Source organism: Coregonus clupeaformis, chromosome 5 (assembly GCF_020615455.1).
Source record: "Coregonus clupeaformis isolate EN_2021a chromosome 5, ASM2061545v1, whole genome shotgun sequence".
NCBI lineage: Eukaryota > Metazoa > Chordata > Actinopteri > Salmoniformes > Salmonidae > Coregonus > Coregonus clupeaformis.
Genome location: NC_059196.1, coordinates 30,715,442 through 30,779,420, shown reverse-complemented (window position 1 = coordinate 30,779,420; position 63,979 = coordinate 30,715,442). Strand labels below are relative to the sequence as shown.

The 63,979-nt window shown below is 44.4% G+C and overlaps 2 protein-coding genes across 3 annotated transcripts in view; one reads left to right on the top strand and one right to left on the bottom strand.

Annotated features, from left to right (window-relative positions):
- The first annotated feature begins 6,192 nt into the window (after nucleotides 1-6,192).
- dhx36 (DEAH (Asp-Glu-Ala-His) box polypeptide 36) lies at nucleotides 6,193-56,103 on the top strand. Its single transcript, XM_041876722.2, has 25 exons — nucleotides 6,193-6,828; nucleotides 7,086-7,249; nucleotides 7,756-7,866; nucleotides 7,965-8,151; nucleotides 8,334-8,372; nucleotides 12,425-12,595; nucleotides 17,456-17,535; nucleotides 26,477-26,551; nucleotides 26,676-26,842; nucleotides 27,022-27,103; nucleotides 27,610-27,750; nucleotides 28,078-28,183; nucleotides 33,875-33,962; nucleotides 34,625-34,680; nucleotides 34,776-34,840; nucleotides 40,690-40,833; nucleotides 41,213-41,330; nucleotides 45,139-45,411; nucleotides 45,483-45,569; nucleotides 45,689-45,772; nucleotides 45,888-45,987; nucleotides 46,653-46,740; nucleotides 52,834-52,954; nucleotides 54,871-55,023; nucleotides 55,103-56,103. Exons 1-25 carry the CDS (start codon nucleotides 6,544-6,546, stop codon nucleotides 55,325-55,327), a joined length of 3,210 nt encoding a protein of 1,069 aa, XP_041732656.1. The 5' UTR covers nucleotides 6,193-6,543; the 3' UTR covers nucleotides 55,328-56,103.
- Nucleotides 56,104-57,147: 1,044 nt separating this feature from the next.
- Nucleotides 57,148-63,979, bottom strand: part of LOC121566844 (rho guanine nucleotide exchange factor 26-like) — a 58,051-nt gene continuing 51,219 nt past the window's right edge. For both annotated transcript variants that reach the window (XM_041876723.2, XM_045213895.1), the window contains exons 13-15: nucleotides 60,503-60,573; nucleotides 59,362-59,466; nucleotides 57,148-58,986 (exon numbers count right to left, since the gene is read on the bottom strand). In XM_041876723.2, coding sequence (XP_041732657.2) covers nucleotides 58,844-58,986; nucleotides 59,362-59,466; nucleotides 60,503-60,573 — 319 coding nt within the window. In that variant the 3' untranslated portion in view covers nucleotides 57,148-58,843. The remainder of the gene's footprint in view (nucleotides 58,987-59,361; nucleotides 59,467-60,502; nucleotides 60,574-63,979) is intronic.

Below are 63,979 nucleotides of genomic sequence, written 5' to 3'. Positions count from 1 at the left end.
ACTTACAGAAAACGTTTGACCTGTGTCATTGCCAACAAAGGGTATATAACAAAGTATTGAGAAACTTTTATTATTGACCAAATACTTATTTTCCACCATAATTTGCAAATAAATTCATAAAAAATCCTACAATGTGATTTTCTGGATTTTTTTTCCTCATTTTGTCTGTCATAGTTGACGTGTACCTATGATGAAAATTACAGGCCTCTCTCATCTTTTTAAGTGGGAGAACTTGCACAATTGGTGGCTGACTAAATACTTTTTTCCCCCACTGTAGCTTAGTGGTTAAGAGCGTTGTGCCAGTAACCGAAAGGTTGCTTGTTCTAATCCCCGAGCCAACTAGGTGAAAAATCTGTCGATGTGCCCTTGAGCAAGGTACTTAACCCTAATTGCTCCTGTAAGTCGCTCTGGATAAGAGCGTCTGCTAAATGACGTAAATGTAATCATGTAGTAACCAAAGAAGTGTTAAACAAATCAAAATATATTTGAGATTCTTCAAATAGCCACACTTTTTCTTAATGACAGCTTCACACACTCTTGGCATTCTTTCAACTGTTTCGTTGTGTGTTATCTGTGTTGTGTTGTGTCTTTCAGCAGAGAAAAGCTTTGTCACGTATCACATAATGTTTTGTCCTTCAAATGAATGTGGTCATTAAATATTTATACTAGAAAACTGCCTCAAACAACACTGTAAAATGTGTTTACATTCACACTGCTTTAAGGCAACAAAAAAAAGCAAGTTAAAGAAAAGTGGCTTACAGATTCATATGGCTTATGAATAATGTGGCTTATAAATAATAATATGCCATTTAGCAGACGCTTTTATCCAAAGCGACTTACAGTCATGCATGCATACATTTTTGTGTATGGGTGGTCCCGGGGATCGAACCCACTACCTTGGCGTTACAAGCGCCGTGCTCTACCAGCTGAGCTACAGAGGACCACATGTGAATCATGTGGCTTATGAATCATATGGCTTATGAATCATGTGGATTATGAATCATAACCAATGGGTCCCAGTAGATGAGTTGACTTCTGACCTAGTAATGAATATAGAGCATTTCAGTGTTTTGACACGAGTTTTAGCATTTACAACCCTTTCAATACAGAAGTACCACATCTCTTCAGCCAAGCAGAATGAAAATGGAAATAAACTAATCATTTGCTTATTTATTCATGCATGTGAATAGAAGGTATTGAAGTTTGCTATCCATACTGTACACATTTTTAGATGAGCGTTTTTCTTCTTCTTAATTGGAAACCATTAAGGAAGGCTGCATGGCTCACAACTGAGAAGGGTTACCTATATCAATTACTTATCTATGCTAATTAAATGATTGACCAATCAGTCAAAACAAAATCACTGATTGATTTTAACGAACAAAAAAAGAACAAAAATAAACGATAACATAACCAACGGACTAGTTATCAAACTATCTAACACACTTCAGTAGGTGTTACTAACTACTGTAACTACCTATAGGCGTTACTAACTACTGTTACTAACTAGGCTTTACTAACTACTGTTACTAACTAGGCGTTACTAACTACTGTAACTAACTGTAGGCGTTACTAACTACTGTAACTAACTGTAGGCGTTACTAACTACTTTAACTAATACAGTATATAGTCTGTGTCTCTGGGATACGTGTGATAAACAATCCTCTTATCAAATGTTATTGTCCTCCTCCTCATTCCTCTATTTAATGGGTTTTCAGCTGCTCTGTTTTTGAGTGACCCCCCCCAGGGCCTCTCTCCCACATACCAGTCACGTTGCTGTCATGACGCTGACTCGTCCTCTGTGTTCTTATTACAGCTTTGACCTCCCCGCTATTAGCTTTGTAAATATGACCTCTGTGACCAGGGTAGGGACTGAGGAACATAGGAAGTGTCCTGGGGTAAGGAATGCTTTGTTAGGGAAAGATGAGCGTTGTTGTCATTGTTTTATGTCCGAGGAGTCTGAGCTCTTGACACAGTACATTACACTTTCATCATAATCTGTCCTGAAGCCCCTTCATCCCATCCTCCTACCAACAAAATGTAATTACACTCTTGTTACTTGAAGAATAAAAGCTGTTTAGGTATAGTGCAACACAATATAAAGTGTTATCCCTATTACCACTACCACATGAGTGTCAAAACATCATGCTGTTCCTCACTTCTGGGTTAAATAAGTCAGTATGGGGGTCAAAGGTTGTTGGTTGCCAGGTACCACCGGGAGGTACACCTTTACTATCCTTAAGGTAACACATATGGGGAGGAAAGCAACCCTCCCCCTCTATCTCTCTATCTAACTCTATTTCTCTGTCCTCACTCCTCACTCTCTCTCCCCCTCCCTCTCGCTCTCCCCATCCCTCTCTTTCTCTCCCCCCTTCTCTCATTCCCTGTCTCTCTCTCCCCATCCCGCTCTTTCTCTCCCCCCCTCTCTCATTCCCTGTCTCTCTCTCCCCCTCCCTCTCTATCTCCCCCCTCTCTCATTCCCTGTCTCTCTCCCCCTCCCTCTCTCTCTCCCCATTCCTTTCTCCCCCCTCTCTCATTCCCTGTCTCTCTCCCCCTCCCTCTCTCTCTCCCCATCCCTTTCTCCCCCCTCTCTCATTCCTTGTCTCTCTCCCCCTCCCTCTCTCTCTCTCCCCCTCCCTCTCTCTCTCCCCATCCCTTTCTCCTCCCCCCTTCCTGAAGCCCCTTCATCCCATCCTCCTACCAACAAAATGTAATTACACTCTTGTTACTTGAAGAATAAAAGCTGTTTAGGTATAGTGCAACACAATATAAAGTGTCATCCCTATTACCACTACCACATGAGTGTCAAAACATCATGCTGTTCCTCACTTCTGGGTTAAATAAGTCAGTATGGGGGTCAAAGGTTGTTGGTTGCCAGGTACCACCGGGAGGTACACCTTTACTATCCTTAAGGTAACACATATGGGGAGGAAAGCAACCCTCCCCCCTCTATCTCTCTATCTAACTCTATTTCTCTGTCCTCACTCCTCACTCTCTCTCCCCCTCCCTCTCGCTCTCCCCATCCCTCTCTTTCTCTCCCCCCTTCTCTCATTCCCTGTCTCGCTCTCCCCATCCCTCTCTTTCTCTCCCCCCCTCTCTCATTCCCTGTCTCTCTCTCCCCCTCCCTCTCTATCTCTCCCCTCTCTCATTCCCTGTCTCTCTCCCCCTCCCTCTCTCTCTCCCCATCCCTTTCTCCCCCCCTCTCTCATTCCCTGTCGCTCTCCCCATCCCTCTCTTTCTCTCCCCCTTCTCTCATTCCCCTGTCTCGCTCTCCCCATCCCTCTCTTTCTCTCCCCCTCTCTCATTCCCTGTCTCTCTCTCCCCCTCCCTCTCTATCTCTCCCCTCTCTCATTCCCTGTCTCTCTCCCCCTCCCTCTCTCTCTCCCCATCCCTTTCTCCCCCCTCTCTCATTCCCTGTCTCTCTCCCCCTCCCTCTCTCTCTCCCCATCCCTTTCTCCCCCTCTCTCATTCCCTGTCTCTCTCCCCCTCCCTCTCTCTCTCCCCCTCCCTCTCTCTCTCCCCATCCCTTTCTCTCTCTCCCCACCCCCCCCTCTCTCATTCCCTGTCTCGCACGTTTCAAATAATGACAAAGTTGAGACAAAAGGCACTAGCAGAAGGAGACGTCTGGATTTTCCCTCTAACTTCAATGCCAGAGGAAACCTCTGATTCAAACCCAGACTCATAGTGAATCTTTCATATCTTCTCCCATAATCATTCTTACAGACTGAATACATTTCAGTCAGAACTGGTTACTGGCAGATCTTAAAGGTAGAATATTCTAGGAAGTGAAACATCCTCATGAGACATGGGGACTCACATTAGGTACACACAGAAGGCTGAATCTTGTTAAGAAATAACAACCACAACAATAATTAATCTCCTGTCCTTCATTTAAACTGACACTGATGTCATTTTTCATTTATTTGATTGAATAGCAGCATCACCCTTGACATAATGGATTGTGAAGTCATTCCTATTAATGTTGAGTAATGGGGTAGGAGCTGAATACACCGCCATAATGATGGACGAGTTACAGACAGACTGAAGGATGCTAAACATTACTACAGGAGGAGAGTCACAGACTCCTTCATTATTACGGTGAGAATTACAGCTTCAGAGGTGAGAGAAGCAGGCAGTGAGGAAGCACATTTCAAAGGGCTCTTGGTGAAAATAGTATCCATATTTCATGACAGGGACTCCAGGCTTATGTGGGATCTGCCTTGTTACCTCACACGTCTCACACGCATGACTCTCTCCCTCAATCTTGCCCTCTCTTAAAAGCTCTCCCTCTCTTTCTGTATCACTCTCAAGAGTTACCCACTCTCCCTCTATGTGTAACTCTCTCCTTCTCTCTCCTTCTCTCCTTCTCTCTCATTTTCTCTCCTTTTCTCTCCTTTTTCTCCCTTTGCCATGCTTTAGGGCACTAATTATGTCGCACTCTGCTCTGTAAAAAACAAAAACATTCTCACTCCCCTATTAATTCAACAGATTTCAACAAAAGGCTAAAAGCAATCTGAACAGAGTCCAATTAAAAGCTCTGTGTTAGTGGGAGCGCCGGAAGACTGAACTAGTGAAGAACATCAATCTCTTTGGATATGAAGCCCCAGTAACTGCAAACAGCTCTGGATCAATGTATACAATAGGAGGCGTTAACGCAACTGCAGCTAATTGATCTTTGAAAAAGCCATAAGATCATGTACTGTGTTCTGCACACCACAGGCATAAAAAACAAGGTACTTGTTTAAATCATCATTTATTTTAGACTTTCTGTTTATTGTTTTCATTTGGCTTCAATTATTCCAGTGAAGTAATGTAATTTATTTTAATTTAATATACCCTAATATGTAATTATTTTGAACTTAAACAATCACAGGTGGCCCCTGGAGTCAGCTGTGTAGTGCTAGGGCAAAAAACTAAACGTGCACCCAGGGGGTGGGGCCCAGGACCGAGTTTGGGAAACCCTGGAATATGCAATAAAAGTGCTTTTCTGTAGTATTTAGTAGTGTTTCAGTTGTCAGAGTAGCTCGTCTTCTTCGTAAAGGGCTCAGTCACCGGGTCACACACTGTGGAGTGTTCAGATTGTCCCCTGGTAATTGCCTTCTTCTGTCAGACATTTACACTGGTGAGTGGCCTTTAAAAGAGAAAGGCCGTTTTGTGTTCTTCCTCTGTTTTAGGCAGGTACAGTAAATTATAGACCACCTCATTAAGGATTAACTTCCAGTACACTTGGCGCAAAATCTGTTAGAGACTCCACTGTGTGTGTGTGTGTGTGTGTGTGTGTGTGTGTGTGTGTGTGTGCGTGCGTGTGTGCGTGCGCGTGTGTGTGCAGTGTTTCCTTTATATTAATTTAACAGCGGCCGGCCGCCACTGCTAAATTGTTGCCGCCACTCCAAAAAATTATTTTAAAAAACAGTGTAAACTTAAACGTCTAACACCAGATATAAAGCGAGATAATGGACCTATATATTTTGAAATAAGATCATCTTTGAGAACTAACAGTCACCAAAATTATAACTACACAGTCAGGGAGAATCTAAAATAAAATAAATGGCATGGCATGGGGTCCCCAAATGTTCTAATGTTTGAGTCACTCAGATAGCATAAGAACACGGCATAGGCCATGGCAAAATGTGTAGAATTGCAGGAAATGACCTTTAAAACGACACATTTTCTCAGCCCCATGGCAAAAAAGTGATGTAGAATTGCAGGACATTACCTTTAAAACAGCAAAAAATAAAATATCTGCGGCCAAGAGGAGGGCCTCTACCATGCCCCCACTACTCCCAACACCTAAGCCCCATTTTGATCCAGAAGAAACCCTGGAGTGACAAGTTACAACATATATTTGTAGCATTTAATGCATTCAGAGTCTTTTGGGGTCTCACGGGGGTGCCTACCCCGGACACCCCCAGCAAAAGGACCAGCCCCATGCTAACTTTGCCACTGCTGCCTAGGGGAAACACTGGTGTGCATGCTACATGCTACATCATGAAAATAACATTGTATATGAATGCCATCTGTTATAAAAACAATTTAATGCAGCAATTTCCTTTAAGAAAATGTAAGAACAACAGCCTCTAAAAATCATGCTCTCTCTCCACCAAGGAAAATTCATAGCAAAGAGGCAACGGTGAACCAAGCCAATCATGAGCGAAAACGTCATCATCCATCGACTAATTCATCAATGTGTAAACTGTATGCGACCGGATATGTATACAAGACTCGCATCCTAGCAAAAAAAAGTCTGATTTTCACTTGATATCAGCGGCAATACTATTTATTTACTTCACATTCAACTGCTTCGGTATTGCGGATTTCATGTCAAATATGTACACGCTTCGAGATATACAATTGTTCATTTAGCACATCTACGAAATCCACGGGCCGGCTAATGTTAACCAGCTAGCTAGCAATCCCAAGAAGCAAAGGTTTCGAATAGAGCAGCAAGTTTAGCTAGCTGGGTAGTCCCAATTTGTAAGTCTGCAAACAGTGTCTTGCACCGCTAGCTTGCCATAGCTGTGTTCCTGCTCTTTAGAAGGCAGTATGAGTTATGGAGGTTATGGGGGCAGAGGAGGCCGAAGAGGTGGCGGAAGAGGAGGTCGAGGATTCGGACGGGATGGGAGCCGGGAGAGGTGGGACCGCCTAGCTGGGTCGAGTGGCGGTGGACACCCGCGGAACACCGAATCAGAGTCGAGGGAGGACCGGGGAGAACGGGGAGGAAGAGGTGGGGGACCAAACCGTCCACCCCCACATCTAAAGGGCCGGGAGATCGGACTGTGGTACGCCAAATGGGGAGGCTTGAAGAGGAAAGAAAATGAGAGAAAATCGGTTAGTAGTGTAACATTAGTCACAGAGGCACCTGTGATTCTGTTTGGTGTGTAGTGGCTTGCTTGTGTTGTTGTCGTTGGTAGTCAGCTGCTCTACTGCAACTATCATTACTTAGTCTCGTTAACTATCATGGCTGACAACTAGTTATATCTGGTTTTTGATAATGAAGTAGCAACCTATCTCGAAGAAATCTATAGTATCTAGCATGTATCAGGATGAACACTGTACTAATGCTGTTGGTTTCTCCCTTGGTGTAGCGGGCAGTGGTTCAGATGGATGAGTCCAGGGAACAGCATATCACTAATCTGCTGAACACTGTCCAGAGAGGACCGACATGCCCGGGCTCAGCCAGGGAGGCCCACCCCTCCACATCTGACCACTGGCGTTCAGCCCCGTCAGCACCGGACAGAGGCGGCCACTGGTAAGGCACTGCCTTACTGGCTGTGTTCGTGAGCATCAACACCATGATGTATTATGGGTAAATTGTGACTGACTGACTGATCTATAAATAATAGTTATTTATGATGCAAGGTGATTTGTAGATCAGTTAGTCTAGACTCGCCTTTAAAGTTGACTGCAAAGTCTCTCAGAAAAATCCAGCTGCAGTAGGCAGTGTGACGCCCACAGACAGACACAGTGACGTCTGGATGTCATGTGTTCAGGTCCACAGGCCCCAGCCCTAACCCTAGTCCCCAGGACATCGTTAGGCCCTATGCATGGGACCTCTGTGTGTTGTGGACATGAGCCTGCTTGCTGCAGCTGCGTACTATGAAACTCCTCCTTACATCTCGTAAGTTTTAGGTTTATTTAGGAGGGCTCATACACCACTGTATTGCAACATCGTTGGCTACATTCAATGCTTTGGAACGTAAAGCAGTAAGCCTGTGATTTACTACAAGACTGTAATTCACCTGATGTGTGTTTCAGTTACTTTGATGGTGATGAGCCCTCTCAGGATGTCCTGAAGATGGAATTCAAACAAGAGAAGAAGAAGGATGAGGAGAGGCCAGTACAGAACACTCCACTCACATCACAACGGTAGGCTAACTTCTAGATTTGAGGGTTGTTGTTGTTCCTGTTGCCAAGCTCACTCATTAAAGCAATTCACAATCATGTCTCTTTCTCCTGCCTTTCAGTTACTTCCCACAGGATGTCCTTAAAGCTGAACCGCAAGAAGAGAGGGAGGAGAAGAAGGAGAGGAGGGGGAAGGATAAAGATCTGGAGTACTTGTTTCAGGAGGTGGTCAGGGAGAATGCCCTGGACCAGCAGTTAAAGAGAGACCTAGAGAGGAAGAGGGCAGACTCTAAATACCTAGACATGCTGGTGAAAATTTACTTAATAAAAAATGAGCAGTATTATAATTACTGTGTTTATTATTGATTAACACAAGAATAAATACACGTTATCATAACACCAATAAAACTGGTGGTGAGATGTTCTTAGTTCACAACGTCTATTGATTGTAGTATTGTAGTAATTCATGTTTCCTGTTTATTTTTTTGCAGAAATTCAGGGAAAAGCTTCCATCATTTGGAAAGAAAGAGGTAAGATCTGAGACATTGTTCCTCATGATGGAACATGGATGCTAGGCCTCTGCTTACCACGTGGGTGTGTCTTCACCCAAGACAGGAATAGGATCTCATCTTGTAGGACGTTTCTGTATGATGAAAACCTTGCAACTACATTTTTGCCAATTTTCATATACACTGAACAAAAAATATAAACGCAACATGTAAAGTGTTGGTCCCATGGTTCATGAGCTGAAATAAAAGATCCCAGACATTTTCCATATGCACAAAAAGCTTATTTCTCTCAAAGTTTGTGCACAAATTTGTTAACATCCCTGTTCGTGAGCATTTCTCCTTTGCCAAGATAATCCATCCACCTGACAGGTGTGGCATATCAAGAAGCAATTAAATAGCATGATCATTACACAGGTGCACCTTGTGTTGGGGACAATTAAAGGCCACTCTAAAATGTGCAGTTTTGTCACACAACACAATGCCACAGATGTTTCAAGTTTAGAGGGAGCATGCAATTGGCATGCTGACTGCAGGAATGTCCACCAGAGCTGTTGCCAGAGAATTGAATGTTCATTTCTCTACCATAAGCCGCATCCAATGTTGTTTTGGAGAATTTGACAGTACATCCAACCAGCCTCACAACTGCAGACCACATGTAACCACGCCAGCCCAGGACCTCCACATCCGGCTTCTTCACCTTTAGGATCGTCTTGAGACCAGCCACCCGGACAGCTGATGAAACTGGGTTTGCACAACAGAAGAAGAAGAAGAACCGGAGAATCTCTGCACAAACTGTCAGAACCGTCTCAGGGAAGCTCATCTGCGTGCTCATCGTCCTCACCAGGGGTCTTGACCTGACTGCAGTTTGGCGTCGTAACCATCTTCAGTGGGCAAATGCTCACCTTTGATGGCCACTGGCATGCTGGAGAAGTGTGCTTTTCATGAGTGAATCCCGGTTTCAACTGTACTGGGCAGATGGTAGGCAGTGTGTATGGCATCGTGTGGGTGAGCGGTTTGCTGATGTCAATGTTATGAACAGAGTGCCAAACGGTGGTGGTGGGGTTATGGTATGGGCAGGCATAAGCTACTGACAACGAACACAATTGTATTTTATCGATGGCAGTTTGAATGCACAGAGATACCGTGATGAGATCCTGAGGCCAATTGTCGTGCTATTCGTCCGCTGCCATCACCTCATGTTTCAGCATGATAATGCACGGGCCCATGTCGCAAGGATCTGTACACAATTCCTGGAAGCTGAAAATGTCCCAATTCTTCCATGGCCTGCATACTCACCAGACATGTCTCCCATTGAGCATGTTTGGGATGCTCTGGATCGACGTGTACGACAGCGTGTTCCAGTTCCCGCCAATATCCAGCAACTTCACACAGCCATTGAAGAGGAGGGGGACAACATTCCACAGGCCACAATCAACAGCCTGATCAACTCTATGCGAAGGAGATGTGTCACGCTGCATGAGGCAAATGGTGGTCATACCAGATACTGACTGGTTTTCTGATCCACGCCCCTACTTTAAAAAAAAAAGGTATCTGTGACCAACAGATGCATATCTGTATTCACAGTCATGTGAAATCCATAGATTAGGGCCTAATGAATTTATTTCAATTGACAGATTTCCTTATATGAGCTGTAACTCAGTAAAATCTTTGAAATTGTTGAATGTTGCGTTTATATTTTCGTTCAGTGTGTACACACACACTCAGTCAGTGACTAGTTTATTAGGTACACCCATCTAGTACTAGGTCAGACCCCCCTTTGCCTCCAGAACAGCCTAAATTCTTTGGTGCGTGGATTCTACAAGGTGTGGCATTCAAATGTTGCTCATTTGGTATCAAGGGACCTAACGTGCCAGGAAAACATTCCCCACACCATTACACCAATGCCACCAGCCTGTACCGTTGACACCAGGCAGCATGGGGCCATGGACTCATGCTGCTTACACCAAATCCTGACTACTGTCAGCACGACCCAATAGGTACCGTAATTCTTTGGACCAGGCAGTGTTTTTCCACTCCTCAGTTGTCCAGTGTTGGTGATTGCGTGCCCACTGGAGCCGCTTCTTCTTGTTTTTAGCTGATAGGAGTTGAACCCGGTGTGGTCGTCTGCTGTAATAGCCCATCCGTGACAAGGTCCGACGAGTCGTGCTTTCTGAGATGCCGTTCTGCACACTACTGTTGTACTGCGCCGTTGTTTGTCTGTTTGTGGCTCGCCTGTTTGCTTGCACGATTCTTGCCATTCTCCTTCGACCTCTCATCAACGAGCTGTTTTCGCCCACAGGACTGCCACTGGATGTTTTTTGTTTGTCGCACCATTCTCGATAAACCCTAGACACTGTCGTGTGTGAAAAGCTCAGGAGGGCGGACATTTCTGCGACACTGCTACCGATGTGCCTTGCACTGATGATCATACCACGCTCAAAGTCGCTTAGGTCACTTGTTTTGCCCATTCTAACGTTCAATCAAACAGTAACTGAATGCCTCGATGCCCGTCTGCCTGCTTTATATAGCAGATTCACTGTCTGTAGGAGCGAGCCATTTTCGTGAACGGTATGGTGTACCTAATAAACTGACCTCTGAGTGTGTGTGTGTGTGTGTGTGTGTGGACACGCCTTCAAATGAGTGGATTCGGTTATTTCAGCCACACCCGTTGCTGACACTCCACTGGCTTCCAGTTGAAGCTCGCATCTGCTACAAGACCATAATGCTTGCCTACGGAGCTGTGAGGGGAACGACACCTCCTTACCTTCAGGCTCTGATCAGTCCCTACACCCAAACGAGGGCATTGCGTTCTTCCACCTCTGGCCTGCTGGTCCCCCTACCTCTGCGGAAGAACAGTTCCCGCTCAGCCCAGTCAAAACTGTTCGCTGCTCTGGCACCCCAATGGTGGAACAAGCTCCCTCACGACGCCAGGACAGCGGAGTCACTCACCACCTTCCGGAGACACTTGAAACCCTACCTCTTTAAAGAATACCTGGGATAGTATAAAAGTAATCCTTGTGGAAACATCTAGGAGCAACAACGGCTCAGCCGCGAAGTGAAGTGGTAGGCCACACGAGCTCACAGAACGGGACTGCCAAGTGCTGAAGCGTAAAAATCTTCTGTCCTCAGTTGCAACACTCACTACCGTCGGCTGGAGTGGTGTACAGTTCGCTGCCATTGGACTCTGGAGCAGTGGAAACTCATTCTCTGGAGTGATGAATCACGCTTCGCCATTTTAAATTTTTTATTTAACCTTTATTTAACTAGGCAAGTCAGTTAAGAACAAATTCTTATTTGCAATGACGGCCTACCCCGGCCAAACCCGGACAACGCTGGGCCAATTGTGCGCCGCCCTATGGGACTCCCAATCACGGCCGGATTGTGATACAGCCTGGAATCGAACCAGGGTCTGTAGTGACGCCTCGAGCAATGAGATGCAGTGCCTTAGACCGCTGCGCCACTCGGGAGCCCAAACACATGCGCTGCCCGGGAATCAAACTCGGGTCGCAAGAATGGGAATCTTGCATGATACCACTACACCAGTGGCGCATTTCAAATAGTCAAGGACGATCTGACAGTCCGACGGACAAATCTGGGTTTGGCGGATGCCAGGAGAATGCTACCTGCCCCAATGCCTCATGGTTCTGGCTAGGCTCCTTAGTTCCAGTGAAGAGCATACAATGACATTCTAGACTATTCTGTGCTTCCAACTTTGTGGCAACAGTTTGGGGAAGGCCCTTTCCTGTTTCAGCATGACAATGCCCCCGTGCACAAAGCGAGGTCCATACAGAAATGGTTTGTCAACAGAAATGTTTGCTCTTTATTTATTTGATGTATTGAAAGCAACTCCCCTCAATGTACTCTGAACATTTCATAACTCCAGGACCAATAAATGTATTCTAAATAGCATCTTGTTAATGTTTGTTAATGGTAAAATATTGAATTGTTTTCCATTTCCTGAAAAGATAAGAGGTTAAGGTATTAAAGATGATGAGGGTTTCATCCGACAGCTACAGAAAGTGTCTTGCCTCACCTCTGTTCTGTCCTATCCTGTCCTCTCTCTGGTTCATCAGGAGTTGGTGGAGTTGATCAGATCCAGCCAGGTGCTGGTGGTCAGTGGGGAGACGGGCTGTGGTAAGACCACCCAGGTGACTCAGTTTATCCTGGATGACTACATAGAGAGGGGCATGGGTTCAGTCTGCAGGGTGGTCTGCACCCAACCACGACGCATCAGTGCCATATCCGTGAGTAACGAATTCTGTGTGTGTGTGTGCGTGCGTATTGCTCCTGTTCCAGGTGTGTGTGTGTGTGCGTGCGTATTGCTCCTGTTCCAGGTGTGTGTGTGTGTGTGTGCGTGCGTATTGCTCCTGTTCCAGGTGTGTGTGTGTGTGCGTGCGTATTGCTCCTGTTCCAGGTGTGTGTGTGTGTGCGTATTGCTCCTGTTCCAGGTGTGTGTGTGTGTGTGTGTGTGTGTGCGTGCGTATTGCTCCTGTTCCAGGTGTGTGTGTGTGTGTGTGCGTGCTTATTGCTCCTGTTCCAGGTGTGTGTGTGTGTGTGTGCGTGCTTATTGCTCCTGTTCCAGGTGTGTGTGTGTGTGTGTGTGCGTGCTTATTGCTCCTGTTCCAGGTGTGTGTGTGTGTGTGTGCGTGCTTATTGCTCCTGTTCCAGGTGTGTGTGTGTGTGTGTGTGTGTGTGTGTGTGTGTGCGTGTTGCTCCTGTTCCAGGTGTGTGTGTGTGTGTGCGTGCGTATTGCTCCTGTTCCAGGTGTGTGTGTGTGTGCGTGCGTATTGCTCCTGTTCCAGGTGTGTGTGTGTGTGCGTGCGTATTGCTCCTGTTCCAGGTGTGTGTGTGTGTGTGTGCGTGCGTATTGCTCCTGTTCCAGGTGTGTGTGTGTGTGTGTGTGCGTATTGCTCCTGTTCCAGGTGTGTGTGTGTGTGTGTGCGTGCGTGCGTATTGCTCCTGTTCCAGGTGTGTGTGTGTGTGTGTGCGTGCTTATTGCTCCTGTTCCAGGTGTGTGTGTGTGTGTGTGTGCGTGCTTATTGCTCCTGTTCCAGGTGTGTGTGTGTGTGTGCGTGCTTATTGCTCCTGTTCCAGGTGTGTGTGTGTGTGTGTGCGTGCTTATTGCTCCTGTTCCAGGTGTGTGTGTGTGTGTGTGTCGTGCTTATTGCTCCTGTTCCAGGTGTGTGTGTGTGTGTGTGTGTGTGTGTGTGTGCGTATTGCTCCTGTTCCAGGTGTGTGTGTGTGTGTGCGTGCGTATTGCTCCTGTTCCAGGTGTGTGTGTGTGCGTGCGTATTGCTCCTGTTCCAGGTGTGTGTGTGTGTGCGTGCGTATTGCTCCTGTTCCAGGTGTGTGTGTGTGTGTGTGCGTGCGTATTGCTCCTGTTCCAGGTGTGTGTGTGTGTGTGTGCGTGCGTATTGCTCCTGTTCCAGGTGTGTGTGTGCGTGCGTATTGCTCCTGTTCCAGGTGTGTGTGTGTGTGCGTGCGTATTGCTCCTGTTCCAGGTGTGTGTGTGTGTGCATGCGTATTGCTCCTGTTCCAGGTGTGTGTGTGTGTGTGTGTGTGTGTGTGTGTGTGTGCGTATTGCTCCTGTTCCATGTGTGTGTGTGTGTGTGTGCGTGCGTATTGCTCCTGTTCCAGGTGTGTGTGTGTGTGTGCGTGCGTATTGCTCCTGTTCCAGGTGTGTGCGTGCGTGCGTATTGCTCCTGTTCCTGTTCCAGGTGTGTGTGTGTGCGTGCGTATTGCTCCTGTTCCAGGTGTGTGTGTGTGTGCGTGCGTATTGCTCCTGTTCCAGGTGTGTGTGTGTGTGCGTATTGCTCCTGTTCCAGGTGTGTGTGTGTGTGTGTGTGTGTGCGTGCGTATTGCTCCTGTTCCAGGTGTGTGTGTGTGTGTGTGCGTGCTTATTGCTCCTGTTCCAGGTGTGTGTGTGTGTGTGTGCGTGCTTATTGCTCCTGTTCCAGGTGTGTGTGTGTGTGTGTGTCGTGCTTATTGCTCCTGTTCCAGGTGTGTGTGTGTGTGTGTGCGTGCTTATTGCTCCTGTTCCAGGTGTGTGTGTGTGTGTGTGTGTGTGTGTGTGTGTGTGTGCGTATTGCTCCTGTTCCAGGTGTGTGTGTGTGTGTGCGTGCGTATTGCTCCTGTTCCAGGTGTGTGTGTGTGTGCGTGCGTATTGCTCCTGTTCCAGGTGTGTGTGTGTGTGCGTGCGTATTGCTCCTGTTCCAGGTGTGTGTGTGTGTGTGTGCGTGCGTATTGCTCCTGTTCCAGGTGTGTGTGTGTGTGTGTGTGTGTATTGCTCCTGTTCCAGGTGTGTGTGTGTGTGTGTGCGTGCGTGCGTATTGCTCCTGTTCCAGGTGTGTGTGTGTGTGTGTGCGTGCTTATTGCTCCTGTTCCAGGTGTGTGTGTGTGTGTGTGTGCGTGCTTATTGCTCCTGTTCCAGGTGTGTGTGTGTGTGTGCGTGCTTATTGCTCCTGTTCCAGGTGTGTGTGTGTGTGTGTGCGTGCTTATTGCTCCTGTTCCAGGTGTGTGTGTGTGTGTGTGCGTGCTTATTGCTCCTGTTCCAGGTGTGTGTGTGTGTGTGTGTGTGTGTGTGTGTGTGCGTATTGCTCCTGTTCCAGGTGTGTGTGTGTGTGTGCGTGCTATTGCTCCTGTTCCAGGTGTGTGTGTGTGTCGTGCGTATTGCTCCTGTTCCAGGTGTGTGTGTGTGTGCGTGCGTATTGCTCCTGTTCCAGGTGTGTGTGTGTGTGTGTGCGTGCGTATTGCTCCTGTTCCAGGTGTGTGTGTGTGTGTGTGCGTGCGTATTGCTCCTGTTCCAGGTGTGTGTGTGCGTGCGTATTGCTCCTGTTCCAGGTGTGTGTGTGTGTGCGTGCGTATTGCTCCTGTTCCAGGTGTGTGTGTGTGTGCATGCGTATTGCTCCTGTTCCAGGTGTGTGTGTGTGTGTGTGTGTGTGTGTGTGTGTGTGCGTATTGCTCCTGTTCCATGTGTGTGTGTGTGTGTGTGCGTGCGTATTGCTCCTGTTCCAGGTGTGTGTGTGTGTGTGCGTGCGTATTGCTCCTGTTCCAGGTGTGTGCGTGCGTGCGTATTGCTCCTGTTCCTGTTCCAGGTGTGTGTGTGTGTGTGCGTGCGTATTGCTCCTGTTCCAGGTGTGTGTGTGTGTGTGTGTGCGTGCGTATTGCTCCTGTTCCAGGTGTGTGTGTGTGTGCATGCGTATTGCTCCTGTTCCAGGTGTGTGTGTGTGTGCGTATTGCTCCTGTTCCAGGTGTGTGTGTGTGTGCATGCGTATTGCTCCTGTTCCAGGTGTGTGTGTGTGTGTGTGTGTGTGTGTGTGTCGCGTATTGCTCCTGTTCCAGGTGTGTGTGTGTGTGTGTGTGCGTGCGTATTGCTCCTGTTCCAGGTGTGTGTGCGTGCGTATTGCTCCTGTTCCAGGTGTGTGTGTTTGTGTGTGTGTGTGTGTGTGTGCGTATTGCTCCTGTTCCAGGTATGTGTGTGTGTGTGTGTGCGTGCGTATTGCTCCTGTTCCAGGTGTGTGTGTGCGTGCGTATTGCTCCTGTTCCAGGTGTGTGTGTGTGTGCGTATTGCTCCTGTTCCAGGTGTGTGTGTGTGTGCGTGCGTATTGCTCCTGTTCCAGGTGTGTGTGTGTGTGTGTGCGTGCGTATTGCTCCTGTTCCAGGTGTGTGTGTGTGTGTGCGTGCGTATTGCTCCTGTTCCAGGTGTGTGTGTGTGCGTGCGTATTGCTCCTGTTCCAGGTGTGTGTGTGTGTGTGTGTGTGTGTGTGCGTATTGCTCCTGTTCCAGGTGTGTGTGTGTGTGTGTGCGTGTTTATTGCTCCTGTTCCAGGTGTGTGTGTGTGCGTATTGCTCCTGTTCCAGGTGTGTGTGTGTGTGCATGCGTATTTCTCCTGTTCCAGGTGTGTGTGTGTGTGTGTGTGTGTGCGTGCGTATTGCTCCTGTTCCAGGTGTGTGTGTGTGTGTGTGCGTGCGTATTGCTCCTGTTCCAGGTGTGTGTGTGTGCGTATTGCTCCTGCTCCAGGTGTGTGTGTGTGCGTGCGTATTGCTCCTGTTCCAGGTGTGTGTGTGTGTGTGTGTGCGTGCGTATTGCTCCTGTTCCAGGTGTGTGTGTGTGTGTGCGTGCGTATTGCTCCTGTTCCAGGTGTGTGTGTGTGTGTGTGTGCGTGCGTATTGCTCCTGTTCCAGGTGTGTGTGTGTGTGTGTGTGCGTGCGTATTGCTCCTTTTCCAGGTGTGTGTGTGTGTGTGCGTGCGTATTGCTCCTGTTCCAGGTGTGTGTGTGTGTGCGTGCGTATTGCTCCTGTTCCAGGTGTGTGTGTGTGTGCGTGCGTATTGCTCCTGTTCCAGGTGTGTGTGCGTGCGTATTGCTCCTGTTCCAGGTGTGTGTGTGTGTGTGCGTGCGTATTGCTCCTGTTCCAGGTGTGTGTGTGTGTGTGCGTGCGTATTGCTCCTGTTCCAGGTGTGTGTGTGTGTGTGTGCGTATTGCTCCTGTTCCAGGTGTGTGTGTGTGTGTGTGGCGTGCGTATTGCTCCTGTTCCAGGTGTGTGTGTGTGTGCGTATTGCTCCTGTTCCAGGTGTGTGTGTGTGTGTGTGCGTATTGCTCCTGTTCCAGGTGTGTGTGTGTGTGTGTGTGTGCGTATTGCTCCTGTTCCAGGTGTGTGTGTGCGTGCGTATTGCTCCTGTTCCAGGTGTGTGTGCGTGCGTGCGTATTGCTCCTGTTCCAGGTGTGTGTGTGTGTGTGTGTGCGTATTGCTCCTGTTCCAGGTGTGTGTGTGTGTGTGTGTGCGTATTGCTCCTGTTCCAGGTGTGTGTGTGTGTGTGTGTGCGTGCGTATTGCTCCTGTTCCAGGTGTGTGTGTGTGTGTGCGCGTATTGCTCCTGTTCCAGGTGTGTGTGTGTGTGTGCGTATTGCTCCTGTTCCAGGTGTGTGTGTGCGTGTGTGCGTGCGTATTGCTCCTGTTCCAGGTGTGTGTGTGTGTGTGTGTGCGTATTGCTCCTGTTCCAGGTGTGTGCGTGTGTTTTACCTTTTTCAGTATGTGTGTTGTTCCTTCTGATGTGTGCTTTTCCCAGGTGTGTACTCTCTCCTGTCAATGTGTGTGTGTGTTTTAGGTAGCAGAGCGGGTGGCTGCGGAGAGGGCCGAGAGTGTGGGGGACGGGAACTCCTGTGGTTATCAGATCCGCCTGCAAAGGTGAGTTTTCTATTTGGAGTGGAACCTCTCTTTAACCCTTTGGCCCATATGGATAGGACTACATTGAAATGATTCTTACAGAAGAAAATATGAAAAGCGTGGTAGTAATTGAAACAGTTTGGAGATTATGAGAAAATTGTTAGGCCGATGTTGAAGACACAACCTTCACCTGACACAAAACTGAATCCAAATATTACACTGTTGATTTTATGTGCATTTTACATTTACTGTACTTTTGGCCGCATTTGTTGATAACGAAATCTGAAAATACTCTGCATACATTCAGTAACATGATAGTAATATTCCTGGAAAATGTGAGGTAGGTGCAACAGAATACAAGGGTTTGAGTGAGAGGTCTAACTGGTGTCTCCAAGTGGCCCCACACCTCTCCAAAGTGTGCACAGTTCCTAAGCACTTTTATGACTCAAAGAAGTCTTCTACTATAAGGTGCTGTTTTTATCTCTCCTAGCTGTGTCGTTGAGGACCTAGAGAAAGGACACTTGTCGTTGTTTTGTTTGGAACACAGCCCTGCATCCCCGCCATCACACAGTTACTGTTGTTGTTTACGCAATCCCAAAACGGCCCATTTTATAAATCGCGATCTGGGTCAGGTGGGAATCATTTGAAAGCTTTTGTTCTATTGCCAACATGACTAGCTAAGTTATAATATATGATCTTACAGCGTTAGGCATTCACAAGGCAATTCAGAGAAACTGATTTGTAATTTTGGTGTCCATAAAAAGGAGTCCTGATTTCATTCAGGACACAGCATATTTTCTTCACACAGACAAACACAGGCTCTGTTCAGACAAACACAGGCTCCCTCTGTTCAGACAAACACAGGCTCCCTCTGTTCAGACAAACACAGGCTCACTCTGTTCAGACAAACACAGGCTCTGTTCAGACAAACACAGGCTCTGTTCAGACAAACACAGGCTCTGTTCAGACAAACACAGGCTCTGTTCAGACAAACACAGGCTCTGTTCAGACAAACACAGGCTCTGTTCAGACAAACACAGGCTCTGTTCAGACAAACACAGGCTCTGTTTAGACAAACACAGGCTCTGTTTAGACAAACCCAGGCTCACTCTGTTCAGAACAACCCAGGGTATGAGGCCATGCCATCTTGTAACTGTACATCAAACATAGAGATCATATACGTTGACACTGCATGACAACTCATGACATGCGTTTTATGTTATGGAAATGTGAAGTGCACATTTGGACTCACAGGTGTTTGGCTTGCTTGTATGACATCAAAGCGATATTTATTATAATCCTCAACGTCTCATCTTTCAAAATACACGGTCGTCTTAATTTACAGCATTTCCCTCACTCAAACAATTATATCTTTTTTGCCAAAGTTTCCCAAGCGATGGGGCAACTTCTTGTCTTGTGCGGTGCTCAAGGTCAGAATGTTGTCCGTCCGTCAAAACCCATACAGGACTGTGAAGAACAGTTCTGACGTCATGTATAGCATCTTACTGTACAGCCACTAACGTTCCAATTCATACACTTATTAGGTCCCAAATCTGCCATTTTCAACCCGTATACGGGTGTGAGTGTAAAGGGTTACGGGTATAGAGAAAGCACAGCTGCTCATATAATACAGGGGTTTATACGCCCCAATGCTTTGTGACTAACTAGAAAGTGTGTGGAGGCCGTACAAGCTGGGTGACCGAGGGATCACTGAGGCTGCAGACAGCATCTTGTCTGGATGTTTAGACGCTCTCAGTGGAGATGTGTTCTGCACCACACAGACACACTGAGCTTACGTTCCTGGCTCCGGCTCACATAGCAGTGTCTGTTCTGTGTTTCTGTACAACTCTGATGTTAGGGGCGGGCGGAGAAAATGCAACTAATCCCATCAAGGGTGTGTGTGTGTGTTGGAGGCGGTAATGTGTTTGGGCTGAAGGACTAGAAGCATTGGTAGTGTGTGTGGGGGAGTACAGACAGACAGACAGGGGTATGGACAGACAGACATGGGTATGGGGTACACTGTGTTGGTTCGTGGGCTCTGCTTAGCCTCCAAGCAGACTTATCCAAAGAAACAGTTTGTTACATTTTAACATTAACATTCTAGTCATTTAGCAGAAGCTCTTATCCAGAGCGACTTACAGGAGCAATTAGGGTTAAGTGCCTTGCTCAAGGGCACATCGACAGATTATAGTAGGCTTCGGGGATTCGAACCAGTGGCCTTTCAGTTACTGGCCCAACGCTCTTAACCGCTAGGCTACCTGACACTTGTCTGTGTGTGTGTGTGTGTGTGTGTGTGTGTGTGTGTGTGTGTGTGTGTGTGTGTGTGTGTGTGTGTGTGTGTGTGTGTGTGTGTGTGTGTGTGTGTGTGTGTGTGTGTGTGTGTGTGTGTGTGTGTGTGTGTGTGTGTGTGTGTGTGTGTGTGTGTGTGTGTGTGTGAGAGAGAGAGAGAGAGAAGGAACAAGAGTGAGATTGTGGGGTTTGCCAAAATTGAATTTGTACGTCTTGTTTGTGAGGAAGCGAGCAAGTGTGTGTGTGTTTCACTCCTGGGCTAGGTTACTGGACCATAGAGTCACTCAGATAATGGTCTCCTTTTGGTGAGGGGGTTCAGAGGAGACGGAATAGACCCGTTTCTCTCATCCTCCTATTCTTCTCCTTACTAAAGGAATTAAAGGTGTATGCTGTTTTGCATAGGAAGTGTGTTGTGATGACCTCTCCTGTTAGGTTAGATTTCTGAGTGGTTGAGCTGCTGTCCGGATGTTTCCACAGATGGTGGGCTTTGAAAGGACATCTATAAACCCCCTATAGTCCTCCTAAGCCACGGTCCTATCAGTGATCATCTGGGTTATTGATTTCTCAAGCTCTGGGATCACCAGTCAGGATGAGTTGAGGGTATGGCTATTGGAAATAAAGAAGAAGAATGTACAAGCAGCCAGTTGTGTGTGTGTGAGTGTGTCTGCTCGTGCGTTGTGTGTGTGCGCACGCTGTGTGTGTGCTCACACATTGTGTGTGTGTGTGTGTGTGTGTGTGTGTGGACACATGACTCGACCTTCGCCTTTCCCGAGCCCGTTGGGGAGTTTCAGCGATGAGACAAGATCGTAATTGGATCGCAACTGGATAACACAGAACTGGGGAGAAAAGGGGCTAAAATAGACATTAGACAAAATGTGTAGAATTGCAAGAAAATACGTTTTAAACCTGCTAAATTCTATTCACCAACAAGAGGGGTGTGAACAGTTTGTGTCATGAACAGTGCTTGTGGCCATAGACGTGGCTTGTGCAGAATAGATGGAGGGAATATATGGACAGAGGAAATAGGACAGAATAGAAGGACAGAATAGATGGACAGAGGAAATAGGACAGAATAGATGGACAGAGGAAATAGGACAGAATAGATGGACAGAGGAAATAGGACAGAATAGAAGGACAGAATAGATGGATAGAGGAAATAGGACAGAATAGATGGACAGAGGAAATAGGACAGAATAGAAGGACAGAATAGATGGACAGAGGAAATAGGACAGAATAGATGGACAGAGGAAATAGGACAGAATAGATGGACAGAGGAAATAGGACAATATATGGACAGAGGAAATAGGACAGAGGAAATAGGACAGAGGAAATAGGACAGAGGAAATAGGACAGAATAGACAGAATAGATGGACAGAGGAAATAGGACCGAATAGATGGACAGAATAGATGGACAGAAGAAATAGGACAGAATAGATGTACAGAGGAAATAGGACAGAATAGATGGACAGAGGAAATAGGACAGAATAGAAGGACAGAATAGATGGACAGAGGAAATAGGACAGAATAGATGGACAGAGAAAATAGGACAGAATAGATAGACAGAGGAAATAGGACAGAATAGAAGGACCGAATAGATGGACAGAGGAAATAGGACAGAATAGAAGGACAGAATAGATGGACAGAGGAAATAGGACAGAATAGATGGACAGAGGAAATAGGACAATATATGGACAGAGGAAATACGACAGAATAGATAGACAGAGGAAATAGGACAGAATAGAAGGACAGAATAGATGGATAGAGGAAATAGGACAGAATAGATGGACAGAGGAAATAGGACAGAATAGATGGACAGAGGAAATAGGACAGAATAGAAGGACAGAGGAAATAGGACAGAATAGAAGGACAGAATAGATGGACAGAGGAAATAGGACAGAATAGATGGACAGAGGAAATAGGACAGAATAGAAGGACAGAATAGATGGACAGAGGAAATAGGACAGAATAGATGGACAGAGGAAATAGGAAAAAATAGAAGGACAGAATAGATGGACAGAGGAAATAGGACAGAATAGAAGGACAGAATAGATGGACAGAGGAAATAGGACAGAATAGATGGACAGAGGAAATAGGACAGAATAGATGGATAGAGGAAATAGGACAGAATAGATGGACAGAGGAAATAGGACAGAATAGATGGACAGAGGAAATAGGACAGAATAGATGGACAGAGGAAATAGGACAGAATAGATGGACAGAATAGATGGACAGAGGAAATAGGACAGAATAGATGGACAGAATAGATGGACAGAGGAAATAGGACAGAATAGATGGACAGAATAGATGGACAGAGGAAATAGGACAGAATAGATGGACAGAATAGATGGACAGAATAGATGGACAGGGAGAGAGGAGGAAAAACAAAAGGAGGTTGCAATGGAGGAGAGATGACAGACTGGGGTAATCGTGTGTCCATGGGGCTCAGAGAGAGGTCATACTGGGACTACAAATCAGCCTTAGAAGAAGATAGTATTCCTGTCACACACTGTGTGTGTGTGTGCATGTGCGTGTGTGTAGCAGCCACAAGCTTACTCCACTCTCTGAAATGTGTTGGTGTAGGAAGATATCTATTAAATATATTTCTAAAAAGTGTATAATTCTCCCACTCAACAATGTAATCACTTAATTTCTATGTAAACAAGAGCATGGGGACATATTTGACTGAATACACCTGCTAATTTTCTTTTGTAGCCTAGGCCCAGGGTCCAAAGTTTACAGTCGGACCAGTTGGCCAAAAATCTAGTGTCCCGAACAGAATTTCTACCGGACTTGGTGTAGTTTTTAAATGCTTTGGGGGTCATGCAGGGCCTATAGGTTGGCATGCTTCTATATTCAGCTATTAATAGGCTACAATTAGGATATTATGATATGAATTAAAGTGATTTTCTTGTGTTTTATATATGTTTCCACACTGAGGTTTGAATGATACTGTGAAATGTAGAAAATTATGATAATGCAATTTTAGTGTAAGAGCTGAAATTACAGCTTGTTTGGCTGGGTGGGGTTTTTGGTTAGTAGACCAATAACAAAGAGAGTTTGCCCTCCTCTCAGCTAATTACAGCTAGTTTTCAGGTTACACATCCCTCCTATTAGGATCCTCCATTAGGCCCCTCTCAGACCACCCCTAGACAGAAAGTCCATTTAGCTTAGATATTTTGGTTTCTTTTTGACTATTTTAATTGAAAACAGTTACAGTAAAGTACTTACTTCATTGCTACCCAGAAATCATTTGATATTGGGATAAAAAAACAGCTACATTGGACCTTTTTTTTAAAAGCTGTGTAATGTAATTTAGCAATGCAAGTCATTACTGTATTCTTTAGAATTGCATTGTATTCATTTTTGTTTCTAAAGTAGGCCTATGACAATTTTATATATTTTTTTGGTTTTTACATCTCAAAATAGGACGCTACCCCTTTAAGACATAAGTTCCAAAAGCGATATGGACCTGGCTACAGTATTTATATTTTTTATTTAACCTTTATTTAACTACAACAAATTCTTATTTACAATGACGGCCTACCAAAAGGCAAAATAACTCCTGCGGGGACGGGGGCTGGGAATAAAAAATCTATAAATATATAAATATAGGACCAAACACACATCACAACACTACATAAAGAGAGACCTAAGACAACAACATAGCATGGCAGCAACACATGACAACACAGCAAGGTAGCAACACAACATGAAAACAACATTGTAGCAACACAACATGGCAGCAGCACAACATGGTGGCAGCAGCACAACCTTCAACAGAATGTGACTGGCAGAACGGGTGTTGTATGTGGAGGATGAGGGCTGCAGTAGGTATCTCAGATAGGGGGGGAGTGAGGCCTAAGAGGGTTTTATAAATAAGCATCAACCAGTGGGTCTTGCGACGGGTATACAGAGATGACCAGTTTACAGAGGAGTATAGAGTGCAGTGATGTGTCCTATAAGGAGCGTTGGTGGTAAATCTGATGGCCGAATGGTAAAGAACATCTAGCCGCTCGAGAGCACCCTTACCTGCCGATCTATAAATTATGTCTCCGTAATCTAGCATGGGTAGGATGGTCATCTGAATCAGGGTTAGTTTGGCAGCTGGGGTGAAAGAGGAGCGATTACGATAGAGGAAACCAAGTCTAGATTTAACCTTAGCCTGCAGCTTTGATATGTGCAGAGAGAAGGACAGTGTACCGTCTAGCCGTACTCCCAAGTACTTATATGAGGTGACTACCTCAAGCTCTAAACCCTCAGAGGTAGTAATCACACCGGTGGGGAGAGGGGCATTCTTCTTACCAAACCACATGACCTTTGTTTTGGAGGTGTTCAGAACAAGGTTAAGGGCAGAGAAAGCTTGTTGAACACTAAGAAAGCTTTGTTGTAGAGCGTTTAACACAAAATCCGGTGAGGGGCCAGCTGAGTATTAAACTGTTTAATCTGCATATAAATGGAGAGCGAGCTTCCTACTGCCTGAGCTATATTGTTGATGTAAATTGAGAAGAGCGTGGGGCCTAGGATCGAGCCTTGGGGTACTCCCTGGGTGACAGGCAGTGGCTGAGACAGCAGATGTTCTGACTTTATACACTGCAGTCTTTGAGAGAGGTAGTTAGCAAACCAGGCCAATGATCCCTCAGAGACACCAATACTCCTTAGCCGGCCCACAAGAATGGAATGTTCTACCGTATCAAAAACTTTGGCCAAGTCAATAGAAATAGCAGCACAACATTGCGTAGAATCAAGGGCAATGGTGACATTATTTAGGACCTTTAAGGTTGCAGTGACACATCCATAACCTGAGCGAAAACCAGATTGCGTACCAGAGAGAATACTATAGACATCAAGAAAGCCAGTCAGTTGATTATTGACAGGTTTTTCCAACACTTTTGATAAACAGGGCAAAATAGAAATTGTCCTATAACAGTTAGGATCAGCTTGATCTCCCCCTTTAAATAAAGGATGCACCGTGGCTGCCTTCCAAGCAATGGGAACATCCCCAGAGAGGAGAGACGGGTTAAAAAGGTCAGAGATAGGCTTGGTGATGATATGGGCTGCAACCTTAAAGAAGAAAGGGTCTAAACCATCTGACCCTGATGGTTTTTTGGGGTCAAGTTTAAGGAGCTCCTTTAGCATCTCGGACTCTGTGACCGCCGGCAGGGAGAAACTTTGTAGCGGGGCAGGGGGAAAAGAGGGAGGAGCATCGGGGCTAGTCACATTAGAAGGACTGGGAGATGAGGAAATGTTGGATGGGCATTGAGGGATGGCTGAGTCAAATAGGAATCCTGACTTAATGAAGTGGTGATTAAAGAGCTCAGCCATGTGCTCCTTGTCAGTAACAACCACATCATCAACATTAAGGGACATGGGCAGCTGTGAGGAGGAGGGTTTATTCTCCAGGTCTTTAACCGTTTTCCAGAACTTCTTGGGGTTAGACCCACAGAGAGAGAACTGCTCCTTAAAGTAACTAACTTTGGCCTTCCGGATAGCCTGAGTGCACTTATTTCTCATTTGCCTGAACGTGAGCCAGTCACCCGGGTGTTTGCGTGTGCCTTTCGCCAAATGGAATTCTTGAGGTGGAGTAACTCTGCCACATCACGGTCGGGGCTGAACCTGTTTTTAATTCTCAGTAGGCTAGCCAAGACTAATGCTAGGTGTCTTTTAGCAGACTATCAACAGTAGCCAGCATATTGCTAGTATGTTCTCTATTGAAGGTTTACTTTTGTAAATAACGTCCCCTAAAATAAATAAGCTCAGAGAGTAGAGTGATGGGTGCTTCATTTTGCTCTGGACAGCTCACATGTGCTATGTGAAGGCATCAAGTTATGTACCACTCGAGAAGTTGTGACTTTTTCGCTTGTTGTCGTCAATGGTAGACTGCGACACAGCAGGTAAACGTTGAACTGGAACGCAGAAATGCACTGGAATGTTACTTGGCCGGTCGGACAAGTGACTGACGAGATCCACTGGCCCAACAGGTGTTTATACTGGCCCAGGCCAGCTGGCCATTGTTAATGTCTGACCTTGCCCAGGGCTATCAGCACTCCAACATCCTCATTCTCCCTCGCTTTTTCTGGGCCCTGATTTAAATGGCTTATAGTATATTAGAGAAAGTAAGTATATAAACTGTAATAACCTGCATTAATAAATATATACGCGGTAATAACCTGTATTAATAAGTATATAAGCTGTAATAGCTTATATTAATAAGTATATAAGCTGTATTAATATGTATATCAGCTGTAATAACCTGTATTAATAAGTAAGTATATAAGCTGAATTAAACTGTATTAATAAGTAAGTATATAAGCTGAATTAACCTGTATTAATAAGTAAGTATATAACCGGTATTAATAAGTAAGTATATAAGCTGAATTAACCTGTATTAATAAGTAAGTATATAACCTGTATTAATAAGTAAGTATATAAGCTGTAATAACCTGTATTAATAAGTAAGTATATAAGCTGTAATAACCTGTGTTAATAAGTAAGTATATAAGCTGTAATAACCTGTGTTAATAAGTAAGTATATAAGCTGTAATAACCTGTGTTAATAAGTAAGTATATAAGCTGTAATAACCTGTGTTAATAAGTAAGTATATAAGCTGTAATAACCTGTATTAAGTGTTTTCTATTCAATTGTGTATTCTTTTTTTCTCCCTCCTCCTTTTAGTCGGTTACCACGGAAACAGGGCTCGGTGCTGTATTGTACAACGGGTATTATTCTACAGTGGCTCCGCTCCTCCCCGTGAGTGTCTTCCTGTCCTCTCTTTCCTCTTCATCATCCTCCTCCCCTCTCCCATCCCCAGCTCATGCTCTCTTTCTTTTCCCATCTGTTTTTCATTCTGAATCTCTCTCTCTCTCCCTGTCAGTCTGCTGTCCACCATCAGCCACCTGGTTCTAGATGAGATTCATGAGAGGAACCTTCACTCTGACGTTCTGCTCATCATCGTTAAGGACCTGCTCCGAGTCCGACAGGACCTCAAGGTCATCCTCATGAGTGCCACGCTCAACGCTGAGAAGTTCTCCAAATACTTTGGTACACAATGACAAACAGTGGGGATTCAGTTTGTGTTTTGTCATAGCAGTATGTGCAATGGAGTTTGAAAATCAGAAATGGAAATTGGGAATTACCATTGAATACAGTCAGTATATTCCTCACTCTGCTCCTTCCACTCTCTCTCCCTCCACTCTCTCCCTCCCTTCCTGTCTCTCCAGATAACTGTCCTATGATCCACATCCCGGGGATGACCTTCCCAGTGCAAGAGTTCCTACTGGAGGATGTGTTGGAGATGATTAGGTGAGATCCTACTTTAGGATGTGTTGGAGATGATTAGGTGAGATCCTACTGGAGGATGTGTTGGAGATGATTAGGTGAGATCCTACTGGAGGATGTGTTGGAGATGATTAGGTGAGATCCTACTGGAGGATGTGTTGGAGATGATTAGGTGAGATCCTACTGGAGGATGTGTTGGAGATGATTAGGTGAGATCCTACTGGAGGATGTGTTGGAGATGATTAGGTGAGATTCTACTGGAGGATGTGTTGGAGATGATTAGGTGAGATCCTACTGGAGGATGTGTTGGAGATGATTAGGTGAGATCCTACTGTACACACTAGGATATATCCACTAGCCTTAAGCCTAAAGGAATGGGGAAGATCAGCACCTTCTAATCCGGTGACCTTAGACTTTGGGCTGAACTATGTGGTTGTGTGTGTGTGGTTGTGTGTGTGTGGTTGTGTGGTTGTGTGTGTGTGTGTGTGTGTGTGTGTGTGTGGTTGTATATGTGTGTGTGTGTGCGCCAGGTACCGTCCCCAGAAGCAGGAGCGGAGGCCCAGGTGGAAGAGGGGTTTCATGCAGGGTCACAACTCCCGACCAGAGAAGGAGCAGAAAGAGGCAGAGTACAAGGAGAGCTGGCCCTGCTACGCCCGCACCCTCCGAGACAAGTAAGTTACTGAGGGGGACGGGACAATCTCATGATGAATCTCCAGTTTCTTTAATAAACAGATCGATTCTCTCTGACATGTCATGCTGTTAGTTTACTGGACATCCATTATATTACTCTGATAGGACAGTGGTTGCGGAGAGGATTATCAAAGCTGTCTAACAAATGAAATCACTAATTTAATAAATTACTGTTGTCTTTGGTTCTGCATCATTGCTGATAGCATTACTGTCTTCATTCTTTGATTGATTAGTCTGTATCTCGTCCTGTTTGTGTCTGTTCCTGTCTGTGATTGGTGACTCTGCGTGTGTCTCATTGTGATTGGCAGGTACTCTGACAGCACCATAGATGTGTTGGAGATGATGGACGAAGATGATAAGATTGACCTGGAGCTCATTGTGCAGCTGATCAGACACATCGTGCTGAGCCAGGAAGTGAGTGTGAACTTTATCTTGGTGTGGAGTAGAGCCTGACCGATATGGTTTTTTGGGTCCGATTCTGATTTTTGGGGGTACAAAACATGCTGATATATCTGCCGGTATACTGTTTTACACCGGGGAAATTAAAATAGTAATTTTCCCACACTGAATTCTCATATATTTCCATCCAAAAGAGCAATTGTCCAAAACTGCTTCAAATGTTGATTTCATACATAGTGATAATAGTGACATCATGAGAATGGCAGGAAGTGTTCAGATCAGCATGAGATTCCCTGTTTATCCTATTTATTGAATATTAGTTATCAGTGTAATCATCGACCGATATAGCGGTAAAAGGCCAATATCGGCCAATAATATTGGTGAACCGATATATCGGTCGGGCTCTAGTGTAGAGTCCCACCAAACTGCTATTTTGGTGTTGATAGAGTGAAATACAACATAAAACATAAGTTCAATCAATAATCAATCCATATATTTGTCCCATTTGTCAATTTACAATAATAGAACATATATTCACTTGACGAAAAACAGTATTTTCCCCATGTAGGACCATTATCCAGTAGCATTGGTTGATTTTACATTTTAGTCATTTAGCAGACGCTCTTATCCAGAACGACTTACAGTTAGTGAGTGCATACATTTTCATACTGGCCCCCCGTGGGAATCGAACCCACAACCCTGGCGTTGCAAGCGCCATGCTCTACCAACTGAGCTAGCTACACGGGACCTTCGGGTAGCTCAGTTGGGTGGATAACATGGAGACTTGAAGAAGGGCTATGTGGTTGAAACACGAAGAGGAGAGTTTCTCTATACAGGTTTGGGCCTAGGGGTCCATTTTGAAATTCAGCAACCCTGTCTCTGTCAGCTACCAGGACTCAGAAGGGAGGCAGCTGGCTGATTGGCTGTGACGTTGTCAGAGAACTGAGAGGAAAGCAGTAGATTGGACATGACAGGGTTCTTAGTGTGGGTCTAGGGGCCGGCTGTCAGGGTTCTGACTGTGGTGATTGGTTAATGAGCGAGAGATTCTAAAATGCCATTTTACCATTTATAAAATGGCCATATATCTTCTTTTTTTTTTTTGCAGACCAGCAAAGAAATAAGTTACATTTGACAAATTATCCAATGGATTATGATAATTTGCTGGTTAAAAAGGGGAGGTGCAAAAACATTAGTTTGCAACCCCTCTTTTAATTTGCTCCATGGCAAGGCGGCCAAGTGTAGGGTAATCACTACTTAACAAAGCCACAAAGACATAAAGCCTGTCTATTCCTAAATTGTCTGTTATTAACATCAGATTTTAAACCTAACTCTCACCTTAATCCTAACCTTGACCACACTGCTAACCTTAGCCTAACCCAAATCTAGGCTACAGAGAAAAGCTGATTGGCTCTCAGACAACTCGCAAATAGGAAGAACTTTGCAGCAGGTGTTTCTGGTTAATAAACATTGCCATGCTGGTGGGTGGTAAAAATGTGCACGTCATCTCATAGGAAAAGTCACGTAAGACACACGGAAATATCCGAAGTCACACATTCGGATTTGGCACTTCAAGACCAAATATATACAGTGGGGAAAAAAAGTATTTAGTCAGCCACCAATTGTGCAAGTTCTCCCACTTAAAAAGATGAGAGAGGTCTGTAATTTTCATCATAGGTACACGTCAACTATGACAGACAAATTGAGAATTTTTTTCTCCAGAAAATCACATTGTAGGATTTTTAATGAATTTATTTGCAAATTATGGTGGAAAATACGTATTTGGTCACCTACAAACAAGCAAGATTTCTGGCTCTCACAGACCTGTAACTTCTTCTTTAAGAGGCTCCTCTGTCCTCCACTCGTTACCTGTATTAATGGCACCTGTTTGAACTTGTTATCAGTATAAAAGACACCTGTCCACAACCTCAAACAGTCACACTCCAAACTCCACTATGGCCAAGACCAAAGAGATGTCAAAGACCACCAGAAACAAAATTGTAGACCTGCACCAGGCTGGGAAGACTGAATCTGCAATAGGTAAGCAGCTTGGTTTGAAGAAATCAACTGTGGGAGCAATTATTAGGAAATGGAAGACACTGATAATCTCCCTCGATCTGGAGCTCCACGCAAGATCTCACCCCGTGGGGTCAAAATGATCACAAGAACGCTGAGCAAAAATACCAGAACCACACGGGGGGACCTAGTAAATGACCTGCAGAGAGCTGGGACAAAAGTAACAAATCCTACCATCAGTAACACACTACGCCGCCAGGGACTCAAATCCTGCAGTGCCAGACGTGTCACCCTGCTTAAGCCAGTACATGTCCAGGCCCGTCTGAAGTTTGCTAGAGTGCATTTGGATGATCCAGAAGAGGATTGGGAGAATGTCATATGGTCAGATGAAACCAAAATATAACTTTTTGGTAAAAACTCAACTCGTCGTGTTTGGAGGACAAAGAATGCTGAGTTGCATCCAAAGAACACCATACCTACTGTGAAGCATGGGGGTGGAAACATCATGCTTTGGGGCTGTTTTTCTGCAAAGGGACCAGGACGACTGATCCGTGTAAAGTAAAGAATGAATGGGGCCATGTATCGTGAGATTTTGAGTGAAAACCTCCTTCCATCAGCAATGGCATTGAAGATGAAACATGGCTGGGTCTTTCAGCATGACAATGATCCCAAACACACCGCCCGGGCAACGAAGGAGTGGCTTCGTAAGAAGCATTTCAAGGTCCTGGAGTGGCCTAGCCAGTCTCCAGATCTCAACCCCATAGAAAATCTTTGGAGGGGAGTTGAAAGTCCGTGTTGCCCAGCGACAGCCCCAAAACATCACTGCTCTAGAGGAGATCTGCATGGAGGAATGGGCCAAAATACCAGCAACAGTGTGTGAAAACCTTGTGAAGACTTACAGAAAACGTTTGACCTGTGTCATTGCCAACAAAGGGTATATAACAAAGTATTGAGAAACTTTTGTTATTGACCAAATACTTATTTTCCACCATAATTTGCAAATAAATTCATAAAAAATCCTACAATGTGATTTTCTGGATTTTTTTTCTCATTTTTTCTGTCATAGTTGACGTGTACCTATGATGAAAATTACAGGCCTCTCTCATCTTTTTAAGTGGGAGAACTTGCACAATTGGTGGCTGACTAAATACTTTTTTTCCCCACTGTATAATAACATACTTTGACTAAAACGATGACTTATTGAATTACATCGTTGCGCAACATCATGGGTAAGCTCTGTCCATCGTATTTCAGTTCGAAAAAGTGGATTTCTACTGTTGTGGGAGTTTAAAAAAAACACACAAAAAAACAACTTCTACAATGACACCGTCTCATAATTTCTTTGGTGGGAAAACAACGGTGCAAAACAAAATAAAATGGAACACTCAGTTGTATCTATTTCTCCATGTTTCATGTTAGTCTGTATGTCCACATTTTAAATGTCCACCATGTTAGGCTAAATTATAGAGAAAAGTAACCAAATTTCATTAATTTTTATTTGTATATATGTTTGATAGAGAACACTGTTCAAGTGTTCACCGTTATGCTAGCTCAATCTTCCTCACTCACAGAGCTAGGCTGTTAGCATTATGCACCAAACAGGTTGGAAAATGCACCAAAAAAAAGTAAATGCCTGAGCTCGACCAATATGTTTTTTCAAACATCTCCTTTTTCTGATGGAATACAAAAATATATAATTTTTTTCCCTAAAGTTATGAGATCCAAAAGGCACTGGACGGTAGGAATGACCCAATCGGCTATCTTACAGTCTGCGTGTGTCATGGCGTGTTACCTGCGTCACGTGTCCCTCCTGGGTTTGTGTGGTGGAGGTTTAGGATTCATTAGCATTAAGCAGAGAGCTCTGGGAACAACGGTCTCTGAAGCTGCTCCATCACAACACTATCTCAATTCAGTCAGCTCAGGTAATGTGAACCCTGCAGCTGCTCCATCACATCAGTCATTCCACCTCAAAAAGCACAAGAAAGAGGATTTCGACACCCTCCATCTCAGATTGTTCTGAAGTCGTTTCTGTAGTTGGAAACAGTTAAGATTAGCATTCCTGAAACATTAGTTTGTTTAAATATAATTTGATCTGAGAAATTAAGATAATTGATTGCACCCAAATTGGTCATTTTAATTTATAGGATTAATATAGTACCTAACATCCAATTTTGACCATAATTCTTCCTAACAATGAGTTAGACATGAGGAATCCAATAAAATGGTCAAAAGCCACCATCGGAACCCCCACACCTATGCCAATCCCACCCCAACAACCAGTAAACACTATCACTTCTCAATGTTTGACAAGTAGTATGAAGTTACGGCTTGGAGTATTGCTTCTCCATACTATGTACACTGTGAATCTGGTGATGTTTTTTTCCACCCTGTTCAGAAGAAATTAATCACTGAAGTTGCTTGCATTATTTACCATAAATGAATGTGAAGGTACCAAGTTTTGCCCACTTGATGTCGCTGTTCCTGATTTATTTGATCCGTTTTGCTGATCTCTTGCGTTTATAAAATGGATCACAACATTTTCTTTGCAACTTTGGATAGACAACTAATAGCTTTTGCTCATTTAAATGTTTGGGTGGGATTGGCGTGGGTTGCCCGTGAGGTGGCTTTTTACAATTCTATTGGATTCCTCATGTCTTACTCGTTGTTAGGAATAATTATGGTCCAAATCCAAGGTTAGGTACTATATTTATTAAAGATTATATGAATCCTGTAAATGAAAATGTCCAATTTGGCAATCAAATTAAATTAAATGTCAACAGAATAATGTTTCAGGATAATCTAATCTGGTTCTAACTACAGAAATGACTTCAGAACAATCTGAGATGGTGGGTGTCATGGCTTGAAGAAATGACATGGAATGACCCCCAATCCTCTCCAGTCAGCTCAGGTACCAGATTATGTTCATGAATGGCAAAAAGTCCTCTTCATAAATCATAATAATGGACTACTTTTCATGAATTCAACAGGATTGTAATGACATCGCCCCCAACCCTGATGCTAAAACGACTACCCAAGATACAAGCCAACTAAGCTAACTACCTAATTACTGTACACTTTTAGGCTGCGTTTACACAGGCAGCCCAATTCTGATCTTTTGCCCAATTGTTGGCTGATCTGATTGGTCAAAAGACCAATTAGTGGAAAAATATCAGATTTGTGCTGCCTGTGTAAACGCAGCCTAAGACCACCATTAAAGCTAAACTAACGCTAACATGGCCACTATTCTCCTCTGAATTGTGTGGATTGTGGTTAGCTCGGCCTTGTCTCTGTGTGGCTCTGGGTTTTTAGGTGTGATTTTTGTTCCCTTTTGAGCAAATTAGGCTTTTATTCATTCCAAAACCCCAAAACAGAGGCACTTCTTTTGTGTAATTACCTAATGTGACTGTGTAGTCAGTGTGAAGAAGGCTTTGTGTGCTTACTCCGAGCAGAGAGAGGCTGGCTTGGCTGAGATGACAGAAAGTGGGAATGTTTATGAAAATTGTAGAATTCAGGTTCCTGTTTGTTTGTTCAGGTCATGTTTGTTTATTCAGGGCCTGTTTGTTTGTTTGTTTCTGACTGTAATGGAAAAGCTTTGATGTGCCTGTTGCCAGAGGGTGTTGATGTGTTTCTGAGTGTGTGTGTGGATGTGTGTGTGTTGTGTTGATGTGTGTGTGTCCTGTCCTTGTGTTCCAGGAAGGAGCCATCTTGGTATTCCTGCCAGGTTGGGACAACATCAGTGGCCTCAACGACCTCCTCATGGCCCAGCAGATGTTCAAATCAGGTACACACCTATCCACACACACACACACACACACACACACACACACACACACACACACACACACACACACACACACACACACACACACACACACACACACACACACCTATCCACACACACACACACACACACACACACACACACACACACACACACACACACACACACACACACACACACACACACACACACACACACACACACACACACACACACACACACCCTATCCACACACACACACACACACACACACAACCTATCCACACACACACACACACACACACACCTATCCACACACACACACACACACACACACACACACACCCTATCCACACACACACACACACACACACACACACACACACACCTATCCACACACACACCTATCCACACACACACACACACACTTATCCACACACACACCTATCCACACACACACACACACACACACACACACACACACACACACACACACCTATCCACACACACACACACACACACACACACACCTATCCACACACACACACACACACACACACACACACACACACCTATCCACACACACACACACACACACACACACACACCTATCCACACACACACACACACACACATACACACACACGCTGTGTGTCTGAACCTTGTCTGACCTTGTGTTTCAGATGGGTTTGTGATCATTCCCCTGCACTCCCTGATGCCTACTGTCACCCAGACCTCGGTGAGCATGGTCTCAGAAACACTCCTTTCACCCAGAACAGAACATTAATAACCCAGGGAGTGATGTTGTCTGTTCTGACTGGTCTCCCTCTTCAGGTGTTCAAAAGGCCCCCTCCAGGAGTCAGGAAGATTGTCATTGCCACCAATATCGCTGAGACCAGGTGTGTGTATATTTGTGTATTTTTGTTAGTGCCTTTTTCCCATCCCTTACACTCTGTTAGTGTGTGTGTGTCTATACTTTTTTTTGTACAGACGCTTCCTACTATTATCACAGACACTGAGTGTTACATACACTGTGTATGTATAGATATACACTGCTCAAAAAAATTAAGGGAACACTAAAATAACACATCCTAGATCTGAATGAATGAAATAATCTTATTAAATACTTTTTTCTTTACATAGTTGAATGTGCTGAAAACAAAATCACACAAAAATTATCAATGGAAATCAAATGTATCAACCCATGGAGGTCTGGATTTGGAGTTACCCTCAAAATTAAAGTGGAAAACCACACTACAGGCTGATCCAACTTTGATGTAATGTCCTTAAAACAAGTCAAAATGAGGCTCAATAGTGTGTGTGGCCTCCACGTGCCTGTATGACCTCCCTACAACGCCTGGGCATGCTCCTGATGAGGTGGTGGATGGTCTCCTGAGGGATCTCCTCCCAGACCTGGACTAAAGCATCCGCCAACTCCTGGACAGTCTGTGGTGCAACGTGGCGTTGGTGGATGGAGCGAGACATGATGTCCCAGATGTGCTCAATTGGATTCAGGTCTGGGGAACGGGCGGGCCAGTCCATAGCATCAATGCCTTCCTCTTGCAGGAACTGCTGACACACTCCAGCCACATGAGGTCTAGCATTGCCTTGCATTAGGAGGAACCCAGGGCCAACCGCACCAGCATATGGTCTCACAAGGGGTCTGAGGATCTCGGTACCTAATGGCAGACAGGCTACCTCTGGCGAGCACATGGAGGGCTGTGCGGCCCCCCAAAGAAATGCCACCCCACACCATGACTGACCCACCGCCAAACCGGTCATGTTGGAGGATGTTGCAGGCAGCAGAACGTTCTCTACGGCGTCTCCAGACTCCGTCACGTGCTCAGTGTGAACCTGCTTTCATCTGTGAAGAGCACAGGGCGCCAGTGGCGAATTTGCCAATCTTGGTGTTCTCTGGCAAATGCCAAACGTCCTGCACGGTGTTGGGCTGTAAGCACAACCCCCACCTGTGGACGTCGGGCCCTCATACCACCCTCATGGAGTCTGTTTCTGACCGTTTGAGCAGACACATGCACATTTGTGGCCTGCTGGAGGTCATTTTGCAGGGCTCTGGCAGTGCTCCTCCTGCTCCTCCTTGCTCAAAGGCGGAGGTAGCGGTCCTGCTGCTGGGTTGTTGCCCTCCTACGGCCTCCTCCACGTCTCCTGATGTACTGGCCTGTCTCCTGGTAGCGCCTCCATGCTCTGGACACTACGCTGACAGACACAGCAAACCTTCTTGCCACAGCTCGCATTGATGTGCCATCCTGGATGAGCTGCACTACATGAGCCACTTGTGTGGGTTGTAGACTCCGTCTCATGCTACCACTAGAGTGAAAGCACCGCCAGCATTCAAAAGTGACCAAAACATCAGCCAGGAAGCATAGGAACTGAGAAGTGGTCTGTGGTCACCACCTGCAAAACCAGTCCTTTATTGGGGGTGTCTTGCTAATTGCCTATAATTTCCACCTGTTGTCTATTCCATTTGCACAACAGCATGTGAAATGTATTGTCAATCAGTGTTGCTTCCTAAATGGACAGTTTGATTTCACAGAAGTGTGATTGACTTGGAGTTACATTGCGTTGTTTAAGTGTTCCCTTTATTTTTTTGAGCAGTGTATATACACTACCGTTCAAAAGTTTGGGGTCACTTAGAAATGTCCTTGTTTTCGAAAGAAAAGCAATTTATTTGTCCATTAAAATAACATCAAATTGATGAGATACACAGTCGTGGTCAAAAGTTGTGAGAAGACACACGTATTGGTCTTCACAAAGTTCGCTGCTTCAGTGTTATGAGATATTTTTGTCAGATGTTACTATGGTATACTGAAGTATAATTACAAGCATTCCATAAGTGTCAAAGGCTTTTATTGACAATTACATTAAGTTTATGCAAAGAGTCAATATTTGCAGTGTTAACCCTTCTTTTTCAAGACCTCTGCAATCCGCCCTGGCAGGCTGTCAATTAACTTCTGGGCCACATCCTGACTGATGGCAGCCCATTCTTGCATGCTTGGAGTTTGTCAGAATTTGTGGGTTTTTGTTTGTCCACCCGCCTCTTGAGGATTGACCACAAGTTCTCAATATGATTAAGTTCTGGGGAGTTTCCTGGCCATGGACCCAAAATGTCGATGTTTTGTTCCCCGAGCCACTTAGTTATCACTTTTGCCTTACAGCAATGTGCTCCATCATGCTGGAAAAGGCATTGGTCGTCACCAAACTGTTATTGGATGGTTGGGAGAAGTTGCTCTCGGAGGATGTGTTGGTACCATTCTTTATTAATGGCTGTGTTCTTATGCAAAATTGTGAGTGAACCCACTCCCTTGGCTGAGAAGCAACCCCACACATGAATGGTCTCAGGATGATTTACTGTTGGCATGACACAGGACTGATGGTAGCGCTCACCTTGTCTTCTCCGGACTAGGTGTTTTCCGGATGCCCCAAACAATCGGAAAGGGGATTCATCAGATAAAATGACTTTACCCCAGTCCTCAGCAGTCCAATCCCTGTACCTTTTGCAGAATATCAGTCTGTCCCTAATGTTTTTCCTGGAGAGAAGTGGCTTCTTTGCTGCCCTTCTTGACACCAGGCCATCCTCCAAAAGTCTTCGCCTCACTGTGCGTGCAGATGCACTCACACCTGCCTGCTGCCATTCCTGAGCAAGCTCTGCACTGGTGGTGCCCACGATCCCGCAGCTGAATCAACTTTAGGAGACGGTCCTGGCGCTTGCTGGACTTTCTTGGGTGCCCTGACGCCTTCTTCACAACAATTGAACCTCTCTCCTTGAAGTTCTTGATGATCCGATAAATGGTTGATTTAGGTGCAATCTTACTAGCAGCAATATCCTTGCCTGTGAAGCACTTATTGTGCAAAGCAATGATGACGGCACATGTTTCCTTGCAGGTAACCGTGGTTAACAGAGGAAGAACAATGATTTCAAGCACTACCCTCCTTTTAAAGCTTCCAGTCTGTTATTCTAACTCAATCAGCATGACAGAGTGATCTCCAGCCTTGTCCTCGTCAACACTCTCACCTGTGTTAACGAGCGAATCACTGACATGATGGCAGCTGGTCCTTTTGTGGCAGGGCTGAAATGCAGTGGAAATGTTTTTTTAGGATTAAAGTTCATTTTCTTGGCAAAGAGGGACTTTGCAATTAATTGCAATTCATCTGATCACTCTTCATGACATTCTGGAGTATATGCAAATTGCCATCATCAAAACTGAGGCAGCAGACTTTGTGAAAATTAGTATTTGTGTCATTCTCAAAACTTTTGACCACGACTGTAGACATTGTTAATGTTGTAAATGGCTATTGTAGCTGGAAACGGCTGACATTGACGCCTCACAGGTCCTCAACTGGCAGCTTCATTAAATAGTACCCGCAAAACACCAGTCTCAACGTCAACAGTGAGGAGGCGACTCCGGGATGCTGACGACCTAGGCAGACTTGCAAAGAAAAAGCCATATCTCAGACTGCCCATCTTAATCTTTTCTTTTTATTGGCCAGTCTGAGGCTTTTTCTTTGCAACTCCTGCGTAGAGGGTCAGCATCCTGGAGTCGCCTCTTCACTGTTGACGTTGAGACAGGTGTTTTGCGGGTACTATTTAATTAAGCTGCCAGTTGAGGACCTGTGAAGCGTCTGTTTCTCAAACTAGACACTAATGTATTTGTCCTCTTGCTCAGTTGTGCACTGGGGCCTCCCACTCCTCTTTCTATTCTGGTTAGAGCCAGTTTGCGCTGTTCTGTGAAGGGAGTAGTACACAGCGTTGTACGAGATCTTCAGTTTCTTGGCAATTTCTCGCATAGAACAGCCTTCATTTCTCAGAACAAGAATAGACTGACGAGTTTCAGAAGAAAGTTATTTGTTTCTGGCCATTTTGAGACTGTAATCGAACCCACAATTGCTGATTGTCGAATAATAGTGAAGACATCAAAACTATGAAATAACACATATAGATGTCATGTAGTAACTAAACAAGTGTTAAACAAATCAAAATATATTTTATCTTCAAATAGCCACCCTTTGCCTTGATGACAGCTTTGCACACTTGGCATTCTCTCAACCAGCTTCACCTGGAATGCTTTTCCAACAGTCTTGAAGGAGTTCCCACATATGCTGAGCATGGCTGCTTTCCTTTTCCACTCTGCAGTCCAACTCATCCCAAACCATCTCAATTGGGTTGAGGTCGGGTGATTGTGGAGGCCAGGTCATCTGATGCAGCACTCCATCACTCTCCTTCTTGGTAAAATAGCCCTTGCACAGCCTGGAGGTGTGTTAGGTCATTGTCCTGTTGAAAAAGAAATGATAGTCCCACTAACCAGATGGGATGGCGTATCGCTGTAGAATGCTGTGGTAGCCATGCTGGTTAAGTGTGCCTTGAATTCTAAATAAATCACAGACAGTGTCACCAGCAAAGCACCCCCACACCATAACACCTCCTCCTTCATGCTTTATGGTAGGAAATACACATGCAGAGATCATCCGTTCACCCACACCACGTCTCACACAGCCACGGCGGTTGGAACCAAAGATCTCCAATTTGGATCAAAGGATACATTTCCACCTGTCTAATGTCCATTGCTCGTGTTTCTTGGCCCAAGCAAGTCTCTTCTTATTATTGGTGTCCTTTAGTAGTGGTTTCTTTGCAGCAATTCGACCATGAAGGCCTGATTCACACAGTCTCCTCTGAACAGTTGATGTTGAGATGTCTGTTACTTGAACTCTGTGAAGCATTTATTTGGGCTGCAATTTCTGAGGCTGGTAACTAATGAACTTATCCTCTGCAGCAGAGGTAACTCTGGGTCTTCCATTCCTGTGGCGGTCCTCATGAGAGCCAGTTTCATCATAGCGCTTGATGGTTTTTGCGACTGCACTTGAAGAAACTTTCTAAGTTCTTGAAATGTTCTGTATTGACTGACCTTCATGTCTTAAAGTAATGATGGACTGTTGTTTCTCTTTGCTTATTTGAGCTGTTCTTGCCATAATGTGGACTTGGACTTTTACCAAATAGGGCTATCTTCTGTATGCCTCCCCTACCTTGTCCCAACACAACTGATTGGCTCAAATGCATTAAGAAGGAAATAAATTCCACAAATTAACTTTTAACAAGGCACACCTGTTAATTGAAATGCATTCCAGGTGACTACCTCATGAAGCTGGTTGAGAGAATGCCAAGAGTCTGCAAAGCTGTCATCAAGGAAAAGGGTGGCTATTTGAAGAATCTCAAATATAAAATATATTTTGATTTGTTTAACACTTTTTTGATTACTACATGATTCCATATGTGATATTTCATAGTTTTGATGTCTTCACTATTATTCTACAATGTAAAAAATAGTAAAAATGAAGAAAAACCCTTGAATGAGTAGGTGTTCTAAAACTTTTGACTGGTAATGTATATATGTTTTTTTCATTTGGGTACTCAAAAATTCGAACACTCAAAACATTTCAAAAGACCATCCCTAGCCAGGGCGACAGCCTGTTTAAAAAATGCACTTTTAATGAATTCAAGAACAGACGGAACAGATGAGACAAACATTACTGACCTCACTCTCTCTCAACAGCAGGATACATTTAGACACCATATTTATTTTTACATGTGTTTCACAGAGTTAGAGAGGGAGCAAGTGTGTGTGTGTGTCTCATCAAGCTGCCTTGGATTACTTGGCTGTCTTAATAAAGTCCCCCCCCACACCCCTCCTCTCTCTTTGTCTCTCTCTCTCTCTCTCTCTCTCTCTCTCTCACTCAGTATTACCATAGATGATGTGGTGTTTGTGATAGATGGCGGAAAGATTAAGGAGACTCACTTTGACACTCAGAACAACATCAGCACGATGACTGCGGAGTGGGTCAGCCTAGCCAACGCCAAACAGAGGAGAGGACGTGCTGGCAGGTCAGTCTCTGAGTGTGTCTCCCCCTCTCTTCTCTGTCTGTCTCTCTCCCTCTCTCACCCCTCTGCCTCTCCTATCTTTCTCCCGCCATTTGTTTCTGTGTTGATGAGTGCAGCTTGGTTAACTCTGACTATCTGCTCCGTATGGGCCTCATCAGAGCTATGGAACAGTGTGTGTTCAGACTGAGCCAGGGCACAGTTAGCGCTCCACTAGTCGTGGCAGCTACAGTGTGACTGTGCTCAAGGCCCAATTAGCCACTAACACTTTAATTCAACACTCTGTCATAAGGGCTACATTACACTGTCAGAATAATCACGTTAGCTAATGGAGTGTGTGTGTGTGTGTGTGTGTGTGTGTGTGTGTGTGCACGCACGCTGGCAGGGTGTGTCCAGGGAAGTGTTATCACCTGTATAATGGCCTGAGGGCCAGTCTACTAGATGCCTACCAGCTACCTGAGATCATGCGCACGCCACTGGAGGAACTGTGTCTGCAGATCAAGGTAACGTGTGTGTGCGCCTCTGGTGTTATTTCACATGCTTGGTAAACAGCAGGTGTAGACTAACAGTGAAATGCTTACTTACTGGTCCTTTTCCATCAATGCAGTTAAAGAGAAATGTACAAATAGTGACACGAGGAATAAATACACAGTCAATAACAATAGTAAAGATAACATGGCTATATACAGGAAGTAGAAAATAACATGGCTGTATACAGGAAGTAGAAAACAACTTGGCTATATACAGGGAGTAGAAAATAACTTGGCTATATACAGGAAGTAGAAAATAACATGGCTATATACAGGAAGTAGAAAATAACATGGCTATATACAGGAAGTAGAAAATAACATGGCTATATACAGGAAGTAGAAAATAACATGGCTATATACAGAGAGTAGAAAATATCATGGCTATATACAGGGAGTACCAGTACTGAGTCGATGTGCAGGGATACGAGGTCATTGAGACATCTATGTACATATAGGTAGGGGTAAAGTGAATAGACAACAGTAAAGATAATATAGATAAACTATTTTTTAAATATTATAGTCTGCAGCTTGTCTTGAGGTATTCTAACTCGGGCGAGCAAAAACACGAGACTTCCTTAACATCGCTCACCAGCTGTTGTTAACAAAGAGACACACCCCTCCTCCCTTCGTCTTACCCGAGTCTGCCGTCCGGTCTTGACGATGCATAGAAAAACCAGCGAGATGAATAACATCCATGTCCTTGTTCAGCCACAACTCTGAGAAACATAGGACATTACAGTTTTTCAGGTCCCGTTGATAGGATAGTCTTGAACGGAGCTCATCCAGTTGGTTCTCCAGTGACTGCACGTTCGTCAGTAGAACAGAGGGCAATGGCGGTCTTTTTGGGCAATGGCGGTCTTTTTGCTCGTTGAAGTACACATTTCCATCCAAATCAAGGTCAGTGATCGCTGTTCTGATGTCCAGAAGCTGATTTCTGTCATAGAAACTTTTAAACGCTATTACACACAAACTTACTCAACATCTGTTGGTCTCTCTGTCAATACACAACACTTCCCTCTCACTTCCACCCATTCCATCCTGTTGTTGGGGAACATAAAGGCAGAGTTGGTGTGGTAATAGCTGGTCTCCCATTCCCCTAATGGGATAACGTGTGTGTGTGTGTGTTAATCAGTGTGTTTGGTGCCTATTACACTAATCACATCTTTTAGAGGGAGAACGGCTGTCAACAAGCTGACCTCAGCAGGTACACACACAGACACACACACACTAGAGCTGGGGCGATAAACTTCAATTATCGACACCGATCACTTATCGCAGGCATTACAATAAGTAGCCTATACTAGAGAAATGTGGAGTTTGAAATGAAATAAGTTTGCTAATATGGGTGATTGATGGTTAATGGGACAATTGATGTCTACAACCATCAAACTAGTAGTAGTAGTTTAAAGGATAATAATAAAAAAAACTGTGGTGCACATTAATGTTATAAACTGTGGTGCACATTAATGTTATAAACTGTGGTGCACATTAATGTTATAAACTGTGGTGCACATTAATGTTATAAACTGTGGTGCACATTAATGTTATAAACTGTTGTGCACATTAATGTTATAAACTGTGGTGCACATTAATGTTATAAACTGTGGTGCACATTAATGTTATAAACTGTGGTGCACATTAATGTTATAAACTGTGGTGCACATTAATGTTATAAACTGTGGTGCACATTAATGTTATAAACTGTGGTGCACATTAATGTTATAAACTGTGGTGCACATTAATGTTATAAACTGTGGTGCACATTAATGTTATAAACTGTGGTGCACATTAATGTTATAAACTGTGGTGCACATTAATGTTATAAACTGTTGTGCACATTAATGTTATAAACTGTGGTGCACATTGTTATAAACTGTGGTGCACATTAATGTTATAAACTGTGGTGCACATTAATGTTATAAACTGTGGTGCACATTAATGTTATAAACTGTGGTGCACATTAATGTTATAAACTGTGGTGCACATTAATGTTATAAACTGTGGTGCACATTAATGTTATAAACTGTGGTGCACATTAATGTTATAAACTGTGGTGCACATTAATGTTATAAACTGTGGTGTACATTAATGTTATATACTGTTGTGCACATTAATGTTATAAACTGTGGTGCACATTAATGTTATAAACTGTTGTGCACATTAATGTTATAAACTGTGGTGCACATTAATGTTATAAACTGTTGTGCACAATAATGTTATAAACTGTTGTGCACATTAATGTTATAAACTGTGGTGCACATTAATGTTATAAACTGTGGTGCACATTAATGTTATAAACTGTGGTGCACATTAATGTTATAAACTGTGGTGCACATTAATGTTATAAACTGTTGTGCACATTAATGTTATAAACTGTGGTGCACATTAATGTTATAAACTGTGGTGCACATTAATGTTATAAACTGTGGTGCACATTAATGTTATAAACTGTTGTGCACATTAATGTTATAAACTGTGGTGCACATTAATGTTATAAACTGTGGTGCACATTAATGTTATAAACTGTGGTGCACATTAATGTTATAAACTGTGGTGCACATTAATGTTATAAACTGTGGTGCACATTAATGTTATAAACTGTGGTGCACATTAATGTTATAAACTGTGGTGCACATTGTTATAAACTGTGGTGCACATTAATGTTATAAACTGTTGTGCACATTAATGTTATAAACTGTTGTGCACATTAATGTTATAAACTGTGGTGCACATTAATGTTATAAACTGTGGTGCACATTAATGTTATAAACTGTGGTGCACATTGTTATAAACTGTGGTGCACATTAATGTTATAAACTGTTGTGCACATTAATGTTATAAACTGTTGTGCACATTAATGTTATAAACTGTGGTGCACATTAATGTTATAAACTGTGGTGCACATTGTTATAAACTGTGGTGCACATTAATGTTATAAACTGTGGTGCACATTAATGTTATAAACTGTTGTGCACATTAATGTTATAAACTGTTGTGCACATTAATGTTATAAACTGTGGTGCACATTAATGTTATAAACTGTGGTGCACATTAATGTTATAAACTGTGGTGCACATTAATGTTATAAACTGTTGTGCACATTAATGTTATAAACTGTGGTGCACATTAATGTTATAAACTGTGGTGCACATTAATGTTATAAACTGTGGTGCACATTGTTATAAACTGTGGTGCACATTAATGTTATAAACTGTTGTGCACATTAATGTTATAAACTGTTGTGCACATTAATGTTATAAACTGTGGTGCACATTAATGTTATAAACTGTGGTGCACATTGTTATAAACTGTGGTGCACATTAATGTTATAAACTGTGGTGCACATTAATGTTATAAACTGTTGTGCACATTAATGTTATAAACTGTTGTGCACATTAATGTTATAAACTGTGGTGCACATTAATGTTATAAACTGTGGTGCACATTAATGTTATAAACATATGCTTCTATTTATCGTTATTGCATCAATTCATGCACTTTATCGCTATATGGATAATTGTCCATATTGCCCAGCGCAAACACACACACACACACACACTAATGTGCTGGATCTACAGGGAACGGTGACATAGTACAGACTGTAGTATGTCTGGTAGTGAAGAGTTGACTTACTGCTCTCTGTGTAGAGGTGGATTTCCTGTTAGGTCTAACATTTAGACTGGTCTCTTTCCCATTCGTTTCTGATCAAGTCAAGCTGTTGACTTTTCCCTAAGTTGCTTTTGATGTAGTTTGTCTAATTCTCTCTCCCCGCTCCTTCTAGATCCTCAAGCTGGGTCCAATAGCGGAGTTCCTGAGGAAAGCTCTGGACCCTCCTACAGAGGAGGCTATCACTCTGGCCATCACACACCTGATGGACCTCAATGCCCTGGACCGCTCAGAGGCTCTGACCCCGTTGGGGTTCCACTTGGCCAGGCTGCCTGTAGAGCCTCACATCGGGAAGCTGATTCTGTTCGGAGCTCTGCTGGGCTGTCTGGACCCTGTCCTCACTATCGCTGCCTCTCTCAGCTTCAAGGACCCCTTCTTCATACCAATGGTAATCACACGCACCAACGCAGGCACACACACTCGCACACATTTAGGTGCTCAAATCTCTTTCTCTCTCAGGGTAAGGAGAAGGTGGCAGACATGAGGAGAAGAACTCTGTCCAGAGACTCAAAGAGTGACCACCTCACCATCATCTATGCTTTCACAGTAAGATCCTCTTTTCCCACCTACATCATTAGAGGTCTCGCTCATATCTCCCCAATGGAATAATATCAATGGTTCATTCTATTTAAAGGATTGCTAACTTGACTGTGTTAATCTGTCAGGGCTGGGAGGAAGCTAAGCGACGCGGCTACAAGTTTGAACGAGAGTTCTGCTGGGACAACTTCCTGTCAGCCAATACACTCCAGGTGATTCTCATGGCCCACCAATCAGATATCAATTTCAAACCACCATTGGGATGCAGCCTTCGCTTCATATTGAGAATGAGTCTATCTAACCTGTGACCTGTCTGTCTGTCTGTAGATGCTGCACAACATGAAGGCTCAGTTTGCTGAGCACCTGCTGGGGGCTGGCTTCATCAGCAGCAAGAACGCCAAAGACCCTGACTCTAACATCAACTCGGGTGAACTGATTGGATGTATTTTTCTACAATTTGCTAGTCTCTCTCTCTGCTCTCTCTCTCTCTCGTTTGCTCGCTCCTCTCTCTCTCTCTCTCTCTCGTTCGCTCGCTCCTCTCTCTCGTTCGCTCGCTCCTCTCTCTCGTTTGCTCGCTCCTCTCTCTCTCGTTTGCTCGCTCCTCTCTCTCTCTCGTTCGCTCGCTCCTCTCTCTCTCTCGTTCGCTCGCTCCTCTCTCTCTCTCTCTCTCGCTTCTCTCTCTCTCTTGCTCGCTCCTCTCTCTCTCTCTCGCTCGCTCCTCTCTCTCTCTCTCGCTCGCTCCTCTCTCTCTCTCTCGTTCGCTCGCTCCTCTCTCTCTCTCTCGCTCCTCTCTCTCTCTCTCTTGCTCGCTCCTCTCTCTCTCTCTCTCGCTCCTCTCTCTCTCTCTCGCTCGCTCCTCTCTCTCTCTCTAGCTCCTCTCTCTCTCTCGCTCCTCTCTCTCTCTCTCTTGCTCGCTCCTCTCTCTCTCTCTCTCGCTCCTCTCTCTCTCTCTCGCTCGCTCCTCTCTCTCTCTCTCCTCTCTCTCTCTCTCTCTCGCTCGCTCCTCTCTCTCTCTCTCCTCTCTCTCTCTCTAGCTCCTATCTCTCTTTCCATGTCTGACTCTCTCTCTCTCTCTCTGTGTCTCTCCCTCAGAGAATGAGAAGCTGATCAAGGCTGTGATAGTGGCAGGTCTCTACCCCAAAGTGGCCATGATCAAACCCAGTGGCAGCAAGAAGAGACCGTGAGTCAGCATGAACTTACAGTAGCACTCACTCCTATCTATATATATATTTAGCACTCACTCATATATATTTAGCACTCCTATATATATATATATATATATATACAGTGAGGGAAAAAAGTATTTGATCCCCTGCTGATTTTGTATGTTTGCCCACTGACAAAGACATGATCAGTCTATAATTTTAATGGTAGGTTTATTTGAACAGTGAGAGACAGAATAACAACAACAAAATCCAGAAAAACGCATGTCAAAAATGTTATCAATTGATTTGCATTTTAATGAGGGAAATAAGTATTTGACCCCTCTGCAAAACATGACTTAGTACGGTGGCAAAATCCTTGTTGGCAATCACAGAGGTCAGACGTTTCTTGTAGTTGGCCACCAGGTTTACACACATCTCAGGAGGGATTTTGTTCCACTCCTCTTTTCAGATTTTCTCCAAGTCATTAAGGTTTCGAGGCTGACGTTTGGCAACTCGAACCTACAGCTCCCTCCACAGATTTTCTATGGGATTAAGGTCTGGAGACTGGCTAGGCCACTCCAGGACTTTAATGTGCTTCTTCTTGAGCCACTCCTTTGTTGCCTTGGCCGTGTGTTTTGGGTCATTGTCATGCTGGAATACCCATCCACGACCCATTTTCAATGCCCTGGCTGAGGGAAGGAGGTTCTCACCCAAGATTTGACGGTACATGGCCCCGTTCATCGTCCCTTTGATGCGGTGAAGTTGTCCTGTCCCCTTAGCAGAAAAACACCCCCAAAGCATAATGTTTCCACCTCCATGTTTGACAGTGGAGATGGTGTTCTTGGGGTCATAGGCAGCATTCCTCCTCCTCCAAACATGGCGACTTGAGTTGATGCCAAAGAGCTCAATTTTGGTCTCATCTGACCACAACACTTTCACCCAGTTCTCCTCTGAATCATTCAGATGTTCATTGGCAAACTTCAGACGGGCATGTATATGTGCTTTCTTACATTTACATTTTAGTCATTTAGCAGACGCTCTTATCCAGAGCGACTTACAGGAGCAATTACATTTACATTTTACATTTTAGTCATTTAGCAGACGCTCTTATCCAGAGCGACTTACAGTTAGTGAGTGCATACATTATTATTATTATTATTTATATTTTTTTTATACTGTCCCCCTGTGGGAATCGAACCCACAACCCTGGCGTTGCAAACGCCATGCTCTACCAACTGAGCTACATCCCTGCCGGCCATTCCCTCCCCTACCCTGGACGACGCTTAGCCAATTGTGCGCCACCCCATGGGTCTCCCGGTCACGGCCGGCTACGACAGAGCCTGGATTCGAACCAGGATCTCTAGTGGCACAGCTAGCACTGCAATGCAGTGCCTTAGACCACTGCGCCACTCGGGAGCCCAGGGGTGGAGAGGATAAGAGCTTCTGCTAAATGACTAAAAATGTAAATGTAAGAAAGCACATATACAGGGTTAAGTGCCTTGCTCAAGGGCACACCGACAGATTTTTCACCTAGTTGGCTTGGGGATTAGAACCAGCGACCTTTCGGTTACTGGCACAACGCTCTTAACCACTAAGCTACCTGCCGAGTTTGGAATCTGATTGATGGATTGCTTCTGTGGACAGGTGTCTTTTATACAGGTAACAAGCTGAGGTTAGGAGCACTCCCTTTAAGAGTGTGCTCCTAATCTCAGCTCTTTACCTGTATAAAAGACACCTGGGAGCCAGAAATCTTTCTGATTGAGAGGGGGTCAAATTCTTATTTCCCTCATTAAAATGCAAATCAATTTATAACATTTTTTTACATGCATTTAATTTTTTTATTTTTTTGTTATTCTGTCTCTCACTGTTCAAATAAACCTACCATTAACATTATAGACTGATCATTTCTTCGTCAGTGGGCAAACGTACAAAATCAGCAGGGGATCAAATACTTTTTTTCCTCACTGTATATAGCACTCACTCATACAGTATATAGCACTCACTCCTATCTATCTATCTATATATATATATATACACACACACACACATACACACATACATATACAGTTGAAGTCGGAAGTTTACATACATCTTAGCCAAATACATTTAAACTCAGTTTTTCACAATTCCTGACATTTAATCCTAGTAAAAATTCCCTGTCTTAGGTCAGTTAGAATCAACACTTAATTTTAAGAATGTGAAATGTCAGAATAATAGTAGAGAGAATTATTTCTTTCAGCTTTTATTTCTTTTATCACATTCCCAATGGGTCAGAAGTGTACATACACTTAATTAGTATTTGGTAGCATTGCCTTTAAATTGTTTAACTTGGGTCAAACATTTTGGGTAGCCTTCCACAAGCTTCCCACAGTAAGTTGGGTGAATTTTGGCCCATTCCTCCTGACAGAGCTGGTGTAACTGAGTCAGGTTGTAGGCCTCCTTGCTCGCACACGCTTTTTCAGTTCTGCCCACACATTCTCTATAGGATTGAGGTCAGGGCTTTGTGATGGCCACTCCAATTCCTTGACTTTGTTGTCCTTAAGCCATTTTGCCACAACTTTGGAAGTATGCTTGGGGTCATTGTCCATTTGGAAGATCCATTTGCGGCCAAGCTTTAACTTCCTGACTGATGTCTTGAGATGTTGCTTCAATATATCCACATAATTTTCCTTCCTCATGATGCCATGTATTTTGTGAAGTGCACCAGTCCCTCCTGCAGCAAAGCACCCCCACAGCATGATGCTGCCACCCCCGTGCTTCACAGTTGGGATGGTGTTCTTCGGCTTGCAAGACACCCCGTTTTTCCTCCAAACATAACGATGGTCATTATGCCAAACAGTTCTATTTTTGTTTCATCAGACATTTACATTTACGTCATTTAGCAGACGCTCTTATCCAGACCGACTTACAAATTGGTGCATTCACCTTATAGCCAGTGGGATAACCACTTTACAATATGTTTATTTATTTTTTTGTGGGGTAAGGGGGGGGTAGAAGGATTACATTATCCTATCCCAGGTATTCCTTAAAGAGGTGGGGTTTCAAGTGTCTCCGGAAGGTGGTGAGTGACTCCGCTGTCCTGGCGTCGTGAGGGAGCTTGTTGCACCATTGGGGTGCCAGAGCAGCGAACAGTTTTGACGGGGCTGAGCGGGAACTGTGCTTCCGCAGAGGTAGGGGGGCCAGCAGGCCAGAGGTGGATGAACGCAATGCCCTCGTTTGGGTGTAGGGACTGTTCATGCCTGAAGGTACGGAGGTGCCGTTCCCCTCACAGCTCCATAGGCAAGCACCATGGTCTTGTAGCAGATGCGAGCTTCAACTGGAAGCCAGTGGAGTGTGCGGAGGAGCGGGGTGACGTGAGAGAACTTGGGAAGGTTGAACACACGAGTTGTAGGGGTTTAATGGCACAGGCAGGGAGCCCAGCCAAAAGCGAGTTGCAGTAATCCAGACGGGAGATGACAAGTGCCTGGATTAGGACCTGTGCCGCTTCCTGTGTAAGGCAGGGTCGTACTCTCCGAATGTTGTAGAGCATGAACCTACAGGATCGGGTCACCGCCTTGATGTTAGCGGAGAACGACAGGGTGTTGTCCAGGGTCACTTCAAGGCTCTTTGCATTCTGGGAGGAGGACACAATGGAGTTGTCAATCGTGATGGCGAGATCATGGAACGGGCAGTCCTTCCCCGGGATGAAGAGCAGCTCCGTCTTGCCGAGGTTCAGCATTGAGGTGGTGATCCGTCATCCACACTGATATGTCTGCCAGACATGCAGAGATGCGATTCGCCACCTGGTTATCAGAAGGGGGAAAGGAGAAGATTTAGTTGTGTGTCGTCTGCGTAGCAATGATAGGAGAGGCCATGTGAAGATATGACAGAGCCAAGTGACTTGGTTTATAGCGAGAATAGGAGAGGGCCTAGAACTGAGCCCTGGGGGACACCAGTGGTGAGAGCACGTGGTGCGGAGACAGATTCTCGCCACGCCACCTGGTAGGAGCGACCTGTAACAGGTCTCCAAAAGGTATGATCTTTGTCCCCATGTGCAGTTGCAAACCGTAGTCTGGCTTTTTTTATGGCGGTTTTGGAGCAGTGGCTTCTTCCTTGCTGAGCGGCCTTTCAGGTTATGTCGATATAGGACTCGTTTTACTGTGGATATAGATACTGTGGTACCTGTTTCCTCCAGCATCTTCACAAGGTCCTTTGCTGTTGTTCTTGGATTGATTTGCACTTTTCGCACCAAAGTACGTTCATCTCCAGGAGACAGAACGCGTCTCCTTCCTGAGCGGTATGACGGCTGCGTGGTCCCATGGTGTTTATACTTGCGTACTATTGTTTGTACAGATGAACGTGGTACCTTCAGGCTTTTGGAAATTGCTCCCAAGGATGAACCAGACTTGTGGAGGTCTACAATTTTTTTCTGAGGTCTTGGCTAATTTCTTTTGATTTTCCCATGATGTCAAGCAAAGAGGCACTGAGTTTGAAGGTAGGCCTTGAAATACATCCACAGGTACACCTCCAATTTACTCAAATTTTCTGGAACTTTCCAAGCTGTTTAAAGGCACAGTCAACTTAGTGTATGTAAACTTCTGACCCACTGGAATTGTGATACAGTGAATTATAAGTGAAATAATCTGTCTGTAAACAATTGTTGGAAAAATTACTTGTGTCATGCACAAAGTAGATGTCCTAACCGACTTGCCAAAACTATAGTTTTTTTAAAATAAATTTGTGGAGTGGTTGAAAAATGAGTTTTAATAACTGCAACCTACATGTATGTAAACTTCTGACTTCAACTTTAGCACTCACTCATACAGTATATAGCACTCACTCGTATATATCACTCACTCCTATATAGCACTCACATATAACACCCATTAGCTATAACACCCATTAGCTACCAGGGACAAGTGCTGAACGATTAACCAAAATGTCGGTTATTTTTTTTTTTTTAAACCACTAATTGGCCGACGTCGGTTCAGTTATTTGAATTCCATTTGGTTCTGTTTTTATCGGTGAGCTCAATGTGCCCATCGCACAGTTTCTCTAGAGATCAATCAGACCCAGCCTGAATTGTGTGATGTAGTAGGTAGCTGTAGTTTACAACAGGCCGATATTCGACATAGTTTAGCACATAAAACGTGGTAATTAACTACAATGACCATAATCCATTGCGCATCTACTTGTCCAGTCTGTATTTATTTTACAACTGCTACTACGGAAGAGGGAAGAGTGCGCGATCATGAGCGAATATAGAGAGCAGCTGTTGCTTAATGAGGTATTTCTACCTGAAAATACATGATCTAAGTGATTGGTAGTTGGTATTCAGCTGTCATAAAAGTACTATATGCCTCATTTACTTTGAAGAACTACTAAAATAGTGATTTAGTCAGACACCACAGGCTGCAGCTCTATAGAGATGAGATGATGACTTGGAATGAAATAATAAAGTCATCAAATAAAACTAATGTAATATACACAACACTGAATATTTTATTAAAGTAATGTGAATAAATGAATGTTAATTAAGCAATAAGGCCCGAGGGGGTATGGCCAATATACCATAGCTAAGGGATGTTCTTAAGCACGACGCAACACAGAGAGCCTTTAATGTTTAAAAAAATTATCGAAACCGAAAACCGTGGTAATTTTTTAATAATCGAACCAAAACGACCTCAAAAAACACTAATCGCTCAGCACTAGTACAGACAGACACTGGCAGTGACAAGAGGACACCCCAGATTCTGCAGAGGAAGTGAAATTCACTCAGACCTGAAAAGTACTCTTTGTCAACTTCCTATTGATTTGTACCTGAGAAGATCCCCAGCCCACAATGGATGGCAGACCATATGCCCAAAACCCAGCCAGCCAGCCAGACAGATGCATCAATAACTCATCATCACACTTAGCAGACAGCTGCGAAATAGACCTACGATCAAGCCTTGAGGCAGTGCACTGATAGTTAGTTGTATTTAGATTAAAACTTTAGCCAAAGATCAATAGTCATAAAACGTTATTCTGTAGCTACGGACAATACCACACACATCTGTGTGTAAAGGACACACACACACACACACACACACACACACACACACACACACACAGTAATACACCCCCCCTCCCTCCTCTCTCCTCTCCAGGGTGAGGGTGTACACTAAAACTGATGGGAAGGTGTGTATCCACCCCAAGTCAGTGAATGCTGAGGAGACCCAGTTTAACTACACATGGCTCATCTATCACCTCAAGATGAGGACCAGCAGTGTGAGTATACGGTACAGCACACATACAGCACTGTTGGACCATTTAACCTTACAGAGATGGTTCACTCCAAAATCACAGTTTTCTCAGAACTTTTATTTCCTATCGCAGAATAATGAGTACCAATCTTTTGATTATGCGTGCTCCCGATGCATTTAGTAGGATACACCAGAGGGTGAGGGATGTTGTGAGTTCCAGCCAGAGCGGAGTGTTGTTTGTGACTGTTTCACTGAGTGGGGGGGGTAAAGGTTAACTCTGGTGCCATTTTTAGACATTATTAATATTTGATTTAAACCAGTGCCTTTCAACTCCCTCCCAAAGGCCCTGGCACATCAAAGCTCGCAGACAGTACCAGGGAAGAGGAACAGTCACAACAGTCTGTCCTCTTTCTACCCTGCCGCACTGAATGTTATCAGTTAGAGCAGAGAAGGGCTACTGGCGGCGGAAATGTCGAATCCTACTACACCGGCTCTGACGCTCGTCGGATGTGGCAGGGCTTGCAAACTATCACGGATTACAAAGGGAAACCCAGCCAGTGATGCGAGCGTACCAGACGAGCTAAATACCGTCTATGCTCGCTTCGAGGCTAGCAACACTGAACCATGCATGAGAGCAATTCATATACCGCCCTAACAGATCCACAGATGACGCAATCTCTATTGCACTCCACACTGCCCTTTCCCACCTGGACAAAAGGAATACCTATGTGAGAATGCTGTTCATTGACTACAGCTCAGCGTTCAACACCATAATGCCCTGCAAGCTCATCACTAAGCTAAGGACCTTGGGACTGAACACCTCCCTCTGCAACTGGATCCTGGACTTCCTGACGGGCCGCCCCCAGGTGGTAAGGGTAGGCAACAACACATCCGCCACTGTGACCCTCAACACGGGGGCCCCTCAGGGGTGCGTGCTCAGTCCCCTCCTGTACTTCCTGTTCACCCACGACTCCGTGGCGCATTACGCATTACGTTTGCTGACGACACAACGGTGGTAGGCCTGATCACCGACAACGATGAGACAGCCTATAGGGAGGAGGTCCGAGACCTGGCAGTGCTGATCGTGGACTACAGCAAATGACGGGGCTGTAGTAGAGACGGTCAAGAGCTTCAAGTTCCTCGGTGTCCACATCACTAAGGAATGATCATGGTCCACACACACCAAGACAGTCGTGAAGAGGGCACGACAACACCTTTCCCCCTCAGGAGGCTGAAAAGATTCATGGAACCTCAGATCCTCAAAAAGTTCTACAGCTGCACCATAGAGAGTATCTTGACTGGCTGCATCACCGCCTGGTATGGCAACTGCTTGGCATCCGACCGTAAGGCACTACAGAGGGTAGTGCGTACGACCCAGTACATCACTGGGGCCGAGCTCCCTGCCATCCAGGACCTCTATACCAGGCGGTGTCAGAGGAAGGCCCTAAAAATTGTCAAAGACTCCAGCCACCCAAGTCATAGACTGTTCTCTCTGCCACCGCATGGTATCTTAGTTAGTCCGGGTAGCTATTGGTTAACTATTTAACTATCTGCATTTACCCTCTTTGCACTAACTATTTTGACCCATCACATACACTGCTGTTACTGTTTATTATCTATCCTGTTGTCTAGTCACTTTATCCCTACCTATATATACACATATATACCTCAATTACCTCGTACCTCTGCACATCGACTTGGTACTGGTACTCCGTGTATAAAGCCAAGTTATCGTTCCTCATTGTGGATTTATTCCTCGTGTTATTATGTTCTATTATTTCTCTTTTTACCTCTCTGTATTGTTGGGAACGGCCCGTAATAAAGTATTTCACTGTTAGTCTACACCTGTTGTTTACCAACCATGTGACAAATAACATTTGATTTGTGCCCAGATCTTCCTGTATGTGTGTGTGTTAATGCTGTGTCGCTGTCTGTCTCCAGATCTTCCTGTACGACTGTACGGAGGTATCTCCGTTCTCCCTGCTGTTCTTCGGAGGTGACGTCACCATCCAGATGGATCAGGACCAGGAGACCATCGCTGTGGATGACTGGATCGTCTTCCAGTCCCCCGCACGCATCGCTCACCTCGTCAAGGTACACGAACACACACACACACAAACACGCAAACAAACACACACACCTGACCGTTTTCCTTATCTGCCTCTCCTTGTAGAATCTGAAGAAGGAGCTGGACTCTCTATTGGAAGAGAAGATCCGAAGCCCCGCCCCTGTGGACTGGAGCGACCGCCAATCCAAAGACTGTGCTGTCATCACAGCCATCATAGACCTCATCACCACCCAGGAGAGGCCCAATGTTAACGCGGCTAACACTAGTTGGAGGAACACTGCCCCTAGAGGACGTCGCCAGTATTACAGCAATGATGATGATGAGTACTAAAGATGGTGCATCTCTTCTCAACCCAGAGAAAAGAGAGAGAGATGGAAAGAGGTCTCAACTTTGTATCTCTGAAATAATGGCGTCTATCTCCATTTGAACGTAAATGTTCTTCTTTTTGTGTTTGAATAAAGTGTCAAGCTAATGTCGGTGATTTACCGCCACTTGCAGTGCTGGAGTCTTAAACTAAATATTGTGTATCATTCATTTGTGGCCACTAGATGGTGGCGATATAGCTTAACGCCATTTAACAACTAGGCAAACCAATTTGAAGAAGACAATGCTCTCTGGTCATTGGCTGATGACTCCCATAGGAATCCACACCCAGTTGGCTACTATAAAATGGTAGAAGCCCTCAATGGCAATGTTCATGCGAAAATGTGTTTCCAAGTAGAGATCTCTATGTCTTAGGCACATTTACACATTTCCATTAGATTGGAATCCACCCATGTACAGTCAGGATGGTGCGTGAAGAAATCAAGGACTGGTCTGAACGCTGTCCCCAAACGCCAACCATTTTAATTTAATTCTATAAGCCAACTGGAAAAGGCTGAGCAGTGGCTGACAATGTATTTTTGCAGTATTGCATTCGTTATGAACAATGTTATGTAAAAGTAAATTGTACTGAATGCTGTTTTGTTGATATTGCTTGACATTGTCAAATGGCCTACTTGGCTTACATTCTTATGTTGTAATATTCACGTTGTTTTCTTTTCAGTTTTTGTTCAAATATTAATCTTTCTCCCTAAAGCTGAACCATTAAAGCTGACCTTATTGCAGTGTGACGTTAGTCTTTTCTAGTGTTGGCGTGAAGTGGGAGAGATTCACATTATAGCGCGCTTGACATTTAAAGGGAATTTCTAATTGAGCCGACATCTGCAGCGTTTACCTTGAATGCGATCTCTACGACCGTGGAAATATTGCCTTTGAGGTGCATAGCAGAAAAGGGGCGATCAGATTGAAGTTAAGTTAGTAGCAGCTGTAATACATATTCCAGAATCTAAAACTTTCCTGAATTGGGTCCTTATTAAAACAGCCATGATAAATGTACATCTGTGTTATCCAACTAAGAAACAGTTGGTACATAAACCAGATGAAATCCTACAATAAAGAGATTCTCTGGTACTTTTGTATACTTTTTAGCCAGTAGTCCTGAAAGTAGCCCCACAGGCCAAAAGTGGTCCCCGAAAATTGCTGATTACATCACGTCATTGCTGTGTGTGATTCTTGCTAGCTGTCACTCAAATGGCGAGGGGGATGAATCTCATTGGCTGGAACTCAAATCGCTAGGGGGGGAAATGGCACATCTTACAGAAAATACTATTTTCAAACTAGGTATTTTGTGGCTGAAGTAAAACAGTAATTCTGCTCATAGATTATGCATGTAATAACTACATTGACATGTCCAGCCCAAAGCGGGAGATTTAAAAAAGACTTACTATTCGCCAAAGTACCAGAGCATGTCTTTAATATAATCTATTTGTGCAGTTATATCTTGAACATCAGAATTATGCATCCATCTGTCTAATCTCTTAACAGGAGGTACAGTTACAGCAGTAGTAAAGTTTGAATTCAAAACAGCTTCACTGAATGTTACCAATTAAAACCAAAACATTCTCTCTCTCGGACTGGTCCTGAGTCATAACAAATGTCTGCTCCCTGGTCCCCGGCCATAACCCATATCTGTTCCCTGGTCCCCAGCCATAACCCATATCTGTTCCCTGGTCCCCAGCCATAATAGATGTCTGTTCCCTGGTCCCCTAAATTCACTGAGCCATTCAAAAGATACATCAGCATTCTGAAAGAGAACAACAGATCGCAAATACGCCATAGCACTTTTATTAACAATAATTAGATTAAATATCTAAAAGGCATCATCTGCAATATAAATCTATAGCTGTGGATTACATACATTTAAACAGGTTATTAGTTACATATTTACATTGGTTAAATGCGTATTGTATCACAGCTTTTCCCCCTGAGTGCAAACACAAAGCTTTTTGTCTGGGTCAGACCAGATAGAGAGTAGTGGTCTGGTTTGATGAACGGTGTTACAACAGGAAGCTGATCAGGCCATTATGTGTTTCCTTTAGCGATGACAACATTACACACTTAGCAGATGAATCACGCTGGACAATCATGTTAAAACCTCCTCCGGCTTTCCCAGTTTTAGAACAGAGAGCGTCACACCATTTCATTTTCTCTCTTGCTGCTCGTCACAGAAATCATGAGGGTATTTTTTATTTTATTTTTTTAAACGTCCAGCTCTGATATCACTGGGCCTTCTAAAAGCCACTCCAGGGCATCATCACACCCAGAGGCAGGACTGACGGAGGTCTGCGGGACGGAAATGGTTCTATTTATGTAAGGTGACATTAAAGATGGAGATAAAGTGGCCAATTACAGATCAACTTCCAGACCCTAGGAACAGTGTAGAGCTGAAAGAACTGCATATGTATACATGGTTCAATTCAACCAAGCCTTACCAGAGGGCCAGGTGAAGCTATGTCCATATTGCTAAAACCTGTTCAATAGTGTTAGGTATCTAAAATGGCTAGGGGTTGGGATTAGCGCCTGATTGTGGGAGTTTCTTTTTTTCCTTTGTAGGTCATCACAACATTCAGCCTCACTGTACTGTAACCTAACCAGAGGGACGTCTGGAAACTGGACCCATTTTGGCTCCTTCCATTCAGCCTCGTCAGCAGTCACACAGCCTTCTACTAGCCACAAAGGGACGTCTGGAAACTGGACCCATTTTGGACCGTCGTCACGTTCAGTTACATTACAAAAGGCCTCCTAGCCCCACACACACACACAAGTGTCTGACGTACAGTGCCATTTGTGTTTCTACATTGAGCCTCTTGCCCATCAGTCAACACACACTAGAACCTGACCACAGAGCAGAAGTGAAACTGAACTGTGTCACATCACGACAACCTGGCACTTTAAAAAGCATGACAAAAAATATACTAATATAAAATGTTAGTTATGCAGTACAGAAGGTAAGCTTCATTCCTGGAAATTCCTGGGGAGTCTTTCAGAAGGAAATAGTTCATAAAATGAATAAATGTTCTATTAGTTTTAATGCAACCTCTTATTATAGGTGACCTGTCCACTCTGTATGTGGCAGTTTTCAACTTTGACCCCAGCACATCCTGTGTGTGTGTCTAAGGGGGATGTCCTTCGGGGCCAAAAAGCAGTCACACGGCAGTGGTTGGACAGTCTCCCATCAGTGGGAGGAATCAATGTGTTGTTGACAGGTCATAGGGTCACAGTCAGCTGACATACAAACAGCATACATACATTTGTCTGTTGACCACAGAGAGATTCTATTGGTGCATTTAGTGGCAGTCAGCACTCTCATTGGTTGATAGTGCTTGAAGGCAGCTCTATGGTGTATTCAGTCGCTGGCGGAAAGAGCTCACACCTTGCTCTGTTGACCAAGGAGCCTTTCTATTGGTGTATTCAGTGGAGGTCCGTCGCTGGTGTATTTAAATGGGTGGAGCCTGCAGTTACAGCTCACACATTGGTTTCCAGCCCCTGGAGGCGGTCCATCCTCTGCATGTTGCGCTCAATAGTGGCCTGGCACGTGATTGGTTCAGCACATTCTGACAGGAACCAACCCCTCTCGCCATCACGGAGTCGCTCGCCCTCATACCAGCCTAAAAGAGAGAGATTTATTTATCCTTCAGAAAATCCCTTCACAGGGCTACAGCGCCACAGGCCTGAAGAAAATAGTTTCCTGTTCAAAGCAGGAAGTGAGCTCTCAGCCAGCTGTTGGACTCTTAAATTACATCTGTTTGATGCTCTATTCTGTCTGTTCTAGAATGCCCTTTCACATGAAAGAGATGGTTGCCATGGAGACACAAAGGGAAATTACCTTTAACCTTAAGAGTGACTGTATACGCATCATCAAACATCTCTGGTCTGACGCCACACAGGTAAATCTCTTTCAATGATTCTCCAGGGAGAAGACAAATAGGAATGAGACCGAGAGAGCGAGAGCGAGAGAGAGCGAGTGTAACAGTGTAACGTACCATCCTCCACAGTCTGTGACACCAGGACCACGTCAGCCACCTGCAGTGAAAGCTCATCAGGCTGCTTGGCTGTGTACGTCCTTGTCACCTCCACCTGCATGGCATCTGGGGCAACACAAAAACAACACAGAGTTTACACTAACCCTGGGGCAACACAAAAACAACAGAGTTTACACTCTAACCCTGGGGCAACACAAAAACAACAGAGTTTACACTCTAACCCTGGGGCAACACAAAAACAACAGAGTTTACACTCTAACCCTGGGGCAACACAAAAACAACAGAGTTTACACTCTAACCCTGGGGCAACACAGTTTACCTTTCAGTCCTGGCTTTTATTTTATTTTTTTATTTTATTTAACCTTTAAGCCAGTTGAGAACAAGTTCTCATTTACAACTCATTATAAACTAGTTCTAAAGGTTATAGTACTTGTATTTGATCCTAGCAGTCCTTTTTGTTGTCTATTATGCAAGTTCAATAGAAAAGCCCTGAAAATGTTATGACTCATATATGCCTTTACTACCAATGCACAGTGACTGAATAATTATTCAACCAGTTAGACAGGTAGTACTTGCTAATGCTCTACTGCAGGCTAATTCAAATCTGGACCTCGAAACCAGTTCCACTGCTGATTTTCATTCTTCCTCTCTAATTAAAGGGTTAGTTTGGGATTTGCTAACTAGCGTTAGCACAATGACTGGAAGTTAGTGGGAACAGCTGTTCCTGTAGACTTCCAGTCATTGTGCTAACGCTAGTTAGCATTGGCTCACGAAAGTACCTCTAACTTCCTTCATACTGGATGCAGATACATAAACATGGTATCCACACGTTCATCTGACTCTGGGGAAATAGATAAAGAACCTAATTGCCAAAATCCCAAAGTATACTTTTAAGGACTGATTAAGACCTTGAATAAATGATCAGATATAACAGAAAAACAGCAGTACTCCGGACCTACAGGCTTGGATTTGAATACCCCTATCCTACTGTATATGCCCCCAGACAGTGATTGGGAGACTGTTCTACTAATCTACCACAAGGTGGTGCTGTCTGTCTGCATGTGAGTTCCACTGACCAGTCAAGTTTGATAGTGCTGTCTGAGTGAAGTGAGAGTGTGTGTGTGTGTGGTGCTGAACTCACTTGTTCGGTCTTGGTTCTTCTTGTCATTGCTGCTCTGACCCAGAGCACTGATCCAGCGAGCACGCTCATTCCTGTGGGACAAACACACACAGCATTTTTCAATACTTTCTCTCTTACTTGTTAATGAGTCATTTAGCGCCATAACAATATAGAAGGTAATGTGGTCAACATGGGGTTTTTCTAATGCCACTAATTGCCACTGCAGTCTTGCAGGAAAAAGCACAACTTTACTTCAGTTTGACTTTCCTTTTTTCACCATGGTTGATACTATCAACACAGGGGCCTGTTTTAAGGAACTAATATAATCAAGGTATCCATTTGACATTTACATTTTAGTCATTAAGCAGACGCTCTTTTTTCAGCGTGACGTAGGATACAATGCAGAGGACAAACAGGGAACGTATTGAGATACAACCTCACAGCATCACAAACAACAACCTCACAGCATCACAAACAACAACCTCACAGCATCAAACAACAACCTCACAGCATCACACAACAACCTCACAGCATCACAAACAACAACCTCACAGCATCACAAACAACAACCTCACAGCATCACAAACAACAATCTCACAGCATCACAAACAACAACCTCACAGCATCACAAACAACAACCTCACAGCATCACAAACAACAACCTCACAGCATCACAAACAACAACCTCACAGCATCAAACAACAACCTCATAGCATCAAACAACAACCTCACAGCATCAAACAACAACCTCACATAATCACAAAGCAAATAAAGTAGTGCACTGATTACCTCAGGATGTCTAACCTGTTTCCCTCTCCCACCCCACTCCTTATGTCCTTAGTTTCTGACTCAATTCACTTAGAATAAGATGCATGAACAACAGTCAGTCATGGTTGTTGAAAGACGAACACACACAAAGCACCATCAGAGAAACACAATACATCACACAGAGAGGAAGACATCAACAGCTTTATTAGTCCATTAAGGAGAAATGCGTTGTCATCCACCTCTCCCTCCCAGTCCTTGTCCGTGAGAGAGAGAGGGAGAACAGAGGGAACACAGGGGTTTTGATTCAGTTGAAAAGGGACAAAGGTTAATTTACATTTTAGTCATTTAGCAGACGCTCTTATCCAGAGCGACTTACAGTTAGTGAGCGCATTCATTTTTTTTTTCATACTGGCCCCCCATGGGAATCGAACCCACAACCCTGGCTTTGCAAGCGCCATGCTCTACCAACTGAGCTACACGGGGCCTAATTCACAGGAAAGGAACAGAGTAGCTTTTAGTTTGTGTCTCTGGTGTATGGGAGGAGGGGCACGGGTCAGGTTTCCCCAGGTACCTCTACCTGCCCACACCAATGAGAGAGAGACCCATATTTATGTTTATTTATTTTCCCATTTGTACTTTAACTATTTGCACATTGTTACAACACTGTATATATATATATACACATAATATGACATCTTTATTCTTTTGGAACTTCTGAGTGTAATGTTTACTGTTAATATGTATTGTTTACTATCTACTTCACTTGCTTTGGCAACGTTAACATTTCCCATACCAATAAAGCCCTTAAATGAGAGAGAGAAAGAGAAAGAGAAAGAGAAAGAGAAAGAGAAAGAGAAAGAGAGAGAGAAAGAGAGAGAGAGAGAGAGAGAGAGAGAGAGAAGAATATAGTGATTCATAGAGAGGGAGTGAACTAGATTGACAGATTGAGAGAGAAAAAGAAAGGAAGCCTGGGTGGAAAGAGAATGAAACATAGCGAGAGGGGACAGAGGGGTGCACTTTCTGTCTCACCCCTTCACCCCCACCGTGGACAGCCAGCCAGGACCAGGAGTCCCAAAGTACACCCTATTCCCTATGTAGTGCATTCATTTTGACCAGGCCCCATAGGACTGTGGTCAAACGTAGTGCTGTATGTAGGGAACAGACTCGGAGATACTGACCCAGAACCCCACTGCAGGTCAGACCAGGCAGAGTGAATGGAGTCTGGGTGGATCATCTCAACAAGGACACGGGGCACAAAAGAACTCCCTGACTCAGACTTCCATCATTCCATTATTCCGTTTCCCATTCCAATTCTGTTCCGGCTTAATCCTGGAATCTTCCCCCCCTAAGAACACACCATGTCAGCACCTAACTGTACAGGACAGCAATTTCATGTCTCAACATGATTTAACCTACTCATATACCCTGAATAATCACTCACAATTAATGTAACTCCACGGTTGGTTTTAGCGACTCTCTAAAAAGTGGTGTTCAAATGCAGTATGTAGCTGTCTCTACTGTTATCACCCTAGTGAAGTCACCTGTACTAAAGTCATCTAGCTCAGGTGCTCAGCCACATACTATGGCAGTGTCCTATGGTCCCTTGCATGTCTGAGGCTCAACAGGACCACAACTATCATTCAGGACATTTCGCTATGATCAAGCATTCTTTACGACCACGCGATTGGATGGTTGCAGGTGGTCGACGTGACCACAAATACATCCTTATCTATCCAGTGAATGGAAACTGTAATGTTGTATTAGCTACGGTTCAGGGACTGAAGGAAATATACAGGGTTTGTTCCCTGGCTGCCTCAGGTGAACCTGCACTGAGTCACAACACACTGGAGGACAGCAGAAAACACACACCTGTGTGTGTCTCTGAGTAACTGAGCGTTTGTGTGGCTGTATGCGTCTAAGGGAGACGTGGGAATGACACATTGCTGTGTGTAGCGTTCCCACGATAAAACATGCCAGCTGAGGTATCAGCACTATTAATACACACTCTCATTCATATATTAGTAAAGGCATCAACACACACATTCCTGTTGGAACACACTCACAGCCACATACAGGCATCTTATGTGTGCGCCATGATTTAATGTGTGGAATGGGAGGCACATAGCCTCAAGCTCTCTGCGTGTAAGTGTGTGTGTGTGTGTGTCTAAGTGTGTGTATAAGAGGCGCATCCTTCCCTCTTTCAAATGTCTACACCTCATCCACCATTTCAATTAATACAATATCAGACCATTCAAGGTTATACATGCCTAAACTATTAATCACTATATGAAAATACCATGAGCCGGGAATCAAAACTATTGTGAGAGGTTCATGTTTCACATTGAGACAGAAATTAAAATGGAGAAAAGGTTCCATGTGGAAAGCAGTTGTTATGAATGTAGTGAGACTGGAATGACTGGAGTCCAATAGAGAGAGAGGCTGTCAGAGAGACTGGATCTAGACTGACTGGAGTTTAGTAGAGAGAGGCTGTCAGAGAGACTGGATCTAGACTGACTGGAGTTTAGTAGAGAGAGAGGCTGTCAGAGAGACTGGATCTAGACTGACTGGAGTTTAGTAGAGAGAAGCTGTCAGAGACTGGATCTAGACTGACTGGAGTTTAGTAGAGAGAGGCTGTCAGAGAGACTGGATCTAGACTGACTGGAGTTTAGTAGAGAGAGGCTGTCAGAGAGACTAGATCTAGACTGACTGGAGTTTAGTAGAGAGAGGCTG

What these genes read in the sequence shown, in the direction of transcription:
- dhx36 (XM_041876722.2), top strand. Translation starts at nt 6,544, where the DNA reads ATGAGTTATGGAGGTTATGGGGGCAGAGGAGGCCGAAGAGGTGGCGGA. An exon ending in ACTCCACTCACATCACAACG is followed by an intron (nt 7,867 to 7,964) that starts GTAGGCTAACTT and finishes CCTGCCTTTCAG; the next exon opens with TTACTTCCCACAGGATGTCC. An exon ending in AGGAGAGGACGTGCTGGCAG is followed by an intron (nt 40,834 to 41,212) that starts GTCAGTCTCTGA and finishes GCACGCTGGCAG; the next exon opens with GGTGTGTCCAGGGAAGTGTT.